General features: G+C 35.5%; 1 long non-coding RNA gene across 1 annotated transcript; it reads right to left on the reverse strand.

Annotated features, from left to right (window-relative positions):
* Window positions 1–12,258: 12,258 nt before the first annotated feature.
* On the reverse strand, window positions 12,259–36,885 carry LOC117151798. Its single transcript, XR_004461923.1, has 3 exons — window positions 36,630–36,885; window positions 12,372–12,375; window positions 12,259–12,269 (listed from the first exon to the last, which is right to left on the reverse strand). It is a non-coding gene; the product is annotated as an uncharacterized LOC117151798 (long non-coding RNA).
* Between the last annotated feature and the right edge of the window lie 35,204 nt (window positions 36,886–72,089).

Here is a 72,089-nt window from a genome sequence, read left to right on the forward strand (position 1 = left end):
TAGAAACCACTCCAGAATTCATTCATGTTTCTGGTATTAAAGGGCGAATATTACGCCGTGCGACCGGAAACAGAATGAAATCGCGAAGGATAACTCTCCGTGGAATCGATCGATGCGATTTACATACTTTGTTTGACGTAAAACAGATGATGCTGATTTGATAAAAATTTAATTCCATGCCAGACAACTGCGTTAGCTTTATAAATGATGTATAAATGATTACGGACACATTTTTGTACCTTTTCGTTCGATAAAATATACTATTCCAAGGAGAATAATTTAGAAAAACCATTTTTGTAAATCAAACAAAATGTTATACATAATGTTTTATATTAAATGTTTTATAATACATACATAAATGTTTTATATTAAATCGTATTAATTATATTAGTATTCAATTCTACTCTTAATTTCGACTAACTCGGAAGATCGTTTGATATGCTTTGTTTAAAGTTTGAAAGCACGTCTGAACTCACGCCTCGCAAAATAAACTCGTTTGTCGTATGCCCAGTTATTTGTGCCATTTGAAAGCGTTGAAATTCAGGCAACAACTCTGCTTTTAATTAACTTACGGTTTCGAGCGAACTTCCTGTCTTAATTTTTCATTTCAGTATTCCGATAAATAACTATCTCGTTTTGGCAAGACGAGTAATGTTTATCAATATTTTCACTCGCGTACCATTCTCGAATCGAAATTCTCGATCATCGATAAAAACAGAAATTAAATTGTTCGCAAAGCGAAATTCAAGAATTTAATATTGTATCGAGTAATATATATGCATCGTCCCTTTCAATTTCTTTTTCAAATTCAATTCAATTTCAAATTCTCTTTTTCGTAAAGCTTTTTGTTCTTTTTCCCTTCGACTACATTTTACTCGAATTTCTTCAAAAATTCTAAAATAACCGATAAATGTGATACGTTCAGCGAATGAAATTGAACAAGATCAACAGCAAAATCTTTATAATTAACGGGATTTTTGTCAGTAGTTTCTTCTAATGTCCGATAAAGATTATAATTTAGCATTTTGTTTGATCATATCTTTCTCAAGACAGTTTAACTACCTTAAACACGCTGTGAATTTTTCGAACAACCCGATACAATCCGTTGATTTCACAAAAAAAGATAGTAAATATCATTTCTGATCGTTAGTTTATCGTCTATTCGTATCATTCAGTGACTCGTACGTATTGTTCATGCAAATGCATAAATCTGTGTCTACGTATTTACGAGTACCGTTGTATAATCAATAAATTCATTTTCCTATAAATTACACGTAGATTCGTTATTTCAAAATAAATTAACAATTAAATGTAATAGTCGATTCCAACGGTTATATTAACTCTCAATTATTAAACAAATGTATTATTCGTCGATCTAAAATCTATCGTATACGAATGAATGCTCGTGAATTATGTTAATGTACGCTTCTCAAATGTAAAACACCGCCTGTATTTACCTCTTAATCTGCTCTTCTTCTAATTACCAATTTCATCTTCCATCTATGAAATCTTTCAGTATTTGTGAAACGCTATTCCGATTGACGATTCGTCATGAATAAAACATCGATCGATATAAGGAAGAAAGACAAATTTGCTAGAAGTTCTCGAACAAAACTTGCTAGTTTGGTTAAACTTAAAGTGGCACGCTTTAACCCGAAAGCCTGAACCTCGAAACTTTCTGGTTGGAAACGGTTGTTGGCTACTCGTTTTACCAATAGTTCAATCGACACCCCGCATGAGGTATGTTTCCTGGTAAACTTTGGAAAAACTGCACACCCAAGCGATCCGTGAACCGATCAAATTTCCTTGATTGCATCAGGGACGATGAAATTCTCCTAACGGTGTTCCTATTTACCTTCGATTTTCTACGATGGCTATTTATGGTGCCACAAAATACGCTACATTCCGGTCATGGTGGTTCGATCACTTCAATTATTTCGGTTTATTGGAATCGCAAACAAATATTATGCGTCGATAACTAGTAACTGTATATATTCTGTATTTTTCTGTATTTTTGTTTCGTCGCATAATCTATAGTTAAACAAAATTATTAAATTAACAATTAATCGACAGAGTTTTGTATTTACAGAGCAAAGCTCGCGATCGATAGCGAAAATTCAAACTATTTGCAAGAGTTGCAGCAATGCGACGAATTATTACACGCGAGCCCCCCATCATTTTCTCATTTAAATTCCACCAAACAATTTTCAAATAACTGAAATAACACGGAATCAGACATTCTGATAACAAGATTAACATGTCCCGAGTAAGAAAATTTACATGTACGTAACGTCTGCTTTGGAAGTACCGTGACAAATTTGTACGTATATATAAGTAAATGGAAAATAAATGGGAAAAAGAAATTTAAAGAAATTGGAACAAGAAAGACTGGTCGTTCTAAAGTAATTTGAGAAAAGAGATTTTATGCATCTAAAAGTTTATTCCTACTGCTTGGTGCCTAGTTCGCTATTGAGATTCAACCACGTCTCAATCTCCAGCATCCCCTTTCTCAGCCCACTCGGTATACTCATTTTCGTGCACCTATATCTATCTTCACTCATCCGACCCTTGAATTAAATTACACCCCGGAGGTTGGGAGACTCGAAGCCGCAACGAGGCTAAGGGTCGACCACAACGGGGACGTCGTATCGCGCCAGTTCGTTTCGTTTCGTTTCGTTCACTGTCACCGTTTCGTTCTTCTTTCTTCGTCCCTTTACTTTTTTCCTTCCCCATTTTTCTATTTCTTTCTTTTTTTTTCTTTTTTCTTACTTAATCCACGGCCGCGATAATTTCACAACGAATGTCAATGGTCGTCCGTCGCTAGATATTTACAGAGATTGTACGGCTACGCTTCGTACATTGAAAGGATTCAGAGAAGAAGGGAATGAGTTATTCGGAGACTTGGATGTTAATTAGAATTGAGATTGCAGTTGTACTGGTAGAATTACGTCTGTTGATGTTTGTATAATATTTCAGCCGCATAAAGTAATTCTACGAAAGATGAACGTGCAAGAGTACGAGTGTTTCAACTCGTATAATCTTTAACGAATATTGAACATGACGCATAGAAAATACAAATTTTTGTTTCTTATTTCTTTAACCCGTTATGCAATGCACATAATATGCGGAAGTGTATAAAATATTGCAAGCAAAGTGTTCGTTATGATATTTATTTAATCTTCGTTTAGATATCATTCTCATATTTCAAGTATCGTACATCGTTAGCCGAGTAATCATCGAAGTGCTTGCCGAATGCTCGTCTAATTATTTTTGACCAGCATATTTACGCTTTCGTTCGAAGTCGCGAATTTAGGTCAAACAGAGTGGAGTGCATTGTACTCCTAACCCTTGCGAGGTATATTGCACGATGTTGCAGTGCGGTGAAATTTCTCGTTTGGCAGTAGAATGCTTGGGTTTAAGAAAAAGAAATTTTAAGATATTCCGTTTCGTACAAACATTCGAACCAGACCATCTGTTGGTTCAAGGAAACTTAAATCCTGCGAAAGAATCAGCGAATAAATTTGTAAAAATTAATTTGCATAAGATAGTCGCGAGTTTCGTATAATATTGCCTTTATTGTAGGATTACATTTTTTCCATTTTTTATGTTTATTGGTAGATGGAATATTAAACGACTGCTTGTTAATATGCGGCATGCACGCAAGCCATATTAATCAACTTCATAAATTAGAAAGTAAAATTTCAATGAAATTGGGACATTATTAAAAACTACAATTTGTTAATTTGAGTAGCTCGTATTTAAATTTTAATTCATCGGTTTTCACAGTATCTATATTTCATATATTACACGATATATTTCTACGCTCCATTACGGTATTAAGTTCTCTTCCTTTTTCATTTTTTGCGTCTGATATACGGAACCGTTGAAACGAGAGAAACGCGCTTTCTAATTCGAGCTTAATCGTAGTTTTATTATTCTTTCAAAAATGCATCAGATTTATTAAATCGTTTCCGTTTTCCTCAAAAACCGACAAGAAAGCAGTTATTAAATTGTTTTCATCAAGATGCTTCCCCTAATCAGACAAATCACGACGGATAATTCATAAACGGTGAAATAATAAAATACAAAAGACAAAGATTAAAAAACAAACACAAAAATTAAAAAACTTGCATCGGATATTTTCATAGCGATGCAAAGAATCTACAGTTTCGGGGAAAAGCCTACCCTGTGTCTTAATTGAAAGTAGCAAAAAGTATTCGATCAAACTGATCGTTGGAAAAAACAAATCTCACAGATTCCATAATATGCACGATGAGTAGCTGACATTTCGTGTGACCTATAAGATCCTTCTTCAGTTCGTTTACGCGACCAGAGAATTTACATAGAAGAGCTTTGAAACGAGGAGCAGCTCCAGAACCTTTGACTTGACGTTTTAACTTTTCATGAATATTTGGTATTTGAGTGGCTCTTTTCTCGCCTTGTTCAGAACACGTGCTATAATAAAAGTCAAAATTATCCCATGAAACCATGAAATATGGAGACAACGTGAGACTCGCGTTCTGTTACACGCAGAAATCATATGATCCGAAGTAGACTGTTACACGACATAAAGGCAACTTTTCTTGGCATGCGTTCTTTCACTTAACATTTCACGTATGAATACCTTATTGACTATCTTAGTAGCGGCGATATTTTAAACATAGTCGAAGTGTGATGACATTATTTCTATTACTAGAGATCGTAAGAAATTATTTCTATATACACCTCCACCTGTAAGTACAGACCAACGACAGATGTAACAATTTACATTTAAAATCTGAAATTTTCAAGTTACGCGAAATTTTAAAAAATATATAGTGCAATATTCGTCTCAATTTAACGACAAATCAGACTTTATTCACAGTCTAAACAAGATAATTTTTAAGATTAAAAATTGATATACGAAAGGAAGAGAAATTCTTTTCCGATAAATTTTTAAACACAAAACTTTCATCAATGCCAGATCTCAATGTTTCTCTTAAAAGCTATTTCTCAAGCAATGCTTCCTAAGCGTAAATAAATTCATTAGAAGATGAAAATACCGTAATTGGGTCATCCAAGAAACCCATATTGCACGCATACGTATCTAGTTGTTCCTCTGATTCGGACAAGTGCCAAACACAGCGAAGAAACGCTGAACTTATTACACTCGAGCGAATTTTAGCTGTCTTTGTTACTTATCGACGTGCATTCAGTTTGTCTGCATTTTCCGCGTGACTTTCCTTCCATCTTCCGCGAAGAAAATTGGCGCAACCTGAGGAATTGTAGCGAACAAAAACAATTGCGTCCAGCGTTCTTCGCGCGAGTCATCTAATCGATAACGTATTAATGATATCGCGAAGAATTACTGGTCTTTTTCGTTTCATTTGTTCTGTGAGTTCTTTTCTCGTTCTTACTCCCATTGTTTCCAGATAATTGGCGGTTGAAGCTTGTTTCGCTTAAAAAATTTTGTAATGATTATACGCGCAAGAAAATCAGTGTGGGAGTGTAAAGATAGAAGAGATAAAAAGCAAACACCTGTTATCGCGTTGAAAGACATTAAAGTGGAAGCTGTGTAAGATGGTTGTGTTAACTATTTACTTAGAGCACAAAGGATGCAGCTGAAATTGGCTGTTCGCGTGATAGTTTACTTCGAACGAATCAACGATTTAATGGTAACGTTTCTTCTTTACAAACGAAAGGATTTTAACAAATAATTCTTTCGCGAAACTCCCATAGCTAGATCGCAGTTGTTTATAGGAAATTTAAAAATATAAAAATGCACATAATAAGCAAAAATGTTTGAAACATTCAAAGTACCTATTGTTAGAGTAATCTTTGTAATATTTGAAACAAATATCCACTGAAATTTTAATCTTTCAGTTTTTGTTAATTTCAATTCTTTTAATTTCTCTCCCTGTCAAAAATATTAGTATTTTTGTAGCTTCGAAAAAACAATTCGTGTGTATAATATAGAACGAAATAAAATCTCTCTGAACAGATAACAAGCTTGCGGTTATTAAAATAATCGCTTCAGTCAATAACAACCGCGGTAACTACCAATTGCGAAATTTACTCCATCGAAACACGATTCTATCCTACAAATACGCAATCACCACGCAAACGACATTTCAACAACGAAATGCGATAAAATTTCTACAACCGATCCTGTTTGCTTTTCCAAAACACCCGCAAACGACGTGTACCTACGTTGTTTCCTCTGCAAACGAACCGTAGTCCTACAAACAGTTACATATTATAAAGCGTGACAACTTTATATTTCGTACATTATCCAGAAAATGACGAATTCTTGTAATAAATTGATGATTTTGCAATTTATAATGCAAAATGGAATATGAAACGAAGGCAAAGAGAAGCGTGGTTAAATATGTTTATTAGATGAAAAATTAGACGAGAGTAACAATCTGCCACAGCCATAAAGCACATAATCCTTTCCTTTAAGAAAGAAATAAAAATAGCAAGTTTAAACTAAACCAAAAATGCAAATATCGTTGACGCATCTGCAACTTATTGTTACTTGTTACTGTCATTTTCGAAAACGAACAATTCAAATTGCAAAATAAATTTCTTAATGGTAACGAAGAAACGTTGCCGAAAACTTCGTGTACCAATGAAAAATGATTATAAAGTCCGTGAGAAACATTGGGAAATCAGTAAAATGACTTATCGAGGAAACGCACGAGGTACAACGTACTTGGAAAAACTTAAAGGATCTCTCACGGTAACACGTTAATTGCACTTGAAGTTTCCTCATCTCCGAGACGATGGAATCCATTAAGCCCTTGTTGTTTACATAGTAATTTTTCCTTCTTCTCGTTCTCGTTCGTTAAGGAATGACGGCACTAATAAGATAAGAACCAGAACGAGGAAAAGGCATGGAAATGAATGGCAATAAACATCGCGTAATTCCTCTAAGAGCTATAAAGCGGCTTGTTACCAGCAGATCGTTCCGCTTTTGTTCTTTTTCTAGGATTTCGTGCGTTTCTTTCCCAATCTTAATCTTATTTGCACGGACATTGTTCGAAGGTAATTTCAGATTATCAAAGTAGTATCAATTATCATCGTAGTAACTAATTACTTTAAACCGAAGTACATTGACATAATGGAAAAGATTAATTGCATAAGAATAAAAATAGGAAAATTATCAACCTCTTACGAGTAATTGTTCCTCCGTCATTTTTATTCGCACTTCTCACCGTACTTTCATTTAACTTATAATCTTTTTTTTTTTAAGAATAGTTAGTCATGGAGAGTAGTTATCGGTTAGAATCTAAGCTAATTTTCCGCGTAATTATAATTTGTAACGTTGTCAGAACTTTTTCATATACCTATCGCCTGACAATGGAAATGAAATTTTATTATTGCAAATATCCTTAACGCGAAATAAAGTTTCACAAAAGCAAGTTGAAATTGAAATCTCGAAGATCTAATCATCGATCTAATAATATCACATTCTTCAATCACATAAATTCTTCAAACGATCTTAAATCATCTCAAACACCTAACCCCAATCTACTACGTTTTCTGTCGAAGAAAGGACTCGTCCTGTAAGATAGATACATTGGTGAACCTTGCAACACGACGCGTTATTAATGCTATTGAAAGCTGTACAAGCTCTCGTACTTCCGTACATTCGCGATTCGTGATATCGCAACGTGATACGTTCCACGATACAGGCACATTTGATCTACAATACGCAAACAAACGTATATGACTTTCCTAGTATGCCCCTTGGCAGATACGCACCGCTCGCTCGCGTATACGCGCCATAACATGCACTATGCACTATTATATTCGATGCAAATGGGTAGAGTTTGATATTGCAGAGGTTTATGTATCCGTGTGCAATTAGTATGGCGAATATCGCGTACACTCACGTACCATGTGCATTACCAACTGGATAAGCAAACTGTGTGAGTCACATGATGCACCAAATGATATTTGATATTGCTAAGTGAACTATCATAGTGTTCGACGCTTTGGTTATTGAGTTATTCGAATAACGAATAAGCAAAAAGCGTTTCACGTTTCCTCGTACAATATATTTAATAATATATCTTCGTTCATTTAAGTATATTTTTATTATAAACGATAACTGTCTGAGATTTTCTATCTTTTAAGCTTAAAGTTAAATCATGGCTGGTAACAAATGTGCTGATAATGTACATAATACGTGATTATTTCATGCGAGAATTATATCTTATAATTTGTTCGTGCTTGAAATTTACAAAGGCGATAGTAAAGGCTACTTTGAAGTAATATTATTGGACGTGCAACGAGATGTAGGCTGAGGTTGTTCCTTCTTTGTGTACGTAGGTGGTTATTCCTTGAGTGGTGACAGGAACCCTCTCAAGAATCTGATTATTGCAGCCTTGGTGTTCGCCAAGGTTTCGTAAAGAAAAGCCGAGGCGAATACTTCAAAACTTCGGAACCCGTAAATGAGACTCGTCGTTGATGGTCGATGTGACTTTTATTAAAATTGCTCCACGACTATTGGCTCCTTTCATATTTCCCTCTTGAACAATTTTCACGTTTGATTTGGTCTCGTTCGCCGCTTCATCTCTATTCACGTCATTTCCCAAACGTAATTAACACCAATAATATTCTGTGCTATTCCGAAATTAAGAGTTTTATCGAATTGGTACGCGCGTAATTTTTTATTTTTCCGAGTGTAGATTAAAATAACTACAACGAGCGAGATATCCATAAAAAATATTTATAAGAAATAACATATTTATCTACATATTTCATGATGTTTATGACATCAAATTAAGCATAGAATGTTATACAAATCTTTTGCTGCTACAACTTAATTTTTGTAATCGTTGAATTTCTCTAATATTTTTCCAACGTAAATAGCGGTATAAATCATCGTTGATGGCGATTTTTTCAAATTTCTTTCGACATTGGGTTCCATGTAATGCAAACATTAAAGGAATGTGCAACGTTAGTAGAAGCGGTAAGACATGGTCAGACGTCCGGCAGCTGATAATTTACCGACATGAACTACTGTCGAGACTCTTCAAGCACAGAAACTTTGATAGGAATACTGGCGCCAGCTAGGTAGCCAAGGAAGGAAACCTAGAGAAAATTATCGATTTTTTCTTACGAAGAAAATTATTTTCTCACCAAAGGTAACGGAAGCGTAAGATTTTATCGTAGTACGGTAAGGACTATGATTTCTTCTATAAAGACACGTGTATTAAACAATGTTGCACATCAACACAAAATTAATGTGTTATTAATTAACGCAAGACGTCATTTAAAAGGAATATATAAATTACAATAAATTAAACTTTATCTGTGAAAATGACAAGAAACGAGCGTTTGTATAAATGAGTCGTTCACAGATCAAAGTGATTTCTGGTTAACTGCAGTTTTCAACATTCCTTAAATTTTACTGCCAAAACACTTGATCGATGCTTATCCTATACAATTCCATAGATCTTCTCTATCCTTTGTTTCGCAGAGTTAAACAAAATAGGCGGCTGAAATACGGAAAACCGAAGTTTTATACGTAGTAGAAAAATAGTTGGTTGGCTGTGCTCGTCTCACACAGACGTTAAGGGTTTAGTACACCAAACTATTATTCACTGCACGATTTCACGTATTGCTAAACACCACTGCGTTACACGACAAATGGCAATTTACTATTCACAAGTAACAGTGAAACACTAGTCAGATATATCGCTATATCTCGACCTTCGTTCGTAATTAGAGGCGAGCTTTCAGCAGAATTTCAGCTACGCACAACAACGGTCCGCTATAAATCTAGGGAAATACACTGCCAGAGAATTTCGAACATAAAGCGAATCAGGCTAAAGGTAAAGTTTCAACGAACGACGCGACGTGGCCAAGATAAGAGCGGAAACACTCGTTACGAGATCGCTATGTAAAGCCAGCTACTTCGTACAAACTATTAGATGCTTAATAGTCGTTAACGCTCGGCACCGCGGATAGCATTGTAGCAAGGAGCTTTATTCCCGTCTACTCGTCATCGTCAGACCTCGCGATTTACCTCTGCTCGCAAGTGGAATTTCGTTCAAGTGGAATTACCATAAACTGATTAGATCGCTCTAACGAACGATTACGACATGCGCAATCCGACATTCTGTATATTTAGTTTGACTACGTGTGAAAGTTTCGGAATAGATCGCGTATAAAGTAAGGGGAACGCAGGATCGGAAAGTTTAAGAAAACTCGTCCCCAAGGATGGAATATCGAATATCAGAATTTAATTTGATGGAATGATTGTTTCTTGGAATATCGATTAGGAGGAAATTTAGGGCTTCCTGTAAGAAAAATTAAAAGCAGCTATAGGAAATGAGGGAAATCGTTGCAGATTTATTCGGAAGATCTTGTTTTACGTCGTGTTTGTTGGTCGAATCGTTATATTCACTTCGAAATTATCATGTGTTTGAAATGTAAACAAAAATGGACTGAAAAATACGTTCGGAGGGAAATCAGTTTTCTTACGAGAAATGTTATGTTTTTAATACAAGGATTCAAAATTATTAAAAAATTATTTAACTTTGTACAGTAGGTCGAAATATTCGTAATCTGCTTCAATTCATTACAGGAACCAAAACAATAGACGAAATGATCTGTTCTTGTCGTTAATAACCATACACGGTTGACGTGCAATTCTAAAATGACGTTGACAATATATCGAATTTCAAAGCTGCTCTTGTACGAAAGATAAAAAATACGACTCATATTTTTCAATCACGATATTCATATGATATATGTATATGCATAAATCTTCAGTTAATTTCACCTATAAATTTCATCTATTAATTCACAGCAAACTTTTGGTCCAACTGCATTTACACGTTGTAGAAAATTATAATGGATAATCTATGCAGATGACTATCTAAATAGAAGAAAGCAGTGATTTTGACACATACTGCATTTTTCATCTTTATCTAGGCGTTCTATTCTCCAACGTTCCCGATTTTCGTACGAGATCCGTCAAATCCGTCACAAATAAAAATGTATCCTGTTTATTTCTTCGAACGAAGGTGGTTATTTCCATATTTCTAAGCTTCGCTATATTATCGAACCCGTGCACGATCCATTTGTCTACTTCTTTCATTTTTCCTATTTGAACCAAATGATGGATAATAGCAGGATGGATGACTTCCATCTGAAACGTCGTTTCTCTTGCTATTTTTCGCTCATCTTTTTTCCTAACATTTCTTAAAACGTTATCATCGATGACAACAGCTTGCGATCTTTTTCTCCATTAATTTTCTGTAATGAAAACAAAAAGTCCACGATCTTGAATTTTTCAAGTCAGCGTCCAACTCTTCTAACTAACATTCTGCAAATCCTAATGACTCTCGTGAAAAAACATCGAATCAAAGACGTTGCATAACAGTGGAAAAGTTTCAAAGATCGTCGTTAGTAACAGTATGTATATTAATATATTATAATCGAAGATATAGATCGTAGGTTATTCGACGTCCATTTATAAATGTATCCAGGATTCTGTTTCAGCGGATAAGGGTATCGGGAATAAACGTTAGGCGTGTTCCTCTGTAAATACAAAAATAAATTGAGATTGCTTAGTACAACAGAGCCCCACGTATCTTTATGGAAATTCTCGGGCACGAGCCTTGCGTTTAATATTGTAGAAATACCGCGTATCAAATTCTGTTGTTTCCAGTGAGCAAAACAGTTCTTCAATTTATTTCCCTGCAGGTTACTGTTTTACTTTGACACTTGAACAAATTTCCATCGTCTTATTACCAAGGACAATGTATATCTCGGTTGTCGAAACAAATTACAGTCCGTTTAAGCAACGAATACTTAAGTTGGTAATGAAGTTAAAGTCACATCCCGTGTTGCTACCGGTATATTTCTGTTTCTCGTTCTTCGAAATTACTTTAAAAACCCATTTTCTAGGGTGGAACGAGGATTCCTTCGAAATTCCTTATTTCTCTGTAAAGTAACTCCGTAAAGTAACGATAAACGTTTGGCTGGAAGGCGATGTAATTTGCTTGCAAAAATAGATTCAACAATGGAAATTAGACAACGATTCTACGAAATTGGGATATCTCCTCGAAGGGAATAGAACGTTCCATAAGACGGTGGTGACGTTCGTATGCGAAGCAAGTTGATATCAAACGATCTTAACTATCCCCGGAAGCATTTGCGTTAGAAGAAGAAATGAACGTCGAAGAATAAATTACAGTGTGAAAATTGATATCTTAATTTGAACGATCTAAAGTTATATTTTCGCCGCGTTTTATTGGCTCTGTACAAATCTAAGGAATGGAATATTTCTTAAGATATTCGTAGAAAATCGTAGAAAATCGGAGAAAAAGATCGACTCGTTAAGAGGAAATACCTTTTCTGTCGCGATTGACTGTTCTTCTAAAACAATAAGATACGATGGAAATATAACGATGTGTAACTATAGACAAGAGGAAAAACTGAATGATTTCATCGAATGTGTTATCTCTTTATTGGGTGTGTGAGCGAGGACAATTCGAAATTGAATATTTAGAAAGCTACGAAAAATTGTACAACAAAAGATCAAAGTTTAAAGAGATCTGACATAGATAAAACAAGATTATGAACTTTTCCCGACAACACGTTTTGATAAACGTACGATGCAACGAGATACAGCCGCTGTCTTTAATGATCGTATCAAGCATCAAATTGCTCTGAATTAGCTCGATCATTTTACGACTGTATCCATCTGGTATCCATCTTGAGATTTATTTTGTCACTTTGATCGCAGTTTCGCTGGCATCTGTTCGATACTATGTCTGTATTATAAGCGGAAGTTTACGAAAACATGCGAGTTCCGGAACATGAAAGCGAAACGAATGTTACCCGAACGATCTGATCGAACCTCCTGACGTTAATAGAGATATTAACCATAATTAGGTTCGTGCTTCGTTACACTACAGGAAGTTGCTGTAACTACTTTGGTAAAAGAGACACTGGACACGCTTTCGTTGAAAGTTTGATTTTCATCGGCCGATAGTATCCATTAGTGGGTACAAAAGGATGCGCTACAAGTAATGGAAGTAACGTAAATTGGCTGTGTAGTAATTATTCGTCCGTAAGAAGGGAAGTATTGGAAACTGCGTGGATGATAGAATAAGAAATTCCAGTTAGCTTATACTTTTAATTAGATAGCCATTTATCGAAAATGTTAAATATAATTGGTGGATTGATATTTTAGATGGATATTTTAGATGATATATGAAAAGAATTTTTAAATATCTTGGTAAAGTAGTCCTTCGCTAAAAATGTTCACTAAAATGGATAAATTAATCTTCGAAGTGCTATTTTATTTATGAAATTTTACTATAATAGAGTAAGTATTACGAAATTGATCACAGGATTTTTAATATATCGTGGTAAAATTTTTGTATAGATAGTATCTACGTATATGTGGAAATATGATAAATATTTTCCAATTCTATCCAACTCTTCTAATAAAATCTTGAAGTTCTAAGTTAATTCTCTTATCGTATTCAGAAAGAAGTTGAAAAGATTTCGTCTCGAGTATATATTGACTAGCAATATCCTAAAAAAACTTGTTCAATGAAAATATTTGAAATTCAGAAAATATTACACGTTAGAATATTAAAGTACTCTTCCGATCTTAGAATATGTTGAATCATTCTCGGCTGTTAAGAAAATAGTACAAGAACGTTTTATTATATCTTAATATATTCAAGCAGCTCTCGAATATTCATGGATCAACTCTCAAAGCATTTAATAAACCTTTGATAAACTATTAAACCGCAAAAAGTTTGAACTTTGAACAAGATTAAATTTATTAAATATGACTTTTTATAGATCTATTAATTGAAAAGTTGTCTACGAAAAAATTCTATAAGATAAAATTGCATCGGAAGTTTTAGTTCTATACAATTTTTTTAATATTAGCAACGTTCGAATTGGTAACTAACTATAAAAGAACCAATATCGAACTAATAGTTGTTTAACCAACTTTGTCCTTTTTATTTTATCTTCTTTTGTACAAAATAAATAGGAACTTCATAACAATTTAACTATTTGACTAGAAAATACACTTGGCGTATATATATTTCCCATAGGCCTATGTGCCCTATTTTTCGAAAAGTTTCTCGATTAATAAACTAGTAAAAATCATATTCAGCCGAATTAATCTTCCTGAAAGTTCAGATCGTTCTGATAAATTCACAAAATATTCCCAAGCGAAATTCGTCTCGTTCAAATTTATTTTACACGACGTAACATCGCGAGATAACTTTATTCACAAGAACAAAGAAATCGAATTCTTTCAGATACGAATCGATATACACATTGAAAATCCGTCATGTCGTGGGGCAAGCGTGTTTTCAAGGTTTCACAAAGCGAATGAAAACTTGGATGCAGATGCGAGCTTTCCGCATTTTGTGTTTCCACGTATCAACGTTCTTTGTTAAAAGAATGTCCACGCTTCGAAGACTTCATAAACGCAATCTTATTTCCCGAAATGTCACCGAACTTGTCGAACTTGTAGAGTTCCATCGAGACAACGTCGTAGACATCCGATAAGAAACCACGTCTTTCGCGTGGTTATCCGTATAACGCGGTTATTACATAAATTCTTGCCTAGTTTACGCGTAAAATATTTTAACTATTTCGTAGAAATTCGAATATAAATTCTTCATAAATTCATCGTACTCCTTGGTACAAGTACCACTGTGTTCCATGATCCCGACTCTTCTTATTTTCTTGCTAATTAAATATTCCTATTAAAATAATAATATTGAAATGAAATAATCAGTCAATAAATAATAAGATGATGTACAGTGTACAAGTACCACTGTGTTCCATGATCCTAACTCTTTTTATTTTCCTGCTAATTAAATATTGCTATTAAAATAATAATATTGAAATGAAATAATCAATCAATAAATAATAAGATGATGTATAGTGTACAAGTACCACTGTGTTCCATGATCCCGACTCTTCTTATTTTCTTGCTAATTAAATATTCTTACTAAAATAGTAAAATTGAAATGAAATAATCAGTCAATAAATAGTAAGATGATGTACAATGAGGAGAAATGTATGGCGCGCTTCATTGTGACAGGTTCTTCTAACCTACCTTACATTATTCGTTAATTTTTCAAAGTTGCTTTGATCAAAAGATCAGAAATAATTATACGATTATACGTTTGGACATTACTTCGTCCTTTTCTTATATACATTTAATGAATTTCAATTCGGTCTTGTTCGTTTTCTCTCCGAAGGTTAAATAGTTTCGTAACTTTCCGTAATAATTAAGCTACCTCTGATCACGATATTACCTTTTTTAATTTATCGAAGATGAAAGCTACTGTTATAATAGAGTATCTTTTTGCAAGCTAAAAGCCTTTGACGGAGCACCACCTTGTTCCTTATACACCTTATCCTAGTATATAAGGATATCCTTGGTTACGCGAGAATTGACTCTTTTTCTAGCACTTTGTGCGTGTAAGATGTATAATTCACGGAAGAACAACCTCAAAGAGAATCTTAGATGCGAGATAATCGTTTTAAATTTTAAATAACAGTCTTGTTATTCAACATTACATATTCCCCTTAATAAAGATCTTACTGTGCTTCCTCCTTTTGCTTCCTTACTTTCCATTTCAGTATTATAATTTTCTATTGTTCCGTAATGAATAGGCAAAGAACGTATTATGCTAGTGTTATATTTATCTAGGTATTATTTACTTTATCTGGTAAATTAAAATATACAATGTGCATGTAATAAATATAGTACAAAAATACAGCATTCTTTGGAGACTGCTTTCTTTAACGTATCGATACTTCTACCTTATAGAACGTAGGGGCTAAAAATAGAAATAAAGTGTGCGTAAAATGTACACAACAATTTGTTTAGAATTTAACAACGCCGTTATTTAAAATATCTGAGACACGATATGGATAAATGCACGTATGTAATCGAAGTATATGCATCAGGTCGTCCGAAAAGTGTCTTTCGTTTTATAAGGAAATAATGGACGCATTTTCCGTTTTATATTATTTTATCGAATTACGTATGATCCATTTTGTTCTGTCAAACTAAAGATCACAACGTTCGATAGTTTAGGTTTCATGTTTGTATAGAAATGCGTTGTTGTAAAAGACGTGTTGTAAAAGAAACAGACTTTCCGGACAACCTAATATGTATAAGTAAAAGTCAAATACTCATTCAACAACTGTTTCCTTTAATTTATTAAAAAAATTCCACTTTCGTCGTAGCTACAGATCGTTTAAACGTTCGAAATAGAAACGCGATACACCTAAATTCTACATGGAAGGTTTAGACGAAGTTTCAAGAGATCGACAAAAGTAATAAACATCTTCGTCTATACAGCGTCTGGAAATTAGATCAAATTAAAATGCAAATTGAATCTTTTGTACTTCTGTATGACTAAATAACGAGTACGTAGTAAGTTTAAAAGAAAGTCTACTAACCTAGATTTTCCAATAGTAGCGAGACATGTGTAGATATAGCTTTAACTAATTCAGAAATAAACTGTCTCAGGAAAACCATGAATAACGACAGATACGAGCGTTTACACAAAGCGCATTTGAATTTCATATCAGATCGGTGCCGCTGAATTGTATCGAAAATTTCTTAACATTCAGATCGCTTGTTCTTTTCCCTTGAAAACGCGAGTGCTCAAGTAACGCTCTTATTTTGAGATTGCGATTTGCATGATTCGTGAATATTAGTTTGCATAGAGATTTGAATTAAAAGGACAGAAAAGAATCTTTCCTTTGTTGGAAGACTTAGAAAAGTTAGACAATATATTTGGGGGAATATTAATTATTTAAAATATAAATGAATCATGAACTACATATATATATAGCGTGTATAAAAAAAATTGGACAGAAACTTTGGGAGCGCATAGCACTGGTTAGAAGCAACAAAAATGTCTCGACATGGGTTCAAAAGCCACTAGCTTTCGAGTTACAAGGTATTTTATCAGTAAGAACATTACCATTGCGGTGTATGTTCAATACGTCCTCCGGCATTTCTCTTATCTCTTGGCAGCAGTTTCCTCATCCAACGAAGCAACTGTTTTATTATACGCTCTACTTTTATGCATTAAACGTCTCGTAATTCCGAAACTGATGCTTTACTCAGATTTTCTTGCTTGTTTTTACGAGTACTAATTCCTTCCCAACTTTTTTTGTACACCCTGTGTATTATGAAATCAAGTATTTATAAATACTAAATATCATTAGACATAGTGTCATAGTCTTGAAATGCTTTTCTGTTTATCCATGAAAACATAAGGATTCGCGCGATTCTCCTCGCAATATTTCGAGAAAACAACTTGCTGCTCCGTGAACCAACCAACCTGCATCACGTGCATCGACCATCGACTGGACCAATGCAATATCGCTAATTGCGTATCGTTTCAAACATCAAATCTACTTTCTTCTATACGATATAATTGCTTCGTTATCTAGTCCATAATAACAGACGGTGTATTATCGATCTCATAATATAATTCGCCGAACTTAATAACGGAACACTGTTGTGTGGCCAACCCATCGAGAAGCAGATAGAGTTATTGTAGCACGTGGAAACCGCAATGCACGGAAGTTCGCGTGTGCTTCAGCTTCCGATTAGAATGTATTATCGACTTGTAGACCAAGGACGACGACAATTTGCAGCGTATGATTTATATTATTAATGAAACGGTACCACTTCCGGCGCACATGTTAGATTATCATTACGATAGACAACTCGAAACTAGCACCGATAACTAGCAATCTAAATTATTTGTCATTTTATCTGAGAGAGCTAACTAGAATAGAAAATTATTTGCAGATGATTTGCTTAATCTTCTCTATCGACCGATCGATATTATATTCCGTAAGTTTCATAAAACGTGCGAAAAGCTGCGAATTGAGGTCCGCTGCTATTTTCTGTGAAATATGATTCTTACGCTTTATCGTAAAATCTGATTCTAAGATTGCAAGAAATTTTAACTAATTAGATCGTTATCGTGGCCGAGTGATCTATCTGCTATTTGAACAGAACGGAAATTACAAATTCGCATGGTCGAATTCGTGTTCGCAATTCGAATATTCTATGTTATTTTCTTATTTCTATGTTTATCTCTGAACGTAAAATATTCTTTGCCTTTTCTGTTAAAGCTATCGATGATAGTGTATGTCACAGGTGAACGACTGTCTCCAATTGATCGTGTCCCATAAGATACGTGTTGGAGAGATAACCCTAGAGGCTGCTACTCTAAGCAATCAATAGCGAGCTTTCACTATAGATAATTTTCATCCATTCCTATTATAGCACATCGAACTATTATAGCAAGATAATTCAATGTAACGTATTGCACGTAGGGAATTCAATGCAACGTATTCCACTTAGACGATTCAACGTGAATTATAATTTCAGTTGGAAATTTAATCCCAATATGAAGCGATCATCCGTGTACTATCTTTACATTTGCAATTTAATTCGAGGTTTTCCATTTTTAACGTTACAACGAACACGTTACTTTGAATATTTTACATATTTTTGCATATTATATCCGTTCCGTGTATTTTCGCTGCTTCGAGTTTCCCATAAACGCATCAAGATTCACGGCCCAATTATTAATCGATAAATCGTCGTGCGAGCGTTCGCGAAACGATGAAAGTCGAAAAATCAGTCAGCTGAACGTCGATGAATTTCCGAATCTCTACCAAAGCCTCGTTTCGATAGTACGATAATCGCCATTCACGTGGGTGGAAGAACAAGCGAAGGAAAGCGACAACGAGGAGAATAACTCGACGTACGATCAGCCACGTATGAATACGGATGGTCTGGGCCATGGGTGGTACACGGCACAAGTAATCCAATAATCGTAGAACAAAGCCGACTAGCCCTCTAAGAAGCTTAGTTTTTACACGAGGGTGCTTCCATCGCTGTAACCAGTATGCGCTTAATTGGTTTTTTTGCGCATATATTTATTAAAGGCCAACGTTGCGAACCGCGTCGTTTGTTCAACCAACGACCGTTGCAAAACACGTGGAACGGCTAATAGAAATCACTGGTGGTCACCGGTTTTTGTCGAGATCGATCGAACGCGACTGTTTCTTTTACGCTGGCACACAATAGTGTAGACTCTCGTAAATGCACTGCTTCGCGTAATTACAAAACGAACGATAAGCTTTCAATTTTTATGCGTTGCATCGTGTACCGATATGTCGACTTTCATGCTTCGATGCTAAAGAGATTTCGCAATGTTTTGTAGATGTAAAAGATTCCTCTGAGAGCTCGAATATTACCAACTACGTAGTTTGCTGTTGCTTCGTGATTGTAGAACCAGCGAGATAGAATATTTTATTACGCAAAAAAAAAAAAAAGAATTCGGGATAGAAGAAAATGAAATTATAGAGATAACTTTCGTAAGTTTAAACGTTTGATTTTCGTATACCGCTATGGTATCTTGTAGCTCGTACCAGCGTAAGGATTGAAAATTGCAGGATAGACGGAATATGTTCGCGAGATCAAAGGCATTCGGATATAGATTCCAAGTCTTTCAGCACGCATATTCGTTTTATTAAAAAAAAAAAAAAATCCTGTCCGCTACGGAGACTGTAACTAACGAAACGAGAGAAATTACTAGTTGAATAAAGGCTTTTTGTTCGACCTTAATTGGAAAAAGGTACGTTATATTGGTTAACGCGTGTGCTAGTACATTTAACGCCTGTGCAAGGAATTTAATGATGATTTCCGATTCTATGCACTCATCGTGTGTTCAATAATGCTCGTTCGTTATAATCATTGACAAAATTTCAATGGTTGTAAGAAGATTGTGTCGTATTTAGTATCAAAATCCTATTTAATACGCGACAATATAATCGATACAAACGTAAAATTGTAAATATTATTTATAGAAAAATCAATAGCCTATCATTTTATCAATTACGTATTAATTATTTGGTCATATTCTCTTATTTTATCTTGTCAAATTAATGTAACGATTTCTGACCGTCCTTTCTATGCCTTCCATTGTCCTCTCTTGTTTACTCTTTCCATTTCGTTTTACGTTCTTCCATTATTTTCTATATCCGTACTATACATTATTTTTCGTGTTATGTAAACTAACCAGCTCATAAATATTCCCTCTCGTTCAAAAATTTCCCTTTGACCTGCAAAACACGTTAAACAATCCTTAATTACTGGCGATAATATGGAAACTTCGAAAATTGCAACTCATCCGGCAACTTTATGTTAACGTTCGACGCAGTTAAAGTTCAATTCGATTCGATTAATTCGACGCGATTAAAGAGCAATTCGTTTTCACGTTCGAGATTAATCGTACGCGAATATTTTCGTTGCACCACGTCAACGCAACTTCGTAAATAACGAGCCTTCGAAAACAAGCTGTCTGTAGTTCGCCTATTTAATATTCGATCAACGGTTCGTAACGAAAGAAATGACAGACCCGTCAATTGTACTCGCAGCGTTAACACGGCCCGTCCAGTCTTTGTAGTTTTATGTACCACGTATACGAGCAAACACGGATAGCGCGTTTCAATTTCAATAGTTTGCGAAAACAGTTGGTCGTGCTGCGCGTTTAAGGCTGTTTGCTTTATTTCAACTAAATCCAGGAATTACATTGTTGTACAGCGGAACAGAGATTCTTTTTATTCCGTTCCACTTGAATATTATTGGCTTGGCAACTAACTGGTTGCGGATTTTGTCATTAGATGGTATTGACAAGATCCGCAATCACTTAGTTGCCAAGCCAATAATTAAGAGATCGAGCTAGAGATTAAGGAATAAGTAAGTGCTAAGAATTTTTGCGTACGTTTCACTGTAATTCGATCACGTTTGGAGAATTTCTAATCATTTTGTACTCGTTAAGGAGTAAACGATAAAACAATGCGATATCATGGAAAACTGTAAGTCATAAACACGATAATAATAATTTTCTTTGTTATTTATGACAAATTAAAAAAAAAATCGATTTTATACTGGAAATGGGGCAGACAGTGTAGAATACAATACGTTTATAGTCAACTATTATCAGTTTTGAAATTCTATTCGGTTAGAGAAGAACATCTCTGTATAAATTTCTGTATCGAGCTGTCGCCGTGCGACGAAACTAAAAGCAGGAACAGCGAGTCTTTACAATGCTGTTTCAACATCGACTGACGTTTCATAAGCTGAACTACCTGCGGAGATTGCGAGAAAATGCTTGTTTTCAGCCCGTGGTAACATATGTTTATTCATATTGCGGCTGAAAAGCTCGCGAGTCTGAATTTCCATCGCGAGTTTCGTTAGCGAAAAGGGTAATCCCCGTTGTCTTAAGAAAATACTATAACGAGCCGAGTGTGTTTAAAATGCAGGCTTTGCATCGGACGTTCGAATTGCGTTACGACGTGCTCGAACTGAAAATGTTCGAAAGCTTTCACGATCACGGATTCGAGTAAAAGGTAATTTTCTCGGAAAGCAGGACGGTTTCGTTCTCGATTTCTTCATTAAATACGAACGAAATAGTAGAGTAATCCTGTTTAGTGCCTTTTTTTACTTGAACTCTTCATTTTACATTCTAATTATCCTCAGTCAAGTAATCTCTGTACGAGACTTTCTCATCGGACCATAGAAGAAATTTGGCCGGTTTATTCGATGGCCGCGTCAAGCTTTTGTTTCCTCTCATTTTCTCGAGAATAATCTGTTTCCGTTAAGAGTCTCCTCGATAAACAGGAAAAGTAGATAAATAAAAATTGTGCGCAACGTTGGTACTTTTTACGAAGATTGACAGATTCTTAGAGAAAAACAATTACGTATTTGTCATGAAATTTATTAAGCCGACAAGAATCCTGGTTAAACGTAATTTATGTTTCATTCTGATTCGATCGAAACCCTTTGGAAGCAAAGTAATCATATTATTATTGTAGGAATGTTTATTATAAATTAACAAAAAAAGACAGTATGATAAACAAAATATTGTAACACTCTCACAAAATCGAATATAATATCACACTTCACGAATTCGCTTATCACTATTTCTACGTCACAGCAACACGATGAATTTCTCTCGAACACGATTAATTCAACTCTGACAGCATTACCACGCTTATTTTCCCCCTTAACAAACCTTGGTAACGCTCACGACACTCCCTGACAACATTAACATATCCTGACAACATTTATAAACAATCAGCCACGTTTTTCCCTAACGTCACACCATCCCACATTATGAAGTTTCAGCTGTTACGTATTCTTCGTCGTTATCAACGTACGTAAGTGTTGCACCGTCCGCATTGTAAAAACCACTTTCATTGTGTGATAATACTTTTAGATGTAGATAGAGTAATGGAACGTTTGTATTTTCCATTATATTTAAGAATATAATTAAGAATTTCACAGAAATCTATGAAACGAAGGTATTCATTATGAGCGATTCCTTGGTTCTCGTGTTAATCTGCCATTCGATTCGACTCCGAACGATTCCGAACCGTTCTACTGTAATTCAATCTCAGCCTGACGTGCTCGATTAGAAAATAATTGCTCGAGTTTCCACTGAATCCCGAAACCTTCGACGATGATTCTTCTCGATTTGAGTGTCGTTCGTTCCATTTCGGTTTGCTAATGAGACGACCTTGAACTCCACGCGTGAAGTTCAAGCAGAAAGATCGTTCTCCTCGCTGTAACCTCATCTCCTAATGGAGATTGACTATCGTCGTTCCGCTGCTCGTTCTGTTTCGTGTCCCGAAAATTGCAGGGTTTACGTCTTTTGTCGCCAGTTAATATTTCACGATAAAGCACCTTTTACGTTCTGCACCCTTTAATTGTACCTTTTCCCCTTTAATAATTGGTATAGTAATATAATAAGATATGCTCGCTAACATTATGCGTATAGAGTTGTAAAGTGTCGCGTATCGTGGCGGTAATTGGAAAAGGAACACGTTGGTGTCGCAAAGTTACGTTGGCATCGTTTACGGTGCGTTAAAACGTTTGTAACTTGATGAAATACAAATTTTGAGAAATACGTAGAGGGACAATTTGAACGAAAGATTTGTGAAACTATGCATTTGCGTTGTTCCAAGTTTACGATCGTCGTTCGTTGTTATTTTTGATTAACTGTTTGCTCGTGTTACGTTTAATTAAACGTTTATCATACGTAACATGTATTTGAAAGCAATGGAATATATATTTCCATGTGAAAATTCGAAATATAAAAGATGAAATCAGAAGCGCGAGTAATTGAATTCTAACAATTGAAGATAAAAGTCTGGCAACCCAGCGTTTTCACAGAGATCAATGATTTATTATTTTTATTTATTTGGCATGTCGAAAGTATGACTCTTCTCGCTAATCTCAAATCTTTTAATTTCTTACTCTGTATACGCGAGAGAGCGTTAATTAGTAATTCACGGTTGAACCATTAATTATGAAGTTGCAAGAATCGTTAAGAAATCGAAGTATGCGATATCAAACTTTCGACAGTCGACGTCCCTGATTTCTTTCCTAGAACGAGAGGCGAAGTCTTGGAAATTCTCAACGAAAGTTGAAATTACTAGTATTCACCGCATTCGTTGGGAAGATCACCGGTTTCCAGTCTCGCCACCGCTTTTCAATCTTCCCTGAAAATACGACCACCTGTTCTTTTATGATTGACTTATTAAAATCGATTTTTATGGTTGCATACGACGTGGATATATCGCTCGTCGCGAAGAAAGCGCTTCTTGAACTCTGGAAATTGAAATGTGAAGTTCGTATAAGAAGAAAGAAAAAACAAGAAGAGGCAGAGCAAAGCTACTTATGGATATTGTGTAAGTATCTTATGTAGCTCCCTTAGAAATGGAACAAATGAAGTCATCGATATTTATCGATATACAGCGGTTGCGAAAGGTGTTGACACATATCCTTTCTCCTCGTTTTTTTCTTTTTTTTTTTTTTTTTTTGAATATAGCAAACGTTTGGTATATATGCTATGTATGTACTTTATGCAATTGCTTCTCGAATGGAAAAAATGAAACGATTGATATTTTTCGATACGTGTCCTTTTATTTTATTCTCGTCAGATTTTTTCTTCTCCTTGTGAAAAGAAAAATAATATAAAACTATAAATATTCGATATAGTTCTCTCGTAAACAGAAGAAAAAGGAAATCACTGGTATTCATTAATACGTGTTTCTAGCTTTTTATCCTTATACTTCTTTATTCTTATAATAAACAAGCAAGAAGATGAAACGTTTCTTCTTAAAAGTAATGAATTTTCTGTATCAAAAGTAGATACCTTTAATTATTTTAACGTGAAACTGAATATTTAAAGCAATGGATTCAGAATGGTAGAAATGAATTCTTTTAAATATTTTCACGCAAAGGCGAAGGTTTCAGTAGCAGAAATATTTTAAACATTCTTGTATGATCTGTCTGTGTAACTGTATCATCGTCATTTTATAATTAGATTTAGGCCATCGTAAAACAGTATAGATATCGCTCGTAATGACGAAAGAGAAGAACTTTAATTGCATTGGGCAATTAAAATTAATTAATCCCACGAGAGTGAGAATAATGTGAATCAAGAATGTTATTTCTGTCTCTCACAATGTATATTATGACTGTAATATTAATTCCTCAAAGTAAAGTCACAGTATTCCTTATCGTAAATTGTACTTTTCTTTCCATAAAACGTAAAATGACGCAACGTGTGCCTAATTACGAACAGAAAAAACAACTTTAGAATGCAACAATTAATGTAACGACTAGCTATAAAAGCGTAGCAAGTTTGGGCTAATCGTAGCAAAATTTTTCGTAGAACTACAAAATAGAAAGAGGTACAAGCATCGACTATTTTTTAAACTCTGATATCGATTAAAGCCTCGAACCGTTTAAAGCGATAAAATTTCAAAACTGATTACATCGATATATTTAAAAACAAAATATAAAATACACAGCATTCGTATCTATAAAATCACTCCAACTTTGAACTCAACAAGTTATCGATTTAACGCGACACGAACAGACCGAGCACTCCGACTTTCAAAGCATTAAATAGAATTTCACATCGCAGCTTTGTCCAACGCAGGTTTTTCCGATTAAATGCCGCGCATTAGATGGTCCGCGATAACGGAAGTTCAGTTCACGACATACGGAAATACGACTAAACCAGACATCTTGTTTCATAGGAAATTCATTATTCTTCTTCTCTCTTGAATGATATACTTTAATTATATTTCATTTTATTCGATATGTAAGCCAGACCAATCGACTAATACTCGCCGATGAAATTTTATTTTATTTTATTTAACGATCGTCTGTTCAATCAATAGAACACCCATGAAAATCTGTTATCCGACAAACGGTATTTGGTATTTAAAAGTTTCATAGATTTTCCGTGTGAATAGATACGAGACAATAACAGCTGCGTTAATAATACCGGGTTAGACGCACAAGCGATTGCGTGATAACTTCTTATCGTCGATAATTCGAAATACCCAATTACGCATTCATGCGACATATTTGTATCCAATTGCTGTGAAATTATACGGACCTGCCATTGAAAACGCATGGGTCAAATGACGATTTAAATTGCTGAAATATATCGCAGGATCGTGCTTACTATTTCTGCATAATCCGCATGATCTGTAATATCACTGAATTTTTATATACGAAACTACATTTCGATTTACCCTAAACGCAAAAATATTTCTAGTCTACTTACGACGCAAATGTCTTTCCGGTATTTGTGACACGAATCGCGAACATCCAACTACAAAATACCCGACCATTCGTCAAACCTCCAAGGACCTGACAACGTCAATACTTCTAGAAACTTTCCATCTTTAAAACACTCGCGATTCATCGACGTAAAACCCGGAAAACTGATTATTCCAGAAGACCTCGAACGTTCGCTCGCATATTCGCCGTGACAGATTCGCGTCAAACGTTTGACCAGTTGTCCGGATCGGACACTATCACAGTATCATGACTCGTCACTTCGATTCAATCTTAAAAAGAAGTTATCGATCTTACTTTTCGTATCGCTATCCAGTAGCCCCGATTCCCCCTGTTGGCGCGACGCTCTATTTTTATTGTTAACGCTCTCCTCGCAATCTTTTCTGTCCTACGCTCGGCCCTCCCGGCGGTATTCACCTCGATTCATCCTATTCGTCTCGCCTCATCGACAAACCTCGCGCGCTACTCAGATATCGAATGCAATTTCACGTCCAACGAAAACCACGGACCTTTCTATTGCTACGAAGAAATCGCATCTGCAGAGATTCTACAGAGGCTCGTGAAAGTATTCGAACGCTTTTACGAATAAATTGTGTCTGTTGTGTTGCAAACGCTTTGGATTTTATTAGCATAACGCGTTAGCACTGTAACGATACCCGGCTATATTGGCTACGATGATATTATATCGATAAAGCATGAAAGAAAGCCGAAAGTGCGAGAATATAGAGTACAGAGGTAGATAAGAAAGGTAAATAAGAAAACAGAAGAAAAAAGTTTAAAATTGGTACTTGCAGGTATAAGTGCAAGTAAAAGTTGAATTATCGTTGTTAGTTACAAAACATAGTTCAATTACATTTTTTCTATACTAAACGCTCGTCCATTGTGTCATATTAAATTACGACGTTCGTCACGTTCGCTGTCCTCTTGATTTCCGTGAACAAAAAGCCACGCTCCTGAGATTCTGCGATCGTCATCTAGATGCGAATAAGTATACTCTTGGATTTGATTGAGTTTTTCCTAAAGTTGTCGAGCTTTTAAAAGTTTCCAAACATAGTAAACCGAGTTCTACGTGAATTTATTATCGGGACACGTTTGAATCGTAATATCGAAAATGGCTCAATCGCAGTTTCTTCGGAATATTCGAACGTTTTGGATGTTTCTATTCTACGATCGATCGAATCTTTCGTTTAGCGTAATTCGTAAGGCTCGGTATTGGAAGATCGCCGACATTTCTTGGACACTAATATATTACCATTCACGACTATTCGAAAACTATAATCGATCTACAGTAGTGGATTAATAATTGAAGATCACGTTTCGACAAATGATAATCTTCTCAACAGCCTAAATTCAAACTTACAACGATCTAACTTGAAACGCAACAACACTCGAGAGACCCGAACAAAACCATGCAATAATCCTCCGTACGTCTTTCTACAATCGGAAACACCTCTCCAGTCTAGAAACCTCTTTACGTAACGTTAACCACTTGTCTTTTCCCTTGCAGGATTTTCTCCATTTTACCTCGAGAACGAAATGATTCGCTTTTCTCTTTCCGCGTCTTTTTTTTCCTCGCGACTACCAATCACAGAATCTCCAGCGACCTGTCAAAGCTAAAACCACCCCCCTTCCTGCACTCGGAAGAAATTGCCATTTGAGTATTTGTTGGGTGTTCGCTTAAAATTCCCACGAGTCGTGGACCGAATTACGTTCAGGTTTTGCTATAATTTACAAAATTATAAAAAAGAAATAAAAAGCCACCCTCTTCGTGCAGTCGAAAGAAATTGCCATTTGAGTATTTGTTGGGTGTTTGTTTAAAATTGCCACAAGTCGTGAGTCCAGGTACGTCCAGGTTTTGTTATAATTTAAAAAATAATAAAAAAAGAAATAAAAAGCCACCCTCTTTGTGCAGTCGAAAGAAATTGCCATTTGAGTATTTGTTGGGTGTTCGTTTAAAATTGCCACGAGTCGTGGGCCGAGTTACGTTCAGGTTTTGTTATAATTTAAAAAATAAAAAAAGAAATAAAAATCCAACCTCTTCGTGCAGTCGAAAGAAATTGCCATTTGAGTATTTGTTGGGTGTTCGTTTAAAATTGCCACGAGTCGTGGGCCGAGGTACGTCCAGGTTTTACTATAATTTAAAAAATAATAAAAAAAGAAATAAAAATCCACCCTCTTTGTGCAGTCGAAAGAAATTGCCATTTGAGTATTTGTTGGGTGTTTGTTTAAAATTGCCACAAGTCGTGAGTCCAGGTACGTCCAGGTTTTGTTATAATTTAAAAAATAATAAAAAAAGAAATAAAAAGCCACCCTCTTTGTGCAGTCGAAAGAAATTGCCATTTGAGTATTTGTTGGGTGTTCGTTTAAAATTGCCACGAGTCGTGGGCCGAGGTACGTCCAAGGCCGAGTTACGTGTAGGTTTTGCTATAATTTAAAAAATAATAAAAAAAGAAATAAAAAGCCACCCTCTTTGTGCGGTCGAAAGAAATTGTCATTTGAGTATTTGTTGGGTGTGCGTTTAAAATTGCCACGAGTCGTGGGCCGAGTTATGTTCAGGTTTTGTTATAATTTAAAAAATAATAAAAAAAGAAATAAAAAGCCACCCTCTTCGTGCAGTCGAAAGAAATTGTCATTTGAGTATTTGTTGGGTGTTCCCTTAAAATTGCCACGAATCGTGGGCCGAGTTACGTTCATGGTTTTGCTATAATTTAGCAGATAAGAGGACGCCTACGCCGGAGATTCATCGGACAGCTAAGATAAGCTGTGCCGTGCTACGATAAGTTCAGAAATATACAATACACAAAATTATAGCACACGAGACACCAAAACTTGAATGTAATAAACTATAAGCTTAAATTTCAATGTAAACTGTTGCGTATGTAGAGAACGTCCCGTGTAACGCGATTCAATATTTTTCTGTCACCTGCAGCCGCGTAACAAAGAATGTTTTGAGCCGTATTTTAATACCATCGGGCGTACTACAAACAGGCGAAAAAAAAAAATTTCCGAAATACTTTGTTTCCATAACAAAACCAAGATCACCACGGATAACATAAATAGAGCTATATGCTTTGTCCGTGAGATTGCAGCGACTTTACGGCGAATTCAAAACGCGTATTATATGACATCTTTATTAACTTAATAAACTAGATATACAATAATGGGAATAATATTTCACTCGTTGACATATTTCGGAATTACTTACATTTCAAAGAGAGAGAATTACTACAGCATGTAGAGTTGTACATTCAGCCACTATAATAACGACAGGTCGTTCAAACTTCTGCAAAAGAGCAAAATGTTGTATCGCGGAAGGCGATATACAGTTTGAACGAGCGTTAAAATAAAGCGTACCCGTAAACTTGATATTGAATTAATCAAAATATCGTATAATATGGTTTTTGAATTTGTCGTAAAGATCCCTGCAATCTCATGAAAAAAAGAAAAACAACGTATGATTCTATTTGTGTTACGAGAGGTGGCCTTGGTTCCGCTATGAAAACAAAGTATTTTCGAAACTTTTTTATCGTCGCTTTACACTCGACACTGTGAAAGTATAGTCGAAAACATCTTTCGTTATGTGGCCGCAAATTGCAGAAAGATAGCGAGTCGCGTTACATATATACACGGTATACCCGTGTACTATCGAAGCAAGTATTTTTAAACTTGGCATAGCGCGGCATAATTTAGCTTAACTTTCCGGTGGATTACCGACTTTTAATGGTTTAGGTTGCGTACGTGACTTTTCCTCGCACTTTAAATGGACTTTTGTCTTCGCCATTCTATTCTTGTCTCGTAATTGGTATAATCATTTCCAGTCGTGTACACCGTGCAGAAACAGCATTGTTGCAACATGTTGTAAATTGTGCGACATAGGTGACTCAATGCGGTCTGTTTAGTCGACAATAGGAACGAAAACAGCGAGGGAAGAGGCGTTCTCTCGGTCGAATCGATCCCGATTCCGGAAACGAATTTCGTTGAGCGACATCCACCGACGGATGGTCAGCAGCTATGTTCGCCCGGCCATTGATTCCGGCTTATCGAGTCGCGTTAGAAGTGCTGACTATCCAATAAATCGCACGAGCCGACTGCTCTAACCGCCTGCTTCTTTCCACCTCTTCCTTTTCTCCTTCTATTTGCAAGTCTGAAACCTTTGTAAATCTAATGGACGCAATCCGGCTTGATTCAAACTGTATTCAAATACAGGGTATCGATCATTCGCGAAGGCCTGCGGCGGTCGCAGAGGTGCAAACGAGGAAACGGAATGACTTTACGTTTGTCTCTGATGGGAATAACATATTGCCAGCTTCCTTTCGTTTCCACCTTCCGAACTGATCACCAAACCAAATGCATTTCGTCGAGGATTTCATTTGGTTTTTCCTTTCCTTTCCTTTCCTTTCCTTTCCTTTCCTGTTTCTCGGTTTGATGGAAATCGTCGATGGTGATCGACGCTTCTGTGTTATGCAGATTGGTGAGTTGTTAGGAATAATGTTTTAGATTAGTTCAGGTCTGTAATATACAGTGGCTAAAAAAAGTATTTGAACGCTATGATATTTACATATTGCGATTAATTAGATCCATGCACAGAGATGGAAAGAAATGCGTACTTGATTCATCGTTTTTGATAGACAGTTTTCAACGCAGTGGTAAAGTTAAGCGCGCGTATCGGTCGAAAATGTCAGATATACAAACGAAACATCGTAATATCGCGTGACGGTGGACGATAGAGAACAGTAGAACCTTTTGCTCTTGCACCGTCCCGCGAGACTTCTTTCCATCTCTGGATAGTACGTTGCATTTTGTATCGTTCAATAGTAATTTCATATAATTGCGATAAGGTTATGCTATGAAAATAAAATTAAGAAATTACATAAAATTTATATAAACTTTTAATATCGCAATTTAAATATAAAAAAATATAAAATTTTGTTTTATATACAAGATCAATAATTTCAGACAGTATGAGGCTGGACTTTATGATTCTGTAACTGTAGCGTAAACTCTACGTACAGAACTAAAGCAGTAAAATCCACACCGCACATTTCAAACTTCATGCACCTACTCAGAATCGTATGACCCCTTCTGACTTACTTCTGGCGTTCTGCACTTCAAACGCCGCAAACCTGATATTGCGGAACCTTGATATTCATGGGAAAAATGTTGTAAAAAAACGCGTGAAGAAACAACACGACTGTGGATCTTCGGACCACAGAGTTTGCATATGAAATTCTTGAAGAACGTGTAAAATTTAAACCTGCTAAAATTTTTGTAGTTTGGGAACTCGAAATTCCAAGGATTATATACATGCGTATAGTCTAAAATAAAAAATTTGAAGATTATTAAACGTAGATCGTAGATTCTATGGGTTTACGCGAAATTTGAAAGTGCAGGAAAGTGCATAGAATCCAATTTATATCCAAAGAACAGTCTTCATAATTTTTAGCAGATGTGAAGAAATTGTTTATTTAGATGCTATTTCTTTGCCTGTATCTATTCGTAAACATATAAATTTGCATAAAAATCCGCAGTCCAATCATATGATTAAAGATACGTGATCGATAGGTTCTTTAGGACGATTAAGTGATTTAGGACGTAGAGTTTGAAATGCTCTTTGATCTGAAATTTGTAATCCGAGATTCTTGTAATAGTAAATTGAAAATTTGACAACTCGTGGTCCAGGATTTAAAGATTCTGTGGTTTAAGTACATTTATACGTTCTATGGTTCTAAATTTCAAATTTCAAAGATCTATCTATCTAGGGCAGGAAGTTTAAGTCCGCAGTTTGAAATTTCTATGATTGAGAATCTGAAGTTTGAAACTTGTATGCTCGAAAATCTATGAAAGATTCTATGATAGAATAGCAGTCGTGTATGATACAGAATAATAGTCTACGAATTCTGTGATCTCGGATCTAAGAATTACAATTTATAATTTAAGATCAGACATCCGAAGTCCTTTGATTCAAGATCCGGTTCATGTGAAATTTGCGATTTGGGGATTCTATAATTCGAGACCTGAGGTTTCAAAGTTCAATAATTCAAGGCCTGGGATCTGAGCATTTGCGTTCTACGGGTTCTGCCGTCTGGGATTTTGGGACTAGCGCGTTGGGACTTTCGAGGTTTGGATACAGGTAATTTTAGAGCCAAAAATTACGTTAGTCCAATATCGATACGATTCCGTGATGTTCTGATGCGGTTTTCATATCCTTGGAATTATGAAGATCGAGTTCCTATGATACCTAGACTGTGGTGTTGAAATTCCCACAAAGCAGAGGTAACTTGAGACGACCGTACATACAACTGTGGATGCATGAAATTCGAGATTCCAGCGTCTCATCCATAATTTTCTCGTATAAACTATGAGAATTATCTTAGTTGTGTGAACAAGTTTAGAGCAATTTCTCGATGATATTAATTGTTTCTTATTAACAGAGCGAAAGTAGCGTTGAATATGCTAGTTTCGCGTTAATTTCCTGAAATGTTACAACGTTAGTTGTATATTTAAATGTCTACACATCTATACAGAATATCGTAAATTTTTCCATTCGAACTTTATCAACGAACGTTCTATGGCTATTAGTAAGGGAAATATTATATAAAAATACGTCGTTTGAAACTTTACAATAAATACAAATACAAGGAGAATAGAACGCGATGAATGTATATACATAGAACAAATATTAATGAGTGTATTGAATTGATATGAAAAGTCGATTAATTTATTGAAACAAAATAAAATTGAAATGAACTGTGCAGGAAAATATCCCCAATTTCTTATTGTCAGTTTTTATCGGGAAAAATGGTGTAGCTTTTAAAATGGTGCATTAACATTTATCGATCGTCAATCTATTCTTATCTCGCGTAATAACCGTTGCCGTTTCCTTCGTACTTTCTAGTTTTGTTGTAATTTTTTAATAAAGCTTCAAACAATTTACCTTAATAATATCTTTTCTTAATTGTACCCGTAAAATATATTAACAAAATTCGATTAGAAAATCTGGAACGGATAAATTGAAGTGACGCGGCGGAAATAAATAAAAATAAAATATAAATAACAAATTGCATGACGTAGTTTCCGATCGATATGCCGATCTAAAATCTCTCCTTAACTCCACGTAATGCACCGAGTCTCCTCTACACGAAATTTCGTGGGAATTCACTCAATAGCTATCTATGTATCCTTTACTATCATTTGCTAATTATTATCAGCGAACGTAAATCACGATTCGATTACTGGATGTTTTACGTAATCCAAGTTCATGGATAATCGATAAAAGATATAACGGTGCTTACAGATCGACAAACGTATAATACACGAACGTAAAATAACAATGAAAACGGTATAAGGCAATAACTTTTATACCATACAAATATTATTTAAAATTGATAGTATATCGTTATTCGATCGATGATTGTCCAAATTTTAATTAAACGGTACACGTGAAACCGTTGCATTCGTTTTTCCTGTGTATTCAATTATTATTAAAAGGCAGCAGTGTGCAAATGAACGTATATATAGTAGATGTGTAATCGAGTATAATAAAAGTCATGCGTAAAATAAAGTTATCAGTTGAAACGATTTATGTTTCGTGCTTGCGGATAAAAAGAGATAATAAGAAAAAGGTAACAAAACTCATTTTTCTGCAACTCCGTTTCTCTCATAAACATGGAAATGTAACCGTGTAACTTTTTATAGACGAATTTTACATAGATCGCATGATGTTCAGAAAGTTCTTTCAGATATTTTATGGAACTTCTGAAATTCTATATGTCTTCTATATGTTTCTGATTTGCTATTACCAACTATTCGTGTAATTACCATTCGATCTAATACACTTTATTACAAATCTCTGTATCTGTTAAGTATTATTACCAGCATGTTACTTTGAACGTATTATTTTCATAATAACGGATTTTTATGCAATTTCGTATTTTCATGAACGTGATTAAAAAAGCGAAGAAACCTAAACGAAGATCCGTTTCGTCCAAACGTATAAGACGTATAAAATTGTTATATATTTATCAGTGTATAAAATATGAAATACTATTGCGAACACTTTACTTCGGATACTTTACACTCTAGCATATTACATATGAAGATTTAATTAGCATATACACATATACGTACATATCCCACGTAAACCAATCAAATCGTGAGATACTAAATTCAATTTTTCCTCCGGCATTCCCTCGTTCTTGATTAAACGCGGTCTATCACTCGTTCCAATTACATGTCTCATCGCGTACGGACATTCTATTCATAAATTAAACGTCGTCGTTGGTACGATAGCGATTAATCAAAATCATACTCGGCAACGTCTGCATCATAAATTCTCCGGCTACGGGACGATAATAACCACCTGGTTGAAAATGAAACCAAATGGAAAAGGAAGCGGCGAATGGAGCCACCCGGTGGAAAACCGATCATTAAATGGCCGGAGCGGAGAAAGGAAGGAATCCAAGCTGCTCGTCGCCGGTGGACAAATTTATCGTTTCGACCAGGCCAGCGGTCAGATAAAAATGCTTGATTTTAACCACGACAAGAAAACTGTGAGATAATGGCTTTATTAAGCGCCGAACGGAACAATCGTACAACGATGCTGCGCTTTTAATCGCGACACGATGTGACAGTAATCGACACGTTGTCCACCGTAGAAAGATAATTCTGATCTGGAATTTGATCGACAACGTATCGAATTCTAAAATTGCTCTTCTATGGAATACAGAAAATTCGAATTATATATCACGTTTTTAATCAGGAGGAAATTTCGTTTGTCGTTTCACATACCCACAGACGTGTCTAATATTAAATAATTGGAAAAATTTCTGACATAAACTGTTATATAAATTCATCATTTTGTCTTACGAGCTCATTTTCTAAAAATTCGCCTCTTAAACGTAATATTAATTATTCGTAATATACAAAGATTTAAAGAATATGGTAATACAAGAAGGCATTGTATCGTATCTGAATAAAGAATATTTTAGAGATAAAATATTTTTACATTCTTCGCTACGCATGGGGCTAATAATTACAAAAGCACGAAACGAATAATGTCGTGTACTTCTTATTATAAAAGGACTTATTTACCGTACGATATACCCAATGCAGCTGAATAGGGGATCTGAAAAACGGTAATACTTTAAGACCTTCATATCTTACGTGAAAGATTACCTTTAATACATTGAATTTTATGTTTTACGCGATCCTCGCACGGCTACATATAGATTCGTCGTAGATCTTCGTTTTACAAAAGTAAAATTTAAACTGAATGTTATTTCAACAAATTGTATTTGCATATTATTAAAACTTTCTTTATTTATTACACGTGTTGGTGATTTACCACAATCGAAACTAATTGTATGTGTACGTACATGTACATTCGTTTCGTAATATTTCGTTTGTAGTGAGTTATCAACATATATAATGAAATAGAAAATAATTTAATAACGTGTGAATGTACAATTTCGTGAGGAAACAAGTTTCTATTTTATCTTCCTTGGTACACAAGTGGAATTAAGCCGTTTAAACCAAACGAATAATATCTATCATTTATTTTCATGTATTTTTAATTTAAAAGTCATGTTCAATTAGAAAAATCCTTGTAATCGGTAGAATGAAATAACATATCGAACTAATTGTTTCACCAACAATGAGTAATTACGCCTGTCAATTATCCGTATAAATGGAGTAATTGTAGCACGAGACAATAGTAACAGCATCCGTTTATAGCTCACTTCAATACGATAAATACGATAGCGCTGTAACAATGCCAGATTTATTCTATCAATAACAAAAGAACTCTTGAAAAATTGGAACGTTGAATTTTCTTAAGATAAGACTTATATAAATCAATATTATCCAAGTAGGAATATTCATTAGAGCAACGATCGAAATTGAATCACGTTGCCCAAGGGAACTTTCAACTTGCAAATAATCGGAAAGGAAACTTTTTCATTCTCTCTTTGTGACAAATACGAACTTCGTCCTAGAACTTTGCCCCTTCGTTTTAAAATCGCCTCATATTTCAGTTAATTCCAAAGTTTTTCAATACTACGGAAAATTTTCTAAAACAAGAAATAATATTCTTACCACATAGCTATTCTACGTTAGACCTTCGCTTGTGAGTAAAAAATCTATCAGCGATTGAGTGGAAAAAATACGTAGAAAATGTTAGTTAGTTAATCGTATTATTTAAAATTGTAATTTCTATCGTAACATGAGATATATCGAATCCTTGTTCCAGAAAAAAATAATAATCCCAAAATTTGTAATAAGTTTCTAACGTAAAAGTTATTTGCGAGAGTTATGGAAAAATAACGATAATTTATTAATCTATTTGTAATTGAATTATTTTAAAAATCAGCAACTATCCACATACTTTTAAGCGGTGGTCTGTATCTCGCCAAGGAGAATCTTAGAGAGAGAAGAGAGCTTCTCTTTGGCTCTACAAAAAGGTGCATTAAATAAAAACGCGTCTCTAGTTTCATACGCATAGATTACGTTACGTCGATTATATTGATAAAAGTCTTATGTGACATCTCGTATAACGAAGCAATAATTTAAGCGGAATTGTTTTACCCAAGAAAGCTGCCAACATTGAAATAATTGTACCTTAAATCGAAACCTTCGCTCTGTATCACGTCACAAGTAAAAAGTTTGTCCCAAAGATCTTTTATATCGTTTCAGAGTCACACTATACTTCCATTAGTTCGACGATTCTTTCTAACCAGAAAGAAAATTTTGCGCCTTCCTGGAACGATGTTCTAGATAAGAAGGCAATGCTAACTATTTACGAAGAAAAGAGAACAACCATATCCACTCAAGCAACAACTTGAACGTTGCTAACAAAGTTAGGAGAACTTCCAACTTCCCAAGTTTGATTCTTCGCATTATTTCTTTAACTATAATAGTTTCCCAAATGCTAGACAAATATTAGGTCATCCCGTAAGTTCGTGCCGTTTTTCGAGCGGTTATATATGTTAAAATTGTTTACATACCTTTCGGTTTCATGAAAAAATGTAATCCCCCTCTCGTTGTACAACTTCTTCCCATTTTTCTGGTAGGGCCATTATTCCGTCTCGATAAAAGTTCTCTTGTTTTTCTTTAAAATAATTTTCTAAGCTATTTTTGAGAATGTCAATATTTTCAAATTTTTTACCTACTAAAAAGTGTTGTAATGTTCTGAACAGGTTTGTATTTGCCATCTGCAACTTTGAACGCAATTTTCACTCCTCTGAATTTGAAAGATTGGTAACGAAAAAGAGATATATGTTCTCTACATGATTTTTCATAAAATTCTATTTATTTTCATAAAAATTGACGACCAATCGACGACTCGTTAAATCATTCCATATCCACTCCATATTTCAATTTAACCAATAATTCTTCCCACTAGTTAACACGAAAATTTATAAATATCTAACAACAAATCTTTTAAAAATTAAAAACGTTATTTCTTCCGTATTAATCGAAAGTGTTTTTTTTTTTCTTTTCCGAACCTATCCACGTAATCAAATTTGTCATCTAAAAATACGAAATTCGACCACGTACCAACCCACCAGCTATGATGATTTTCGAGATATCAGTCCAGATGTATCTACTGTATCGACAAATTTCATTGAAAGAATAGCTGATAAAATATTTTTAAGAACTGCCATACACCGAACTTCCATCAAATTATAGATTTAGGATATCTTCTTACTAGGTCATTTCACATTTACTGTGTGTTTTATTTCAAGCAATACATCCGCCAGAGCGAGCGCAGCCAAAAATTGTCCACGTTCACCGCCGAAACAGAGGACGTTTGCCAATTCGCGGAAGAAAAGATGTCATAAATCTCAAAAGTTAAGATAAAAATTTCAATGCCAGGCACGTAGTAACTGCTGCGAACGTATGCGCCCTTGCACGCTTTTGGCCGGTAAATTACTTTTCCGAAGAAGGGAGAAACCATCGGTAGGAAATTTTCCAGATGGCCGAAAGTACTGTAAGTTTATGAACGTTGATCGAACCTGTCTTTATTCGCGGATCCACTCTAAGCTATCGTGGAACATGGACCATGATTCAACCACCGTCGGACAAAAGCGCCTTAACTTCGCCTCCAACTCGAAATGGAATTGCAGCGAATTTAGAAAGCGGCTGTCACTGCCGATTTTACCATTCTGCATGTTCGACCGTTGACCGGAAATAAATCGGGTGGCCCGTGAGCAACGACATTTGCTTCGAAGTTTTTCCATCAACCGGGCGACTTTTTTAGTACGCGTTGCTTTTACCAGTAGTTTTCTCCACGACGATGGCAAGTTGTTGCAGTTTATCGTTCCACTCGTCGCGATAATTAACGAACGAGTTCTCCGAGGAAAGTCGTAAAGCGAAGAAAAGTCCCAAAGCTACAGACTAGAGCTCGACTCGTTGGAACTAGATTTTAGTCAATGTCCGATTAGCTGGACTTTCGCTGCTTGAATTCGCTTGTCCGAACGTGAGCTTCTATTACGCGAACGAAATACTATAATTAGAGAGGACAATTAGCGAGCTTTTATTATATGAACTCGAATTATATACAGCAAACTGGTTGTCTCCCAACGAGTTTAGATAAATGAAGTTCTGTTGTACTATTTTACAAAACTATGAAATATATCTTAGAAGAAACAATTTCCAACGTGGTAAAAAGTGTCTAAATGATACGTACACTCGTATTCATACACACAGATACGAATCGAGCAGCTTTCTGAACAAGTAACTGCCAAATGCATTGTTGTCCATGTTTTCTAATGCTTCTAAATGTCTTCTAATCGAATAATTTTGTCGTTTGGTCGATAAATATCGCTACTTTTTATCGCTGTTGTAGATCAAAGAACCAACACACGTGGTAGAAAATATTCGAAAAACAGAGATTCCACCAGAATGAATTTCAAAAGAATTCAAGTAACAGTGGAATTAAAATTCTACAGTCGTAATTCTACCGTCGCGTCGATTCGCTTTCTGTTTGAGTCTCGCGTTAACAAATTGTCAAGGATTAAAGACAATTCTACGCGATTTGACTGTGGAGGATTCGCGTTAATCGGTCGTACAGTGTGCTTCGCGAACTTCAGTTGTCCAGCAATTTCACCTCGCTAGAAAAACAATAAAGAAAGGAAAGTCTGCGTAAACTTCTACTCTGCTTCACCCTATTTCCGTGTTACGACTTTTCTTATGCCGGTAGAGTTATTTGAACCAGTCCCGGAGGACGCTATTAGAAATTTTCGACACGTAGCACTCCCTCATCAAAAGAACAGAATGGAACGCCTCATAGAACGTTATGAGAACATTCGCAAATAGTCGACACGAAATACGAAGCTCTATGGCAGCCCGAAATGAAATTTATTACCACAATACAGTTGTAACTTGGAAACAAGGTCAGATAACAGAAATGTTTGCACAATAAACATATTCTAAACTTTCTTTTTTATTCGGTTCCGATGCAACCCCATTGTGATTGAGCTCGTATTTCACGATGCATCCTGTGTTATTCGAGTTACATGCGTCCAATAACTCGCATAAGCAAGTTAATATATTTTCTAAAGGTTGACTGGTTCAGCTGTTATTATTAATGAATACTTAAAGGTTTCTTGTTAGGATTTCGTGTAGAATAGATAGATGCTATTTGTACGTAATATTTGTACAATAGTGTTAATACGTAGAATAAATAGATGCTATTTGTTTCGTGGTAGTTCTACGTTTGTTACGTTTATTGCAGAAATAAAGTACGCAGTGAAAGGAAGAGAGAACGTTTGAAACCTCGTTTAGACTTAAACAACGCGTGATATTTGCATTTAATTTGAAACAATTTTTCAACGAAGCTCGTTGGATTACAATTAAGCCACCGTGAAACGATAGAATCAAGCGAAATCGAATCAACTTGCGGATTAAGACGAGAGATTCGAACCGCGAGTTAATACAATTTTTTACAAAATATCGCGTGATGATATATTTTCTAAATTCTTTTCCAAAGCACAAACAAATATCGTTTTACTTGCTTCTATCCGCTTGATTAATTATAAATTAATTATAAATAGGATCGTTCGTAATAGCGATTCTTTCATTTATTTTTAGTTTGTAAGCATTAGTCGCAATTACACAACGCATCTAACGTTATACGCAAGATCGTAAATGAAAGCTTTTCAACGCGATCCAGTTAGTACACTTGTGCTCGGAAGTTCGCAGTTCCAACAGCCGAGTTATGCTGTTCTCGATAGAATTGGAAAATTGATTTTCTAACATCGCGCGGCATTCAGCATCTGCCCAGAATGAGTTAAACTGTTCGACTAATGAATTGACCTTAGTCTATTAAATCTTGGTTCGACGGGACAAACTCGTTATTGCGTCGATTCGAGAGAAGTTAATGTCGGAATCGAAGTTCCGATGGCAAGTACGTATGTTCGAAAGCGTTACGCTTGACTCGTTCCATTGTTCCTTTTATCAGCCGTCGCATCTAGACGTTAACTGGTTTACATCTTAATTTACGTTTACATGCTCTGGTTAAATCCGTGTTTTATCTGGAGATGAAATAAATTAAGTCGACGTGTGGGAAATAACGTGGCCTTGTTGTAAAAAGAATATTAAATTACAAATTAATCATTTCGTTTAAAATATTCCGGATAAATACAAGTTTATCGGATCTTTCAAGTTCAAGGAACGTTGTAAGTTACAAAGAATTGCGTTCTCTATAACCCTGCTGTTGTAGTTGCTTTCGTTCTTGCATTTCAGTTTCGCTTTAATAAAATAAACCGAAGCATAGTAAGATATATACAGCGTAAATTCACATAATAAATTTGACAAGCAATTACATAACAGTATCGATAGTATCCAACAATAATAAACTCGTATTAATGCCACGCATATAGTTACGTACGTATCTTGTACATTTAAGGGTAGCGTGTCATAATTAATATTACGATCGTTTACGTAGTAATATTAATTATTGTACGATAACAATAATTTAGTATTATCGTTTAATTTATGTCGGATTTGAGCCAATAGATATTTTATTAAATTTATTCTTAAATAAAGAATTAACAGGATCAGTTGCACAAACAATTATGTGGTAATATTGGTGGCATCGGTATCTAATCTAACAACGATAGCCTAATATATATACTAATTTCATTAACGTAATTAATAGTAGCTACATTTTGGTATAATTTCGTGTAACTTGTATCGCAATTGAATAAAAACGATATACATATAGCATGTTCTACTCAACCAAAACTTCAAACATCGTTAAAAAAATAAAACAAAGTAGCCACGATTGGAAGGAGGATGGAAAAAATGCAAAAGAAATGCATTTCATCGGATTAAAAAAAAAAAAGTGCCGGTTATTTATAGGAAATCTCGCGTGGAAGGGTCCGGGGTCAATAGTTTAACCTGGAGTCGTCGTTTAAGTGAATTAGAGCTTCGAAGTAAATAACAGAGGTCTATGCGACGTGTAAAGGAAGAGGCGAAGAAAGTTCGCACCGCGGAAAAGATTTCTCGCGAAGTACCGTCCATAGAATAGAATTTCAGCTCGAGCCAGACTCGAGTCGTCAAGTTATTACGAAGTTAAAAATTAAACATCCGTGATCGATGCACTTTGCTTTATAAAATACTATACATCCAAGAGAAAATGATTTTTGCTCTTAGTCGAATCTAACGTGGCTGACAACTTGAGGGACAGATTTAAGAAGACTTTGAAATTTCTAATTGATTCGTTGATGTTCTACGTACACGTTTCAACATGAATGATTGTTTCTAAACGAATCTGGCATTGTCGAAAATTTGTAAAATTTAAAATTGTCTAAGAATTTGTCCAGAATTTGTTAGCTGTGCTATATATTTTAACGTAAAGAATACCTATGTGCACTTATTGGGGACAGGGTTAGAGTTGAAGAGCTTAAAAAGATTGTGTTACCTGGTCAACTTATCCCCTCGGTAATACCATGTGACTTGGAAGTTTGTACGATGTTCGAAGATGTACTCTACTACGCTAATGTTTACGTGTATTCTCTATATTGCTATTACTGTTATTAGTGTTCTTTTTACAGTTTATTATTTCGAAGTTCAAGGTCCACTAAGTTATTTAGTAAATGCGATTTTTATAAATACGACGTGCAAGAAAACATCGTTCGTTGGTGATGCTTCAAGAATACATACGTCTATATCTCCATGTACAGGGTGGTGGGTAACTGGTGGTACAAGCGAAAAGGGGGTGATTCTACGCGAAAAAAGAAGTCGAAAATATAGAATAAAAATTTTTCGTTCGAGGCTTTGTTTTCGAGAAAATCGACTTTGAATTTTCGTTCGGTACGCGTGCACTTTATCACGTCTCGTTATAACGGATCTCACTGTATAAAAAAAAAAGATTTTTATTCTATATTTTCGACTTCTTTTTTCGCGTAGAGTCACCCCCTTTCCGCTTGTACCACCAGTTACCAACCACTCTGTATAGATCTTCGTGTTAAATGTTATTTCGTCTAGTACTGTGATACTGTCACCAAGTAAACAGTTTCTTCGTTGATCTCTGACCGTCATACGTGTTTTTAAGAGAAATGTTTAACCATCTACGTTTCCGCCCAAACGAATAAAACTTCAATTACAGCAGGTTAAAGTTCGCTTTTCGCGCGTAATGTGCGCTACATACAAGCGTGATTGAAATATTTGTAACGGAATCGGAGATTCTGCGAATTCAATAAACTCACGTTGAACCTGTCACGTTATAGTTCGAGAGCGATCGAAGTCAGTTTTTTATTTGAAACTTCCACGAGGTGGATATTTATAAAAGTGTCAAACGCAAGAGAAATTGTGGAATATCAGACCCTACAAGAAACAGTTGAATATTTCTACTTTTTTCTAATTATACCAACATATACCGTTATGTATTTCAATTTAATTAAAAACGAACCGTAGCGAAACTTCTTCTCGAATAACCATGTCAAAGGAAGTTAGGAATATAAATTGAAGTTATTTATTTCATTGGAATTTTTTCACGCAAACATTGTCCTGTTAGTCGTGTTACTCCGATGGCATTATTGCGTTAAACTATTTTGTTGACTAGAGCAAAGAGCTTCGACTCGCTGTTTCAAACTTCTTCAAACCGTAAACGAGATTTCCCGATACTTTGGAATTCCTTCAAAACCATATTATCTTTTTCAAACCCTCAATTATATATATTCACGATCGTAACTCTTTTATTACCAAAAGTTTCTGTCGATGAAATGACGGTGATTTACATTTTGTACGTTTAGTTGCTCATATCGGTTAAAAGTCTTTGCGAGTAATAAAAATGATAAATACGTCGTTTTTCTTTCAAACGTTTCCAACTATAATGATAGAATATCGCGAAAACAATTGGAGTTGTAAAATTTTTAATATACTGCACGAATAATTTCCGATAATCACATTGTTGTGTATCAGAGTCGTAGTTTAAAATTGATTTTTATTTCAAAAATTCATTCTCCGAGATAATAACAGTATATTTTCACGATGCACTCTTCACGTTGCGATAACTGAAAGGTCGGCTTCTCAAACAAAAGGTACGTGATTCAAGATGGTAATAATTTCTCCCTCTAGTTCCGAATAGTCTCTAGAGACAGAAATTATTTTCCCTTGTTTAACACGTATTTTCAATTAAAACGCAAAGAGGACTTTCCAGTCGGCGCAACGAGCTCTAGATTTAGCGCATCCGCCGCAGCTGTATCTTTCTGTATTTCACCAAAATTTCCAGCATCACCGTGATACTTCTACGAGCTGCATGTAACAAGCGTAAGCGCCTTTCGCATCATCAATATGTATTACGCTGTCGTTTGGCAAAAAGATGCACAATAGCCTGTGCCGATCGTACGTATATTCTTATGTAGATTACATTTTATGGTTCCAGTCATGTGACGTGATAAAAACACGTAATTTAATTCGACATGGTACAGACGTGTAATTTAATTCAATATAGCAGAAACAATGGTGGCGTCTCGAAACATTATGAATTCAACGATTCTTGTAATTTAGTTGAAACATCTTTCGTGTAATTTAAAATCCTCATGCGCGAGTTACATGCAATATATTTTTACGCGTTTCATTTGCAACATTATATTGCAACGATAAACTACCGATTCTCTGACATATAACGTCATTCAAAAAGTTAGAGTTACTTACTCTTGTTCCAAATTCATAGCAGTCGGAGTATAATGTTAACGAGATCTTCTTCCTGAGTCTCGCGTAGTTTATATAACGGAGAAGTTGAAAATTATTTAACTCTCCTAATAACGTCTTAACCACAATTATACCAATAATTTACACGTATACGTAATTTACATATACGTAATAATTTACAACTGCAAACTTTTGGATGACAATATCTGCGACGATGCTTGTGTATTACAAAAGTATTTTAACCCTTAACTACGGACTTTGAGTATAGTATAGTATAATAAGTAATAGTGTAATAAGAAAGTAATCTATTTTCTTTTTTTCTCTGTAACACAAGAAATGCACGATCACTGCTGCAAATATAACATAAAGCGAAAGATGGTGCTTCCTTCTTTTCTCTAGAGCTGCTGAAGTAACTGTAAACTTAACTCTAAAATGCAAAAACCTTAGTACACCAGGAACTAATAATTCATCTAACAATTAATACTGGATCAACCGAAAGCTGACATTCAAAGTTCGTCTTTACGCATAATGTATGCAGCTAGAATCCCTAAATTAACCTAAATTAACTACATACTCGACGATGAAACTGCAACGTAGTTAAGGGTTAAGCAAGTAAATCAAGAACTTTGGAAGAACAGTGGAAAGTTGGATAGGAAAACGCATACGATAGAGACGTCACTTACCTTGCCCATGCCTGTCCTTGTCCATTTCTCTCGGATTCGGCTGAGAGTGGTGGTATCGCGATCCCCTCGGATCACTGCATCACGAAACTTTCCAACTTCGATCGATCTCGGATCTCGCACGTTCTGGCTCGCACGAATTATTTCCAAACGTTGTGCGCATCTGTCGTATTCGAGGAATCGAGAGGACGGGGCCGTACAGGTGGCGGAGGTGGGACGAATTTTACGTGTTTACCAGGAGGGAAGGGAAGACAGAGAGATACTGACATAAGACAGAGAGCGTGAGACAGAGACGGAGAAAAAAAGAGACAGTGAAAAAGGAGGCAGCCGACACCTTTGACAAGCAGCGCAGAAAATCATGCAGATCAGCCGGCGCACATCCTGCGATATTTATATCTAATCAAATTAATCGACCGAGCCAATGTTGCAGCACGCCCAATGGGCGCCACTTCTTTACTTTTCTCTTTTTATCGAAATCCGCTGCTCAAACCGCGGCAAGGATCCACGAGGAACAGCTTCGTCTGATCAACAAAAATTGACGGAGTTAATCATTATACGACGACGACGATGAACCCATTTTGTTGAAACTGGACCGCGATCGACAGCAACATCGACTAAATTCGTGCGTATCTGTGGAAAATTCGCATATTTTATTTTAAAGAACGAATGGCAATAATTTCCACTTCGGCGTTCACTGCGAAATCATCCAGGTTAGCTACGACGAATATCTGTTCGACAAACGAAGAATGACAAGTCAGTGAAATTACACGCCTCTTTACGCTAGCCTCGTGCACCGAAGGATCACTTTCACGGGGAATAAGCGCCAGTTAAGACGAATTTTTCATGTTTCTGGCTTGTTTTAGTTTCCTTTGTACTTCTCTGAGTGGTTGAATAGAGAGAATCGTAGTAATCGAAGGAATACACGGTCCCGTTTCGTGCAAGATCCGTTGCACGATGGAAGAGCCAAAGAGGCGCGTCGCGACACGAGTCTTCGTGATTTGCTCGAGCAGTTGTTGACATCGTTAACAATGGACACCCTTGAATCGCCTTCCACCCGTCCACTTTCGAAAGCCGCGTTTCTCTGTCAGAATCCTCGTTCGCGTATTTCAAATAGCAATTTTTTATTTTTCTCGATTTATTTAAATCGGTTCGAATCGCCTGTCTCTTCGAGGAAAACTTCAGCAAATTTCAGGATTCGCGAAGAATTTTCGCTTTTCTCGTTCGATGCTATACACGTTAACGAGTTACTAAACGATTTGTTATACGTAACTGACTTACAAACTTTATATTATAACAAGGATATATTAACACGTTAAAGTTTTATTGAGAAAGGAGTATAAGTAGTAACGATAAATAAATACGTCGAATATTAATTCAGAATGTCGTGTGAGATTGCTGCAGAATTGTCATGGCACGAAATCATTGTAATTATGTAAAAACGCTATTGTACGATTGAAATTTGACTAAACTGGAAGCCAAATATTAATTGAAAAAGTTGTATGACTAATTTCCACAGAGCAGAATATTCCTAAAGAGTCTTTCGAATGTTCACACCACTAAATTTACTTAATTATGTAAGAGTACTATTAGACGATTGGACATTTAATAATCCGAAACCTAATGATTACCAAAGAGGAAAAGTTTTTATCAGCCATCGAAGACCACGAAGAAAACGAGGCTGGATATCGAAACTAGTAATCGAAGTTCTATGGATCAAATAAAAGTTAATATCGAGAGGTTAAACGAAAGTTCTGCATTAAACCAATCGAACTCGGGTAAAGAAACGATAAAGATAGAAAGAAATACGTTGAAACGTTTCTATTCCTCTGTGGAGTATGAAGAAACCAGGAAAGAAAAGAAAATTTTTAAATTTTTAAAAAGAATGTTTTTAACCCGGTAACTGGAGAAACCGGGTAACCTGTGCGTCACGTTTAATGGACAGGAAAGTTTCTGCGGATTTTTCGGTGTTCTTCGTGTCCATCTTCCCCCTTTTAGGCAAGTTTTCTCCGCGAAAGCGAACAAAGAGAGAACTCGATCCGATCCAAGACAAACATAAACGGATTAAAAGCTTCCGCCTTGTAACCAAAGACAAAGGAACCACTGTCTAATTAAAGCTGTGTTACATATTTCGAGCCTTTTCAGTCTCTCCTTGAAACACCACGGTACGCAAATACGAACTGTCACTTTTAAGGAACAGGATAATTACAAGGTTTTGCGTTTCACTGAAGAACCGGTGAACTCGTTCAGGGATTAGGAAATGGCTCGCAGCAGTCTAATTTCTGAATCTTTAATTACACGAATGCCGAAGCGTAGTAAACGTGGATCACAGGAATTTATTGTCCCGAGAGAACGTTAAAAGCCTCTGTTCTTTGCTGCCACAAAGGAGAACCGAATAGAGGGTAAGTCTTTCTAAATAAAAGAGGTGGAAAATGACATTTTGGAGATAGTCTGTACATTGTATGTACATGTATATATGTACAAGACTCTTAGGAGCTGAATTGATCAACTTCACGTTCAGTCAATTTTCACATCACGAAGACTGAATATCTTACTTCCATAAAACTACTTATTGCAAGATAAATTTTCTTATTTCTTTACTTATGAAGTTGAGATTACTATTGTATTAAAGCAGTTTATATACGGAAGATTATCGAAGATATCCGCGAAGTAAAGTATAATTACAGCGAATTTCGAAGATAATGCTCGTCAGATCGTCACCTTTTTCTCCGTTTATGAAATTATCGAGTCAATATAGTTTTTAAGCGATTCGTACGACTATAAGAAATCATCAAAGAAGTCTACGTATACAACACTTTCATACTGTTTGAAAAATCGTCTCTCGACACGACAATCCTCCAGAAGACGCACGATTTTAAATAACAACTTAAATAATAATAAGAAGAAGAAGAACAACAACAAAACTAAAAAAAAGAGCAATCTCTTCGAACGAAGGTCAGATAAAAGAGACGACCAAGATGAAACGAAATGAAAAACGTTCTTCTTCGTCCTTTTTCATTTCCGGTGATAGCCACCAACGCGGAAGAAAAGCAGCGAACGTGGAACGCGTGGCTCAGTGCACGGCATGAATTTCGAAAAGCAATGTACGGCACACGATCAAAGAGTTGTAGCAGTTCACGAGGTAACGATGGATGGTCGGGGTAAACCGCAACATCTCGAGCGTACAACGGTGGAAGTGATTCAAGGGTACCGTTGTTGGATCCACATGTATGTACGCGTATCGTATCGCAAACGATGCGACGATCGAGGACGAAAAAAGCGATATATATATTATAGACAGTGGTGAAAGGAGGCGATGATGGCAACAGAGTCGAAGAATCGAGGGTTGATCAGACTCTGGAGATCGCGTAGTTGCGCGGGAAAAATTTCGACTTGGTCGCCGTTGATTCGCGGTGATTTTGGATTCGCGCGGTTTGATCTCGCGTGGGCGGGAGAAAGTGTACTCCGCTGGCAAGATGCAACTCGACGGAATGACAGTGGCCTACTGAGGGGCCGACGCGACGCGACGCGACGCGCGGAACGCGGCTGACGCGGGGAACCCCGCGAAAATCTGACGTGCGTGCGCAACGCGCGCCTCCACCTGAGCCGCCGCGACGCGCATCAGTTTAAAGCTTCGTTCACACCGTGTTCCTTGAGCTTCCCGCGATCCTCGAGTAACTCTTCGCGCAGAAACGTAGGGGAAGAAGGTGATAAGTTGTATTTCTTGCTTCTTTTCCTTTTTTTTTTTTTTTTTTATGAGAGCAAAATTAAATTTTAATGGGATATTGGTGTGCAGATCTGAATACTTTCTTCAAGAGATCTGTAGCAAATTCGATCGTGAATTACGATAAACTTGATCGAGATAATGGATCTGTTTAAACATATTCGCGTCACGATTACTACATCACGAAGTCTACATCAGGGCTGTACATTTATAACGAAGCGAAACTTGGGCTATAATTAGGTTGCAGGTGTTCCGCAGTGAATCTTGCCCTATCTATGATGAGCTTATACATATATGATTTACTTGTGTTAATCCGCCTGTACCTATGTAACACCGATACAGAATTTTGGATAGCCGATCTTAGTTACGAGATTCTAAAAAATTTTCGTTCCTTTCGAATCTCGAAGATTTTCTTCTCGAATGAGTTGGAAATAACTGAATGTAAAAACATCGTATTGTAGAAGCTACTATACAACACAAAACTGCAATTCCAAAGGTTCCGCGTTTTTCCACTTTAGTGTTGAATTTGAATAAGAAAATTATTATTAAACGTTAAATTTTGTTAGGCGATATTTAAATTAATAATAGAATTCAGTGTAGTTAAATTTTAGAATATTATTGTAGAACGTTAAGAAGATCGATACTTTGATACATGCTAATTACACTATTTATACTATCATAATTCGTAGACAAAATAAATAATAGCGAACATATTGAACGTATAAAACTTTCGCTAGAAAATACATATATTTGGCAATGTGTACTTCCAAACATTTCACATAAGAACTTTATGCAAAAACTTTTGACAGAAACAAGCGGACTAAAATTCTAAGCTAGTCAAACAAAATTCAATCGTTTAATCCACGTGGTTCCTTAAGTTTCCTTAATACTTTGAATATAAGCTTCCGTCAAACTACTTGCCCGAGACACTGGGACGTTCGATCGGTGAAACAACTGCATAAGCATTTCCAAGCCTATTTGGCACTAGGATACGTTTAAAGCTGCTAGATCATTCTCGTGTTTGAGTAAATTGCGAATAAAGCGTACGTTTGGTCCAACTTATAATTTCCTGAAAGTGTGATTTTTCCTCTTGAAATCATGAAAATTAGATTAATTTTTGATTCATTAAATAGAATTTTTTATTTATTAAAAGCCGAAGATCCTTCGAATAAAACTTAGTATTGAATTCAGTATTTTAATTCTTGCTTTTTTATTATTCAAATTTATATTTCAAACACAGATGAAACTGATACGAAAATATGATTAAATTATATATTACTTTATTTTATTAAACAATTTAAAAATAAGGTTCTATTATTATACAGAAATTATCACACAGAAATAGATTTTTCTACGTGTAAAATCCATTCCAAACATCATTTGCAAGTAATCCTCCAAATTATTCGCGTAGAATCTCAATGTGTTCTTGCAAAATCCGTCTAAATCCGCGTCTTTCTTTCATCAATTTCACAAACATTTCCAAGTAAGTCCACATAAAGATGGAAATAGATCGTTCCATATAGGTCAATAAAAATATTCGCTAAAAATATCGCTCTCTCGAGTCCTCGATATCTTCCTCGTCCTTGACATTCAATTCGCGCCCTTGAATGCTGAAGAATCGTGGCTCCTTTAATCAATTCGTACAACGCGCAAGTAGTTGAAAATTCATCGACAAAATCTGTCACGACATGCGAATCAAATCAAATGGAAGTCAACTGTCGGAAATGCTGTCGTCCGTGTAACACATTGTAAAGTCGTTTTCCGATTCAGATGGAAAACCGACCACCTGTCGTGTACCAAACCCTGTTTTAGTCAGGCTATAACCGGGAAAACTCGAAACAATTCTCTAATCTGCTCCCAGGTAGAAATTACCGCGCAGTGAAATACGAAAGTTTGGTGAATCGTTCAGTCGCGAACAAAATTCTATGATTAGGTATTGTGCTTCGTACAATGGGCTTTGTGGCCAAAAATAGTATGGAACAAATACGCATTGTACTCTGTGAATGAATGTCTCGTATGAAAGGTAACTGGAATATGTAAATCAAGGAAATTGTAAGTTACGGTCGAACTTATTCGCGAATGGTTGGAGAAAGTTTTCGTAACTTACGCAATTTCATTACCTATGTTCGTATATTGATATTTGATAGTTTAATAATTATTAATGCGAAACTGGAAGAACTGGAATACGACATAAAAATATTGAAAACGTTGAAACGCAGTTTTTGAACATCTGCAAATGAAATGTATACGAAAAACGAAATATCAATTCACGTTTTTCGAGTCGTTTCCTTTCACCGTCCCTTTGAAGTTCACGCAATGACAGCGGATTTCTTATAATCGATACACATATCCGTAAAAAGGGATTTTCTCTGTCACAGAAATACGATGGTGTTTGAAGAACAAACCTTTTTCTTTCGGTATATCCGAACGTTTCAACCGTTCAGACGAAAAAAACATTGAAAATAATTATTACGACTTTAACAATGAATATCATTGATACTTGACAAAATATGGAACATCATGTCGTTGCCATTTCTGTATCATTGATCGCTATCAGCGGTCTTCTCTTTGATTTATTGCAACGATAAAAATAAATTGCCGTCATACGTGGTTCCAATTGGAAAGTTGTTACGTACTTGTTAGAAGGTTGTACGCGTTCATACGAGCTAAGAAATTTAACGCATAAACAACGATTATTCGAACAACTTTTATTTCACGATATGACATGACGAATGCATAAATTACGATATTATATATAATATTGAATTCTTTATGAGATTTCTATAAATTTTGAAACATTTGTGTGTCTGGAAAGCTGTCAGTTAAGCTTGGAATATATTAAATGTTTGATATCAATAGTAACATTCCATGACAATGTTAATATATGCACTAACTAACCGGTGAATGGCATAATGGGAAATTTAACATACCGTTAGCTATGCAATACGTAGAGTATAATAGAGGCAATGTAAACTGAAATATACTGTAGCAACGCATATCTAGGAACTAACATCAACTAATTGAATACATTACCAAAGCTGACCTTAAGTTACAAATAATTTATAATTGTGAAGTACAAAACGTGATTTAAATTTATGCACCGTTTACAAAATTAAAGAATTCTGATGAAAGAAGTTGAAGCATATTTATATTGAAAGTACATTAATTTCGTTAATTCTTAATTTCTCTAATTTCTCTCTAACTGCATGAACTCTTAAGGATCGTCGTAGATGAAATTTGTTTTCACATTGTCGCCCCGTAATCGTTCTGTAATAATATCGTAATATTATTTGTAATTCATCTAGTATTAAACAATAACAAAACGTTCCATTTTTTCCACTTGTTCGTCTGCACTAATTTAAAGAAAAAACACGTACTGAAATAATACATTATGGTCTTTAAGTGCTAATAGAACGAAATGATGAAAATAACAAAAATTGTCTAATAATTGACGTTAATGCAAAGTTCTTTCAATGATAGATAAATTGTCCATGAGCTCGAAAAACACATACTATTTATACCCACTTCTCGTGAATCGCAATTACTCGATGTTGCGGGAAACACGTTGCACTTGTATTTCGATATATCTATCGCATCATTGTATCAACTTTTATAACACCGACGAAACTTTCAAAGAACAAACTTGAACCAGTGTCGAACCTTTCCAATACCTGGCGCGCCACACTTCTTTGAAAAAATGTATCAAGGACTTTCTGTCGTAGATTGTGAAAGATGCTGGAAAAAGTTGCAAGGCGCTCCTATACAGGCTGTCCCACGTAACTGAGCCAGGTTGAATCTTTAAAAGAATTTTTTAATAAAACAGCTATTGCAACGAAAAATTGAACTACTCCTGTGATTATAACGCTGTTATATGTATTATTTTATTATATTTATATAACTTTATATGTAAATATATACGAAATGTATAATATAATTTCAATATTCCTGGCGATATAACACAAACCAATTACGTGGAATGACATGTATATCGTGATGCGAAGATACAGATTAAGAGAATGTATAATGAAGCGAGGAGAATGGGCAAACGCAAACATCGAGAGAGATGGATTAGAAATCGATATCCATGAAATTTTGATCGACGAGTTTACATATTTTCAACAGTAACTAGCTGTGCGTATAAATTTCCGTATAATATTTAATTTGGAAAATAGATGTGGCTTTAAATGTTACATTGTCTTCTAAACTGTGAAAAATCATCTTCACGAAATGGAAGAAGAAATAAACGAGTATACAGTGACTTACTGAATGGAATGCTGGATTTTGTATCACATGCAACGTTACACGATTATCATCGTCAAACTATCAAAATTTGAAACAAATCCGAAAATATACGCAGAAGCTAGAAAACATAGGCTTCACGAGGGTCAGAGAATTATTTAAATTTAAACGATCAATTATTCATTATATTAACGAGCCTTGGTATTTAGTGGGACTGCTTTTAGAACAATTATTTAAGGTAACTTTATTTATAACAACTACTTCGTAATATTAATTTTTTACTAAGTGTATGCTTGTAATAAACGTCTTGTAACTCTTACATATGCTGAACCCTCTCATAATACAGTATTTCGGAAACACAGTTTCGATACAACGCGGAACGATTTAACCGTAGAATTCATAGAAGGGTGCATTTAAAAATTGGTATCAAATAATACTAATATAAAAGCGATGATCTCACAGTGGACGAAATTTCAAAAATTATCGCAAAAATTCCTATGACAAGTGTCCAACTATTTTCGTGAGTCGTTATATTCGAAATTTCCTGTGCGAACGACATATGAAAAACGATATCCTAAATCATCCAAGAGGTCGACCATCTCTCACTTTCAATTTCCTCCAAGAAGACTGATATTCCGTTCCGATCGAGCAACCGACCAACCGAGGGGAGAAAAAGAACATGAAGCATCCTGGTTATCGTGGTTCGCCGCAAATACGCTCAACGACACGGCGGAGAGAGATCGAGCGGGTGTAACGCGAATTTTCTAATCGAAATAATATTCCGAGGCCACGTTGGTCGCCCTTTTGCCCGCCCGCCGCCCCCGACGTCTACCGATCACCCCGAGAAACGTATATCTCGAACGACGAAGATTGCTGAACGTCAGAAGCGACCCCGTGGCAAAGGAACAGAGAGAGGGTGCCAGCCGTGGGCCCTAGATATTAATACGTGCACGACGCCGGTTCACTTTGTCGAGCAGTGGCGTGTAAGATCGGCTCTCTGCCGCGGGTACCCTCCAACACACACCGACGACACTTTGTCCCTGTTGCAAGGTGAAATGCTAACTAAAGGGGATGTTTTAATGGCAACGATAATAATATGACGCGGTGCCGTTGGCTATTCCTAGACCGATGCCGGTGAAAGCGCATCTTCTGTGTCTTCGGGGACAGAAAATAAAGCGAACACCTGATCGAATTGACGAACTGCTACCCAACAGAGTTATGGTTACAAGGGATGCATATTCGGACGAATGAAACGTCCGAACACTATAACGTACTCACTCATTGAGATCTATGTGCGTACATTTTTCTTGAAAAGTCTTATGACATTTTTTATCTTCAATGAAATTTTCATATGTGACGTAAAATGCGAATTTCAAGTAAAACCCGTGTCTCGCTAAAATCGTTAGTACGTTAATAGCGTATAATTTCTTTATTATAGAAACGTTATTTCTTCGTCTCTCTTTACTACGTACTTTATTCGTTCTAATTTTGAAGTTAATACAGTAATTATTCTGGGACTTTTGAAGGATGGGAGTACTGCGTACATATTTAATTACATCAACGTCAGGATGTTAAATCCTCCGAATACGCACCCATTGTAACCATAGCCTAAGCCACTGTTCCGTTCTTTCTTCCTCTCTAATTTCATCGAGTTTTATCTTCTCGTTTTACTTTCTTTTTCTTTCCCTTTTTTCTTTTTTCTTTTTTTTTTTTGTTTTTTTACGTTTCTGGTTCTCGTTTCATTTCTCGTTCTTTTTCCGGCGGGCCACGATTTTATTCCACGCATCTCACCATGAAACGACCATTGGCGGACGGCTGCATAAAATCCGGCTCAATGAGTTCCCAAAAGGGGCGGCGCGATTAGGCGCGCCCGTGAAAGAGCCCGCGCTTTTCCGATCTATCGAAAAACCGGACGGTTAAAATGAGCCGGATCATCGAAACTGCGGCAGTGAAACGCGTCTCCGGCGTGATTCCACGGCGATCCGCCAGACTTTAGGATTTTCTTTTATAGTTCTCTTGAAAGGGAGAGTAGGTTAAGAGGGTAGATAAAGGCGCGGTTTTATGAGGTATACTACGTTAAAATTAATTTGATGAAGCAAGGTTGCAGACGTTTATGGATGTTTATAAATGTTTATAGAGTGTATTTAATGGTATACCGAATTTTTATACGAAAAATTATGCTTAGGTAAAGTTATGTTTAGGTAAAAGTGTAGGTGACCCTCGTGTCTCGTATTTTGATATCTCCTCGTATAGAAGGAAAGATTCGTAGATAGAAAAAATTCTGCGAAATGTTAGTAAGCATGAGAAATATTTTTAGGGATAAAATTGCTTATGATAATCCGCGTACGTATTTGGTAACGACATTTGACACTATAACTTTCTCGATATCTTGCACATATTTTTTCACCACCCTGACACGTAGAATCGATTTTCCAAAAATGTCCTACATATTTACAGACCTGTATATGAAATAATAAGGTGAAATTATACAAAATAATGTGAATAATGGTAAAATTATCAGATACTTTTTTTTTTATCAAGTACGTCATACGAGCAGTTATACAATAGTGCATAATCACATAATTTTAATTATAGGCTACTTATCTTTAACGAGTTAATTAAAAATAGAACATTTCTTTATCGAGAGGGAAGCGCTAGATGATAAAGCATTTCATCGTGACTTCGTCTGTTCTTTTTAACAATGTAATGGATATTTATATTCATATTTACATTGTTATCTTGTATATTCTTTTATATTTATATACCATCATCTTAAGCAACATGTTTTAATTAAACGTACAACATGAGTAGGCACATACGTCAGTTCTAATTCAGCCTAAGATTTTCAAACAAAACTTTCTTTCGTATATACATTCACAAGGCATTGTATCGCGTTTTTTCATCTTTGTAACCAGCGGCTCTAAGAAGAGGCGAATTCTCTATCTTTATTTGCATTGACAATACCAACAGGTGACACAGAGCGTAATATTTCAAAATAAACTCTTCAAATTCTCGCCCTTGCAAGAACTTATTGCACTTATTGGAATAGATGTATATTTGCTTCGATAAAGAGTAACTTAAGAATAACTAGAACACGTGAACGTGATCCACTTGGATACCAGTAGACTTAAAACGTTCCCTAAAAGCATTCCAGCGACGATTCCGTCCGAAGCCATCCCCTTCAAGTGGCTTTTATATTCTTAGCAGAGCGAAACACCCTCTACGCGCACAATAGAAAAGCCCATGGTCGGCAACTCGTTCAAGATCAACAACGTGTTCGTGTCGCGCAAACAAAGAACGAATTTACAAACATAAAATCGAAGGAATTCACAGTTTCGCTCGTGCAAATTACAAACACGATTTCCTGAATGTAAATTCGAACCGTTCCTCGATCAGATTTGCGTGATGTCGATCTATAACGACGCTAGTTCGTTTGTTCCACGGAGGAAGAGAATCGACACGGAGGGTTTTTTTTTTTTTTTAAATGACATCCCAAGCGGATACGCGCGGAATTGGTCGTACGCGCGATCGCGATCTCGTTGCGACAGCGTAGGACGTAAAACAAAAAGAAAAAAAAGAAGAAGAGAAGGGAAAAAAACAAAAAGAATGAAAGGAGAGGAAGGGGAGAGGGAAAACGAGGCGCGAAATGGAAGGAGGGCTCACAAAACGTTCGAACCTGTATTCAGGACTCGCGTATGAAAGTGCTCTCTTTCATGCATTTCAGCTGACCTCCAGTCGTGCTATTAACGCTAAAAATGGACTGCGAATACGACGGTTTTGAAGTCATATCGCATTTCCCCTCTCGTCGACATCGCGACAGAGTGAAAGGAAACGTTTGGAAATCCAGCGAGATCCATGCGGCGGATTACTTTGATCCGGAAGGACGCGTTTGCCAGACGATGGCTTTGTATCGCGTTCCGCTATGTTTTGGCAAATTCACAGAGAAGTTAACTAACCAGACGAATGATCTAGTTCCCTTTAGAAGAGGCAGAGAACAGGACGAGATCGTTTTGATTTCCAAAAGCTGATACTCGCGTTGTAAGATGGTAGCTACGATATCATGAACGAGATGAGTTTTAGATTAATGCTCCTGACGATGACTTTTAATTGAAACAATCGAAGAGTAGAGAATTGAAGAGTTACGTCGAATTAATGAGTTTCGACGTTACACGCTTTGGAATAATATTCGTGAACATACGTGTATGCTTGAAACATTCGACATTATTAGAAGATTTTTACAGAGATAGGTTTTGCTGTAAAAGATAACGCGCAACGTGCGTTTCAATAAACGTTTACCATTGGAGGATCCAATTTATTAACTTCAGTTTATTCGTTAGGGCTTAAAATATACGGCTAACAGGTATCGCGTGTCATTGATAAAAATACATCAGCTTGTTTTAAAAAAATATGGTGCCGACCTTGGAATTTCTTTCACGTCCCCATACACAAGCTGCTCCCATCGCGTAACACTCTCCTCAGTACTAAACGACTTTTCAAGGGAACATTCTTCATACCGCTTCAAGTAATGGAAATGGAGCAACCAGATAAAGCTATTCCCTCGCCCTTATGTAAAAACAATTTGTATAAAATATGTGCTCGAAAATGTATTTTGATACACGGTATTGAAAGAGCCAGGGAAAAAATTTGAAGCCCTGATAGCATATTTCAATATGTCAAAAAAATGTGAAATTGATAAAATGCAGACAGGCGAAAGGTACCTTAAAGTGCATAATCAATACCGAAATAAAAGATACAGACATAGAATGATCTAGCGAGAGGGATTTAAGTAATTCAGAGGCATGCGGTATTCGTTAAAATAAACGAACAAAATTTTATTCGGACAAATAGAATAAATTAATCTTGGCAAAGATTGATCAAAATTAAAGACAAAGAGGTATCTTAAGTCGGATTATTATTGCGTCTTTTTCTTCGTTTCCTATGCTTCGTATAGCAGAAATATGATGAAAATAATAAACAAGATATATAAAAATAAAAAATACATATATTTCGAGTCGAGTAGCGAAACAAGTATAGAAACGTTTGACGAAACTTTTGTATCAATCCGTTCTAATTGTACCAAATGAATATTTTTGGACAACGATGCTGGAACGAAATTAAACGCTACGTTTATGAATGAAATTTAAAAATTCTCGCGAAGCAATGGTACAGTGTGCATTTTGTTCGATTAAAGTATACGGCTACATGGAAGAGTAATTACAAGATTTGCAGCAATGGTGGAAACGTGAATACGCACGGATGGGAAAGTGAGCCTATTTGCATGTCGCTGCAAAATGTGAATTTAAATAACTCCTCGCACGAGGGAAAGCAGCTGCTCTTGCACAGAATTGTACTTTTACGAATAGACCTCACTTGATTAACTTATATATTCTGGGATTTCTTGTGTAATATTTAAACACAGCATAACACTACTACTGATATGAAAAGTATGTTTTTTCGTAATAAAATATATACTTGCTCTCTTATTTGCATCGAAATTAAATTTCATTAATTCATGAATATTTCTATTTATTTTCAAGCAGATAACGATACCTCCTGAATGTTATTTAAACATGTATTTTTCAGTTGATAGAGTAATCTCGAAAAAATGATTCTGTTTATAAGAATTATTGTAATAATGGCTGAACGTAAAACTAATCGAAAGACAGAAAATTCGAATCTACAGCCAACTATTCTATAACGTAGACAGGTGTTACGCAATGAGAAGAAGGACGACGCGATGCGACGCAACATTTCGAACCTACCCATTCGTTAATATCCCTTTCCGTCCTAAATTGGATTCGCAAACGGATGAAAACGGATTCGAAACGACGACAAAAGAGTTCGGTTTGAAGTCGACACTCAATTAAAAGCAACTCTCGCCGAAGCAACGAACACCAATCAGAGAACGTTCCAAGAATTCCTTTTCATGCATGTTTTGGCGGTCAATCGATTTTCAGGACAGAGCTTTCCAAACCACGTTTCCTGGTTGCGAATGAAGAGCCTGTGCCTCCTAGACTTTTGCAGCGAATTCGTGAACTCGGTTATGTTCTGTTTTATTCGTGTTTTTTAGTATTCCTTTTGTACAATGTTGTTTCATATTATATTCAAATAATAATAATAAGTAAAATAATATGCATAAAATAAGGTTTATTTTCGAGATTATGTCGCATCATCACACTATGCGAATTAAAGCTTGAAACTTTTGGAGTTAATGTTCTTTCGTTGTACGATGAAATTCATTAACGTAAAGAATGTTTCATCAAAAGTAGATACTGTAGCTAATGTAACATTATTTTCATATCTTCAATCAGAATCAGATGATTTCTGCGTTTCTGCTATACAGTATATATATAAATCAAAGTTATGCACGTCATTACACATTTTTCATATATCGTTTTGATTTAAAAGATTCGCTTTCTAGTTGCTACAATAAAGTCAATTAGTCTTCTTATAAGAATTATGGAACCTAATTAATAATTCCAAATGTTCCTACTAAATAATATTTCATACACTTATTGAATATTCTCATCGAAAAGACTGTTCGTTATTAAATAGTATCCATTGATTTCATCCTATTAACTCGATACAGTATATGAAAACCACACAACCGACCAGGGATAAGAAGTGCTTATAGATAAGATGCGATTACATTTCTTATCTATCGATGGTGATTTCGTCGCCAATAGAAGAAATTGCGTTGACTCGACCCGTTTTTCGTGATCGAGCGAAACAACGCCAGCTTCTAAATGACTCGTGAAATGAAATCGATGAGACAGGTGGGCGACTGAAACACGAGCAAAAAGAAGAAATACTCGAATGGTCCTTAATTCATTCCCCGTGCGATTGTCCTTCTTCCCTTACCGGCCTCACTATGGCTGATAAATGAAGCTTTTTGCGAATTGGATTGCTTACCGCGTATCTCGTTTTCGTGCGACGACCGCCTACCCGGATAGCCGCACATACTCACTGTTTTTGCGATTTAATCGGACCAGCGCACGTGCTTTCTCTTCGTTTTTCCTTGATAGGATGAAATATGAAGGGTACGTAATAAAGAGATCTGTGCAAGGTTCTGTTCCATGAGGCGAGAGGTAACTGAACTGGGACGATCGAGCTGAAAGAACGAGAGACGCGATATTGCTCGTTAGGAGCTTTGGGGAAATATAATAATATTTTACGAATTGGTAGAAAATTTGGAGATTCGGACGTTATTGCGTTTCCTTGCGCTAGTATTAGTATCAAGATGAATTATTAGATCGATGCGTGTGGAATATCGTTTCTTTAAAACTTAAATTGCCAAGTTTAGTATTACCAGCGTGGAGGTACTATGTTAATATGATTTTTATTAACAGTGATAAGATATAATACTTCTTCTTTTATTTCTCTTATTTTTGTTACTTTCTTAATTACCGTGGAAAAGAAGTTAGATAGTATCGTTAAACTGAATGTCAAAGAAGCAGCAAAAATTAGGTAATTTAAAATTAAAGGATTTATTAGATGGTATTAAGTATAGTACAGTAAGTAGTAGATATATAGATGTTCATATTTTTTTATTTCCAATAATAGTCTGGTTTGATCGTCGTTCTTTAATTGCAAGTCTAATTGTGAACCCAAGATCGACAAATATTGGGTGATAAATTTTCAAAATTCTTATAACTATTCAGCTGTGGACCTATACATGCTCGACAATCAATCAATCGAGTAGCGTTCCAATGCAATAGCATCGCGTATTCAGCGTTCAATAATTCAGCTACCGCGATATATCGAGATCATTCTTCATCCTTGATAGAACATCCCTTGTGTGAAATTATGGTAAAAGGTGATCGTATGAATTGCATACCCTATTACCGTCCTCGGCAACTCTTCACGCTTATCCTGTCATTGTAAGATAAATCAATGACCGAGTGACAGCCTTATTTCGATGTATGGTTTACCAATTTTTGCAATCTTTCAAATTTATTTACTCTTACCAAATGATACGGTATAAACGAAGAAAGACTCACTGAAATATTCTATATGTTAGATTGTCCGAAAAGTTTCTTTCGTTTTATAAGGAAATAATACACTCACAATGTTGTTTGTTTTATATCAATTTATTGAATTATACACGAACATGATAATAGAAATAGAACGAAATGGATCATACCTAATTCGATAAAATAATATAAAACAGAAATTGTTGCTCATTTATTATCACCTTATGAAACGAACGAAACTTTTCGGACAATCTGATAGTAATAAAATGGTACAGTAAAAGTTGTCTGTCTAATAGCAAGAATAGAAAAATTTCGCACCCTGTATACGAATATGTCCATATCACATTTTGCGAGAGAAATACTATAGAATTTAATATGAAAATATGGAATTGCATAAATTGCAGTGTAATTGTAAATATTGAACTCGCGATGATAATGAAATACGTAAATAAATATATAAAAAGAAGAACAATATTAAACAATATTCGTATATATTCTATATTATAATATCTTGTGCTTTTTATAATTGCTCTTAGTACACGAATTAATTAAAAAATCCCATTAAGCGATGATCAATGCTGCTCGAGTTAATTCCAGCGTTCCAGATTCCATCATGGAATATGAACCACTCCACACAATTCATTCGTCGCTTGTTCGATCAAAAAATCGTCCTATTTATTGCCGCTATTTCCTCTTGCTCCCTCAGATAATTTGTATTTTACAAACAACTTCAACGCTCGCGTTCGCTGAAACATGCTTCATGCTGCTCATAATATCGCGCATATGTGTACGTACATTCTTTTACAACGAATGAAAGAAATATGAATCGTGAGAAACAAAAAGATACAATAAAACAATGTATAATATTAAAGCATCTCGTGTTTGAAAATCAAATATCTGTATACGTATATTATATTATCGATAATTTTCATAGTTATGTAGTGGCACGCGAGCAGGACAAATTCAAATCCTATTGTTGTTTTGTTTCGGAGTATCATGACCGTTAGCTCACAGGTATTGCAAGGAGTAATGAACTGAGCAAAACAATGTCGCCGCTACTTTCAACCGTCAAACGCAGTCGAGTTAAAACTTTCCGACTGTCGCCCGACCAGTATAAATAAACAAACGAAATGACGAGCGAGAGAGTTCAGTGATCGCAGCATAAGCATACAGACGCATCAGACGTGTATACGGAGTTTCTTGACACGCGCGTATTTATTTCGTAAGACTTATTATACCTGGACTTGTGCTTTGTGTCGAAGTAATAACTGTAATAAATTGCTCACAAACAATTAGACTGTTATTCGTGATATCCGGTAAGATTAATCTGATGATCAAAGTTCTAATAATCTCATTGCGTCCTGTTTTCCATATTCAAAGTTTTACGTTGAGTGCTTTCGCACGAAAGGAAAGGAAGTACGTGAAATTGATAGGAAAAGTGTTATACTATGCACTCGACAAAATTGCGACTGCTTGGCGAAGATTCGCGAAAACGCGTGCACGGTAGATCTCGTTAAAGCGCACCGCTTGACCCTGTGTTATTAATTGCACCACACCAAAGGACTCGGCGAGAGAGGATCACAGAGAAAGAAAGAAGCGTCGAAAGTGAAAATTGCTCACTTGTGCACGTCCTTTCGACGTGAATGCGAATTACGGTCTGAACTATCTTGCACGATATCAAGCTGTCGTCTCTTTATCCTCTAAAAGGCCACACGGTAAAATGTTGCAAATGCGTGCTATTCAACTCGGAAGATTAAATTTATATAAATTCTAATATAGAAAGTATTAAATACAAACAACGCATGGGAATATTACGCGCTTGTAATAAAATTTATTGTATTTAGAAACTTAAAGAAGAAATTTTTGAAAATTTCATGAAAAATATGAGGCTGAAAATGAAAATGTTGATGCATTTGATTGTAATTATATACAGGGTGGTTGGTAACTGGTGGTACAAGCGGAAAGGGGGTGTTTCTACGTGAAAAAAGAAGTCGAAAATATAGAATAAAAATTTTTTTTCTTTTTTTTCACGTTTTTCCATCGAGACAACGATCTACAGTGAAATCCGTTATAACCAGACGTGATAAAGTGCACGCGTGCGGAGCGAAAATTCAAAGTCGATTTTCTCGAAAACAAAGCCTCAAAAGAAAAATTTTTATTTTATATTTTCGACTTTTTTCCGCTTGTACCACCAGTTACCAACCACCCCGTATATAGAATACGCAGAATTATATGGAATAACGTTGATCCCATCACGATCAGATAGGTTCGTAAAGTAACATTCAGGTTAGTACTAAGTTTGGTAGCAATTAATATCTGTGCATTTTTCGCAAATTATTATAAATAAATTTCAAACAAGATAAAGAAATAATTTTTCGTAAACTATATACATCTACTGTAATATCGTGGACGAAAGGCCTAAGAGACATCGGTGTGGTGGGGGTAAGACAAAAGACAAGGGGACGCTAAGGGAGAAAGACGAATTAACAGTCAGAGTATTAGTTGAGACGTCAGATTGTGAGTTGAGAAGTCAGAGAATGTGAATCGAGAAGTCAGGGAGATAGTGTTGCTAGTGTTGTGGAGAGAGTGTGGTCCGCGTGAGAGAGAGCGTTGGATCAGTGGTGACGAGAGTTGCAAATTAATTATCTAGTTGTCTTAATTATAATACGTTATTGGGATTAGTTCACGTTAAACAAGCATCGTTTCCTGTTTAACCAACATCTATTTAATCCATTTATTGTAAATAAACTAATTGTAGTAAAGATCCTACACTACTGCATACGCGTATGCAAGGAAAGCTAACGTACAAAATAAGACTGAACTGCTAAAACTTCTGAAACAACGAACCATGGACTACAATTTATCATCAAAGAAAATTCGCCGAGGGACGAACTTAGAATTCCAGTCACTTAAAAACGACTTAAATGCCCTAATTTAACGTAAATGCCGCAATTACAGACAGAAGAAATTTATACGAAATGCAAATTCGGCTCACCGCGAGGCGCAGTCGAGTTTAATTAATTGCTCGGCATCTTGCTTGTCGTTATTTTAATGCCGGACTTCTTAAACGTATAACGTTTAATAATTTGCATCCGTAAATTGAGTGAGCTGCCAACTGAATATTAGCCCAGCAAAAGTAATTAAAAGCTTGCAATTGGATCGCAAGGAGGTTAATAAGAATTCCTTGAACGAGATTCCCTCGAAAAGCGACGCGCAACTAAATCCCTTCGGGACGTTCCTTATTTCTGCATATATGCATATTGTTTCGAATACACAATAGGTTTCGCTGAAAATTTAGCTCCGTTCCAAGTTTAAATAGATCTCGATCTAATAAATTAATAAATCCTAATAAATTAATCGTAAATCGCGCCTTAATCGTACAGATTTATCTACGATATCCTTGCAAAATTCTGAGTAATTTATGAAATAAAATGATTTTTAAATCGCAGCAAATGTTTTGATTAAAATTTATATATATATAAACTATTTTATTCGTTCCTAGAAACTACGTCTACGTGTTGTTCTACTTGTTATATTGGAATATATATGTTCAGTTTATTAAACAATATATTTCCAACAGAGAGAACGAAAAATGCGTTCGACTGGCTATTCGTTCGCTTCTACCCTTTTATGGGATTGGAAAGTATTTATCCGTCGTTGAAATTCATCCATGGAATACAACAGACAATATTTACAAAACGAGAAATGGGTCAGAAACTCATTGAAACCGCGATACAAAAGGGAACGCGTAGAAAACTGCACAAAATATTATTGTACGATAGAAAACAAACCGCGGGCTTGCTCTTTCCCTTATGCTAATAGTTGTTTTGTTTTTACAAAGGTTCGATCGATCATTCGTTAGAATATAAAAGTTGAAAACTGTAATGACTTATTAATCTACGAGAGAATGATATTTTCATTTTTATAAAAATGTTAAATTGTAATGGTAAACTGATCGACCAAATAGTAGACTACACTTGCTTTCTTAACTTTCGAAACTCGAACCAGTTTTAATAACCGCGCTAACGTTGATTATTAACGAGGAAAAATATCGTACATCGTTGATGCATACTACTTCGTTTTCTTCTAATCAAACAGCCTGAAACGGATGAAACGAAAGAAAGAAACGTTATTCTATCGAAATAGGATCCACAAAGAAACGAAATTTAATGGAATCAGCCTCTAAATCTCTTGTCACACAATGCTTGACAGCCAACTTTTTATCCCGAAACAACCTTTTATCAACCTACGTCGGCATTGTTTTTGCATCAGCCTCGCCTTATTCTTAGCCACTTTAATACGAGTCAAACCTTTGTACAAGAAATCCTGTATGAAATTGATGGATCGCAGATTGCTTAAAAATACCATCTAAAATTCAATTTCGATATCCAAAATGCAGAATGAATCACGCTTACGCATTATCGTATAAAATTCATATTAGATTTCTAGAAGTTTGAGACTTCCAAAAAATCTCGAATAAATCGCAGATGCTATTCTAAATATACTCGCTCGTACTTGCAGTCTTCTGTATCGAGAACACGCTTGTTGTACCTGAAGCGAAATTCGAGGAATTAAATTACAAACACTTTGTCACCGCGGAGAATGTTTAATCGGTTTACCGAGGCGTTTCCTGATCAAAAAGTTCCGTAATTATCCGATTAAAAGTTAATAAAAACGAATCGATCTCCGCCAGATCGATTTTAATTCTTGCGAATGAAGAATACAAGAGAAGAAGGCTATTTCCATTTTCATAGTAATTTTAAAATTCAATAAGTTGTCGATTAATGCCGTATCATCAAAATTTCCTTGCTACTTGGTTTTCAGACTATATGCTGTATTTTTCTACCCTTTTGAAATATTCAAAATATCCCTTATCATAATATTCAAATATTGTCCCTTAAGATAAAAAACTTTGTTATTCCACTTTCCACCGTTCCATGTTTCAACTATGTCGAATTAAACTACTCCTTTTCTAAAAATACTCGTAACATTAATCTAAGAAAAAAAAAAACTCGCAACACTTCGTTGCAAGAAAAAATTGTCATAACTCCTGGTTAAATCGTTAAGCAGCGATAAACAAGAACAGCGGATGATAATGTCCATGATCAATTATTATGTCATTACTCTCTCAGTCGTCGTCATATTGAAGATTCCTCGAGTCCGATTACTAAATGCCTTCCCGCGTCTTCAACGTTCTCCCTCGTTTCTTCTCTGGTCTTATCACCTTCCACTCTTTCGTGTCCCTCATCCTTCTTTCCTTCGCCATTCCAGCCGCCTCATTTTCGTCCTCTTTCGATCGCCTCCGCTCTTTCCGTGTCGCGATATTATTGGAAGCTAGGAGAGGCCGGAGAGAAAGGGCGATCGAACGGCACCGTTGGTATTCCTAAGGGTGGAGGAAGGACACCCGAGATAATGTCGTTTAAAGGCATAGGCCCGCTCCATTAAAATACCAGTCGTTCCCGGTAAATCTCATCGGCTCTTCATTTTCGAGACCGTGTACAAGAGTGGTCGAAGCGAGACCCGTCATGCTAACTAACTGTCCGGTTATCCGGAGTAAAATGCCCCCGAGGATGCTTGATCGAGGGTCACAGAAGCCCCCAATGTCTATGAGAACGTTTCATCCCTTGTACGAAATGCGATGACGTCGATCACGAGGAAAATTCGATACCGTAAATAAGAGACCCTAGAGATCTGTCTGAAGCTTCCTTCGGTTTAGTCGAGTTATGTAAATTCAAACTACTGACAATTTTGTACGAATCTGATATTTCTCTCGCACTTTTTATCACGTTGGAAACAATCGTCTGTAGTTTATGCGTACATAGATCTGTAAAGTATCATGTCCTGTCCTTGTTAAATGTAATTAATTTTTTAGAATAACGGTGTTCTCTCGTATTTCTTATCTTTTAAACTCTTTTCCCCACTTTTCGGTCACTACTCGCGTTATGTTCCTTTAAATTTAAGTTCCTTAAATTTTCTAAGGTGCCGATTTCATTTCAAGGAATTTACTTTTATTCGTTTTATCTTATCTGAATCTTATAGACCTGTTCGCAATTTATAGAATATGAACGTTTTATCCTGTGTAAATTATATGCTTCGTATCGAGTCTCGATGATTCGGGGTCTTAATCAACAAACGTAATCAAGAAACTCTTCTTTTTTAGTCATAAAACCTTGAGCTTCTGAAGTTAAATCCTGGCGATCCGTCCCTTAGCGGGATTAGAGCTTTATAGACCTTGAGCTTTCATGAGCCCAGGTTTTTTAATTGTGACTTTTTAAGACCAAAGACAAGCTGGATCTTCGAAGTTTTGATTAAAATTTATTTTGATTAAGAATGTTCACGTATATCAATTAAAAATGATTAAAAATATTAAAATAAACAAGTAAAGGAGTACAATCTTCTCAGCTTTATTTTACATTGCTAAAACTTTTGAACCTTGAATTTATGTTATTATGTTATTTAATATAATACGATATAATATGATATTATCATGTTATTAATAAATAGGAATATTACTCAAGATCGTGTTCTTCACATTCGTGTCTAAAGATACTCGTAAAAATCTTTGCACCGTTACAATTCAATAAATATTTCATAATAAAAATTGCTCTCTCTTAAATCTGCTCTTAAATTACAATTTAAATAATATTAGCTACTAGAACGTAACATAAGCGTAAAATACACATTCTTGTTTAAAAATGCTATCCCTTCTTCTGCCGCATTATTTTCAAACATCGAAAGAAAATACGATTCCGTGGCACACACTCAAAATTTATATATCTTTCCTGTACTTCCTTTTTTTTATGAACAGTGTAAAGATTAAACTCAAACAGGAATCGAAAACGTAACCGATAGTAAACCACACAAGCGCAACTGTGAATTTTTTCATTTTTCTCTCTTTTTTTTTTTTTTATTTCTGTGAAAAAGTACAGCTTTAGTAGATAATATCGCGCGGAAAGCTGGAAACGCTCGTGGACGATGATCTTCTCAAATATTCGAGCTCCAGCGGAAACAGTGCTCGTGTACAGATGTGTGCAACAACGACATTCCTTAATCGCGTCGTTCTACTTCGATTGATAGAATTCTGCAACACACGGCCCTTTCGCTGGCCGAAAGGAACATTATTTCGGTCCGAGCTGACCAATTTCCCGTTCGTCGAACGTGTCGCGTCCCTGGACTAAATAGCTCGAGAAACTGGGTCCTATTAAATAACCCCGGGTCGATAATATAGGCGAGAGAGAAAGAAACGCTGGTGGAATAAAACGAATTGCGAGAAAAAAGATTGTGCGGCGCTTGGGAAAAAGAAATCGTCGAGTGAAAATTAAGATTGACGAAGTAATAAGAAGCGGTTAATTACGGTTATTAAAAGATTATTTATTTGCATGAAATGAGTTCTAGGATAAACGATAAGAAGATGCACGAGCATTCTTTTATTTTAGAAAATATATTTTTAATGAAAACAGTTGTAGAATAACTTTTATTCTTGATGGAATTTCAATACTTCGTGCGAATTGTGGATTTTAAATTACATACGTCTCTTTCTTTCTTTCTTTTTTCTATTTTATTTGAGTAAAATTACTGATATATTAGCTGGTTACATGTCGTATAAAGTATCAAGACAAACGATGCCTATTCTTCAAAATATTTTATTTAACTTTTCTCTCTTTTAAAGCAGTGCGACGACTAAAGTCGAAGAATATAAATCTTTTCAAAATATCCGGTAAATACAGGGAATAAAAATAACACTGTTAAAATAAATACTGATAAAAGAAATGAAAATAATACTCCGTAAAAACATAATAATATTAATGTAATAATATTTCTGGAACATTCAAGAAGACGACAAAAACGGATATTTAGTCCCGAATTAGATAAAAATACAATTTCTGTAGTACGGTTGACTGTACGACGAATTTTAATCGTAATATCGCTCTTCTGTTAAGAAAACGAAAACTGTGACTCACGTTATTCCCCAATGGAACTATACAAATTTTCCTATTCAATTCAATCAACAATTATTCGATAACTTTCTGGAGAAAACTATGTTTTTTCATAAAGATTTCGTTATTTGCACCCACTTAGCCTCTGATTGAGGTTTTCACGGATATAATACGCTTTTATAAATTTTAAGACGTCCGTATAAACTCTTCGTGCATCGGAGGAATTATTCTCACTTACGGGTAAATAAAATAGATTACTGGACACGTGGGCAGAAGAGAGGGGATACGGAATGAAATTCAGGTGGTAATCAGAGGAAATGTGAAAGGGACAAAGTGAGATAGATAGAAATAGAGGCGAGTTAAAGCGGGGGCAGAGCATATATCTCTCGAAAGTGAGAGACGTGAGAAAATTCAAGGGAGCGTTATCACTTTCGTACTCCGATGAATGCCCATAAATATTTCCCGATATTGGGAACGATGAAAGGCCACGCCATCATGGTTATGCAACTACGCGATTAATGAAAGAATATTTTAATCATTGGCCCTTAAAAATCTAAAAATAAACCGAATTTCTTGTTACATATCCAGGTACTTTTTAATTTCTATTATACGAATCAAAACTGGAAAGAAGGGTCGCGCGAAGATAGCGTACAAACAAGTCAAATAGTAACGCAGTAATTATGATAAAATGATTTTGTTTAGCTCAGTTCAAATTAGACATTCGCATTAGAAATACCAGAGCTTCCTCTTTTTTCGCACATTCTTTTTATTCCTTGGAAACGATCGCTGAGAGACAATTTGCGATTATGTCGAACAAAATACAAAAGAATGTCAACTCGTGAGAAAAAAGTCACGAGATCAAGAATTTGTGAATAATTATACTTGCTAGCGAATAACTTTTGTCAATTATCTTACAATAATTTTTGTCAATTATACAGGGTGGTTGGTAACTGGTGGTACAAGCGGAAAGGGGGTGATTCTACACGAAAAAAAGAGTCGAAAATGTAGAATAAAAATTTTTCGTTTGAGGCTTTGTTTTCGAGAAAATCGACTTTGAATTTTCCCTCGGTACGCGTGCACTTTATCACGTCTCGTTATAACGGATCTCACTGTAGATCGTTGTCTCGATGGAAAAATTTGAAAAAAAAAGAAAAAAAAAATTTTATTCTATATTTTCGACTTCTTTTTTCGCACAGAATCACCCCCTTTCCGCTTGTACCACCAGTTACCAACCACCCTGTATATAATTATACTACTGATGTTAAATACATTTGTTTACAAAATATTGGATAACATAATATTTTGTAAGACACAGTAATTCTAAATAATTACACGGTGATTAGAAAGATAATGGTAGCATGTTTCACGGAACTCGATCTATACTTGAGAGAAGTTACATTCTATAGCCTGATTCGTGAAATTAATTTTTCAGGAACGATATAACAAATCGATCAGCGGAAGAAGAGTGCGTGCTCTGATCCTCTTCGTTACTCTGAATACTTATTTTCACAGGGTTATTTTTAAAGTTAATGAAACGATGCCAGGTTGATCAATAACTTTGCTGAAAGAAAGTAAGAGTTAAGGGCTCGTGAAGTGCACGCTTCAGTATCTGCTATATTTACTGGGACATCGTATTACGTACACGAGAACGAGTTAATGATTCGAATAAAAAAAAAAAAGATACCGTTGGAAAGTCGAAAGTCTCGCGCAGACAATAAGATGAGAATCTCATTTCAGTTGTAGTCACAACTAAACTACTTAATATCTCTATAGACATAGTTAAAAAAAAAGAAAGAAATACAACGTGGTAGTTCCTTTAGATTTTTATCAAGCACTTTAAATCAGTTATTATGTTAACACAGTAAAAGCCATGAAATCTTTACAAAATTTTGCAGAAGCAATGATTAATATTCTAGGGCCAGTGACGCATTATTCGAATGAAGTCTGATGAAAAATGAATCCCGATAGCTAAAGATCTATCACTCCTTTGACAGCTGTTGTTATAGGTAGTCGAAGCGTGATAGAAATTTCTCAATTTCTTTTCGTTATTTTTTTTTTTTCAAGTGATTGCCTTGTAGAATTACGTAAATTTACGTAAGAACTTTATCATTAAGGTGATAGATATTAAAGTATAGTTATTTAATTAAAATATTGATGTAGCTATAGGAGGATTTCTATTTGCCGAAATTCCATTTTACCACGAACATAATAATATTCTAAGTCATTTACATTCGTCATAATTAGGCTGTAGATTTTTATGCGAATTAATATTTTTATGAATACACTGTTCGCGTTTTACGAACTTTTATTCCTTTACTTTTCATATTAATGCATAAAAATTCACAGACCATTTATAATCCTTCGATGTAGAATGATTTATTCTGGAAAATTGATACACTAACCGTGAAAATGTGGAAAAAATTTGTATAATGATTCATAACAGGCATAGGTAAAATTTTACGATATACGGATAGCTATTATATTCAAATATATTATCTCTTACAATGCAGCGTTCGATGAAAATTGAATCCTCGGTGAACGTGTTAAGCTGATGCAATTTTATTAAGTTGATTACTAACAATTTTTACAAAGTGAATACGTGCTGCTATTGTAATGCAACACATAATACGATGAATTACGCGAAGTGTGTGTTCGATAGCCTGCTGGTTGTGCTCAATTTCAAAGGACGATATTTCATTTATGGTTGCTGCTGTACAAACAATAAATTTCGTTATTGTATCTTTTTAATACAACCACAGGATATCTATAGTTCATCGAAGCAACTTTAATCGAAATTTTCATTGTGCATTCTGCTTTGTTTCATTGATAAACGATATCTCTCAAGTTGAGATAATCATTTCTTTTTTTTTTTTTTTTTAATGGAACAATCATGCTATAAATTAGTAATTTGCAGAATGTAATAATATTCGTTACTTATTTTCATTATACAAATTGTGGAAATTATTCTGTTTAGAGAATAAATAGCTATGAAGTAAATATTCGTTTATTTGCACCAAATATTTAGCAAGAAACTCGTGTAAAAGAGCACCAAAATGAGAAACAACAATTTTATATAGTATCTTAAAATATTTAATTAGTTTTTAAACATTTGTACGAATTTGAATAATATTTTCCAAGCTCAAATTGTTCACTATAGAAAGTCACCGGAGAAACGGATAAAATTAATGAGCTTTCCCGTGTGAATTGAAAAGCATCAAAAGGTCTAAATCCCGATTTGTTTCTCGCAGGGCAATGCTCCATTTATTTTATTGCTGCTTTTCAACGCCGTTAATGGAACGGATAAGCTCGAAAGCCATATACATAACCTTTCCCAACTCCTATTAAAACCTTGAAAAATTGCAGCTTTCCATTTCCTCTCCATTTTGTTTTGCTATAAATACAAATCTGGTTGCACGTCATTGTTTTATTGGACAATACAATCTATAGTAATAGGAAATAACAGATTAAAGTTTCAGATTTATCGAACAATCATACCATTCAACTTTTTAAATACTAATATGTAGCCTGTTTGCTGTATACTTTACAGAAATATTAATTTGCTTTATTTGTTACAGGTAGTTGCTTTCATCTTTTTATCTTTTAGAAAAATATTACAAATCATATCCTTCTTGGTGTTTCACTTGAATATAATCAAAAAAGTTAAAATAATTTCAATATCAAAAT

Source organism: Bombus impatiens, unplaced genomic scaffold (assembly GCF_000188095.3).
Source record: "Bombus impatiens unplaced genomic scaffold, BIMP_2.2 scf_0442, whole genome shotgun sequence".
Classification (NCBI taxonomy): Eukaryota; Metazoa; Arthropoda; class Insecta; order Hymenoptera; family Apidae; genus Bombus; species Bombus impatiens.